Source organism: Salarias fasciatus, chromosome 4 (assembly GCF_902148845.1).
Source record: "Salarias fasciatus chromosome 4, fSalaFa1.1, whole genome shotgun sequence".
Classification (NCBI taxonomy): Eukaryota; Metazoa; Chordata; class Actinopteri; order Blenniiformes; family Blenniidae; genus Salarias; species Salarias fasciatus.
The window spans coordinates 8442983-8512853 of record NC_043748.1 but is presented as its reverse complement, the minus strand read 5'-3'; the positions used below and the strand labels follow the sequence as shown (position 1 = coordinate 8512853).

At 44.0% G+C, this 69871-nt stretch overlaps 6 protein-coding genes, 1 non-coding gene and 1 pseudogene across 9 annotated transcripts; 6 read left to right on the top strand and 2 right to left on the bottom strand.

The window, feature by feature from the left end:
• Positions 1-10986: 10986 nt before the first annotated feature.
• Positions 10987-20036, bottom strand: atad5a (ATPase family AAA domain containing 5a). 3 transcript variants are annotated; one of them, XM_030090428.1, is made up of 22 exons: positions 19922-20036; positions 19614-19677; positions 17840-19515; positions 17653-17722; positions 17376-17531; positions 16802-16946; positions 16471-16722; positions 16234-16382; positions 15928-16078; positions 15533-15820; positions 15017-15113; positions 14836-14918; positions 14630-14757; positions 14363-14534; positions 14092-14262; positions 13757-13993; positions 13612-13676; positions 13341-13518; positions 13101-13246; positions 12178-13031; positions 11936-12094; positions 10987-11746 (listed from the first exon to the last, which is right to left on the bottom strand). In XM_030090428.1, exons 2-22 carry the CDS (start codon positions 19662-19664, stop codon positions 11668-11670), a joined length of 5307 nt encoding a protein of 1768 aa, XP_029946288.1. In that variant the 5' UTR covers positions 19665-19677; positions 19922-20036; the 3' UTR covers positions 10987-11667. The 3 variants fall into 3 exon arrangements, with proteins under 3 accessions (XP_029946288.1, XP_029946289.1, XP_029946290.1); XM_030090429.1 differs by having other exon boundaries at positions 12178-13028; XM_030090430.1 differs by having other exon boundaries at positions 13101-13243.
• A 1328-nt stretch (positions 20037-21364) lies between these two features.
• On the top strand, positions 21365-24514 carry LOC115386775 (GTPase IMAP family member 4-like). Its single transcript, XM_030089243.1, has 4 exons — positions 21365-21376; positions 22457-23102; positions 23624-23745; positions 23822-24514. The coding sequence occupies exons 1-4, from the start codon at positions 21365-21367 to the stop codon at positions 24512-24514; spliced, it is 1473 nt and encodes a 490-aa protein (XP_029945103.1).
• Positions 24515-26498: 1984 nt separating this feature from the next.
• On the top strand, positions 26499-32468 carry LOC115387600 (far upstream element-binding protein 2-like). The gene is made up of 18 exons (XM_030090376.1): positions 26499-26719; positions 27484-27589; positions 27676-27735; positions 27912-27948; positions 28062-28114; positions 28197-28268; positions 28364-28421; positions 28495-28666; positions 28835-28933; positions 29028-29126; positions 29207-29309; positions 29411-29532; positions 29625-29918; positions 29997-30112; positions 30226-30314; positions 30547-30756; positions 30994-31205; positions 31290-32468. The coding sequence occupies exons 1-18, from the start codon at positions 26591-26593 to the stop codon at positions 31296-31298; spliced, it is 2040 nt and encodes a 679-aa protein (XP_029946236.1). The 5' UTR covers positions 26499-26590; the 3' UTR covers positions 31299-32468.
• Positions 32469-33081: 613 nt separating this feature from the next.
• rfx1a (regulatory factor X, 1a (influences HLA class II expression)) lies at positions 33082-41961 on the bottom strand. Its single transcript, XM_030089852.1, is given in 23 exon segments — positions 33082-35244; positions 35331-35376; positions 35466-35619; positions 35704-35912; positions 36010-36159; positions 36328-36425; positions 36992-37091; positions 37093-37144; positions 37260-37366; positions 37502-37620; positions 37809-37942; positions 38063-38182; positions 38860-39041; positions 40101-40171; positions 40276-40364; positions 41145-41218; positions 41221-41244; positions 41341-41375; positions 41378-41401; positions 41404-41448; positions 41591-41618; positions 41620-41876; positions 41879-41961. Coding segments are annotated over 23 exon segments (2346 nt in total). The 5' UTR covers positions 41946-41961; the 3' UTR covers positions 33082-35083.
• A 5284-nt stretch (positions 41962-47245) lies between these two features.
• rln3a (relaxin 3a) lies at positions 47246-48535 on the top strand. The gene is made up of 2 exons (XM_030090116.1): positions 47246-47480; positions 48249-48535. The coding sequence occupies exons 1-2, from the start codon at positions 47321-47323 to the stop codon at positions 48533-48535; spliced, it is 447 nt and encodes a 148-aa protein (XP_029945976.1). The 5' UTR covers positions 47246-47320.
• Positions 48536-49360: 825 nt separating this feature from the next.
• Positions 49361-57421, top strand: il12rb2l (interleukin 12 receptor, beta 2a, like). The gene is given in 16 exon segments (XM_030089242.1): positions 49361-49474; positions 49715-49807; positions 52303-52447; positions 52877-53016; positions 53178-53320; positions 53490-53635; positions 54319-54394; positions 54486-54578; positions 54581-54725; positions 54841-55032; positions 55155-55259; positions 55361-55495; positions 55727-55753; positions 56038-56110; positions 56425-56527; positions 56739-57421. Coding segments are annotated over 15 exon segments (1920 nt in total). The 5' UTR covers positions 49361-49474; positions 49715-49740; the 3' UTR covers positions 57069-57421.
• Positions 57422-57878: 457 nt separating this feature from the next.
• LOC115387370 (transportin-2-like) overlaps positions 57879-69871 on the top strand; it is a 12137-nt pseudogene continuing 144 nt past the window's right edge.
• Positions 59573-59640, top strand: LOC115387806 (small nucleolar RNA SNORD41). Its single transcript, XR_003931422.1, has one exon. It is a non-coding gene; the product is annotated as a small nucleolar RNA SNORD41 (small nucleolar RNA).

Here is a 69871-nt window from a genome sequence, read left to right as displayed (position 1 = left end):
TCTGTACTATAGTTTTACAATATTACTCTGATAAATGACCTCAACTCGCCCAGCGGCTCCTGGACCTTTATTGGGGAAATTGTTTAGCTGTCTGCCGAGCTAGGAATCAGACACATCCTAGTGAGGGCAGAACAATGAGATTAACCACATAAAAATAACAGTGACAGAACCTAAGGTAATGCTGAAACACCCATTCTGTCTTTTATTTCCTTGTTATGATTTTCTGTAAGAACATGACACCAGCTTTCTAACCACACTAAATATTTGATTATAGATTGTACTTTGCCAGGTAAAGGTTTATATTGTAATTTACATATTATTGTTTGTATCGGTTATTTTAAGTTCTCCAAATCTGAGGTGTGATATAAACCCTGAGAAGTTTTTCCTTCTGGTGCACTCAGTACATTGCTGGGATCTTACATTGGTCCTCAGCTATCAAAACTTTCAGAACCCCTGTTCTAAAAGAATGTCAAGGTCGTCATCTCATCTTTTACGTCTGAGGCCTCCCTGACTGTCCCTCGTTTTCCTATTCAGCCACCCTAAGCTCTGCTCCTGACCGTTGGTTTCTTCACCAGGGTTGAGACGATCTTCCCACTAGAAGGGAAAACCCCCTTTGTAGCTGGACTTTGTCAGTTACAGAGCGGTGTACTATCTTTCCCTTTCTGGGTTGTCGACCTGTTTCAGTGATGCTGTTTAAACATCTTAATTTAACTGGTGTAAAAACAGTTTCTGTAGACATCATTTCCATTTAATTGACCCAATTCATTTCTCTATAGTTTTTCTAAGTTTACTTGTAAGAATACCATTACATCGTTCCACAACGTCGGCTGATTGTGAATAGCAGGCACAATGACTTTCAGTTGGAATGTAAAATGCTTTCCTATTTCTTTGATTACATATAAAATTAAATTAAATGAAAGAAATCATATAAATGAGCACCACAATCGCTGTAAAAGTTTCTCTGGAATTTCAAATTGGGGTTTTATTTCTTTCACTGAAGCTTTTGTTGCTGTTAGTGCATCTGGTGAGCTTGTTGAAAACAAGACTTTTTTCTTTTTGGTAAGATTTTTCTTCCTTCAGTTCAGTTGCAGAGGAGGTCACAGGTCATCTTTGAGTGCTGCGCCTCTCCAACTGTCTCTCTAGCTGCGGTGCAACTTTTTTCTTTTCCTTCAGTAGTTAAAGCATGCTTCTTCTTTAGCTGTGAGTAATTTAGTTATTTGGTTATGTTTTTTTTTAACGGTTTCATCTTGAATGTTTACAATTTATCATTCAACGTTCTTTTAGGTTTAAATTCTTCTTCTGTTATGTTATGGTCTAATATATTCACTTTGCTTTTCAGTTGTAGCTTATATTTTGAAACTTTACATTTACTTATTGGTAGATAATGAAGGAAAATCTAAGACATGTTGATTTTTTGACATGTTTTAACAATTCATGAACACTAACCACCCCAGAGCATCCGGGACAATGGAGAGAGAGAGAGACAGATCGAGAGAGACGGACACTGTCGTGTCCGAGGGTGCATCCAATGTCATTTTTAGACAAGGATGTCATTTTGAGGAGTCCAGAGACATGTAAGCCAACAACAGAGGCAGTGACCATGAGCACACAGAGGGATAAACGCATATGAATAAAGAGTCACATCATATCCTTCAGATAAAGGGACTGATTGACGGGACACATATTCCAATCTTCCCTCATTCCAACAGCTGCAAGGATTTTGTAAATAGAAAAGGCTATGTGCTGTAGTCGACCACAAATAAGTTCAAATAAAGCCAATAAATTGACATTAAAATATTTACATTTCACAATTTAACTTGTTAAAATTTAATATTTATGAGCTATTTTAAAAGATGCCAATATTTTTTTTAAACAAACTTTGACAAATTGAAGTTGCAAGTTCCAGATTCAGGAGCATCAGCTGCAGGGCGGCAGGAAGTGCCCATGACGCTGATGTTTTGCATCATTCTGACCTATTTAAAGGACCTCACCTGCTGCCAAAGGTACTTTTCAAACTTTTACTATGACAAAAAAAGAAATGAGGCACAAATGTTTAACAAAACACTATAAATGTTTCCTTTTTTCAGGGTGTGAAAAACATTGAGGGAGAAGGCGTAAAGCTTCAAATTGTTGGTGATCCTGTTTATCCACTTCGTGCTTGGTTGCTGAAATGCTACATAAATTCTGCACATCCGACCCCAGAGGCACAATCCTTTTCACTTCACCTTTTCACCAACTATGACAGCAACCTCCTGTGAACTCCATAATTTCTGTCAAAAAGAGTGACGATGCTAACAGCAGCTGGTTGGAGGATGCTGGTGACTTTGATGCTATCTACCCTCAGCCCAGACCAGCAGTGACTCTGTTGCTAGAGCTCCCTGCACCAACTGGTAAATGATGTAGCAACCAGGTGGAACAGTATAAATTATATGGTGAAGAGTTTCCTCAAACAGCAGCCAGCGGTGACGGCCGCACTGCTTTCCCCCTTATATGAAATCAAGAGAGAAAGACATTAGCACCTTCACTGAATGGGACACATCTACTGCAGAGTTCATCGAGGCCGTGAAGCCAGTTAAGGAGCTGTCAGATGAAAAATCAACCCTGAAAGAAGCCCTGTTTTACACCCAATGTTCTGGATGTATATTTATGTCATACCGTCTACATTATGATCATGAACTAATGATGAATATGGAGCACCTTAACACTGAGACTAATCTAAGGCCACGCGCTCCACTTTCTCCCTCACTCCCAACCGAGCACCAGGCAGTGTGGTCCTCGGTGCCGGGCCTTCAGCTGTAATCTGTGGTTCTTGAAGAAAGCTATTTTGTTTCATCAGTCCACTCCATTTTTAGGGGTGAGTGTCCCTTTTTCTTTTGGTTTTCCTTTGGCTTTGTTAGGAGTGATTAGGAGAATGAATGTTTTGGGTTTTATTCACCCTGAAGCTTTCTGTTTTGTTCTTTGTCAAAATAAATGCTGAGACTTGGACTGTTCATAGTTGTGGCCCTGGTTTTCTTGGGAGTGGGGATGCAGGGGAGTCACTTTTGTAATTCTCCAACCAGTTCCTTGACCTTGACATTTGATTTCAGATAAAAATTTCTGGAACTGACTTGGAAGATGAGAGCCAGGTTTGTTTGAATTTTTGGGAGTGGATGGTCAACGTCCTACAGATGCTGTGCGACGAATAAAGGCTGCAATGGAGTCAAAGGTTCTGCATAAACAGAGCAAAGGGCCCAATCTGTTGTTACTGTCTAAGATGACACTTGAAGCTACATTATTAGATTCTCACTGACACTTCTTAGAAGGACGTATATGACGTCTGTGGTTGCTAAGCTCACAGACGTCAAGCTCGCTAGTTCAAGCAGAAACGCAACCATAAATTTACAGACGCATTCTCCGTTTCTTGCCTCCCAGACACAATAATCGCACCAGCTGTAGTTGAGATCACAGCATGTTCTCTTCCCCAGTGCCCCCACTGAAAGACTGAACATAAATTTCTTTATAGAGTGCATTTTTTTGTACCGTGTTTTTTGTTCGAGGAACTTGTGAGGCAGGACCAGGAGGAGGAACCAACTTGATGATTCTGCAGCTGCTGCAGAAGAGGGTCAGAATGGAGAGGAGACAAAGATTTCCAGAAATGCACACAGAGATGCGCACCCCGGTTCCTCCCACACCTGCATGGGCCACTGGGCCACCTCTCAGTCCTCACTACCTCCAAATGTTCACAAGCATTCCACTAAAACGTGTGCACAAAACTACAAAACTATCTTTTTTTAAAATTATTATTATTGTTTGCATCTTTTATATAGTGTCCAAGTTTTTGGAAAGAGGTTCAACTTTAAACTGCTGGCATCTGATAGATAAATAAATCTTGAAACCAGGAAATTATGAAGGAATTTTTCTATCTGTGCCCCCCCTCCCTGCCCAGGGAGGGCGCTACTCGTGTTCTGAGTCTCACAGGTGCTGTCCATGATTGCACTGAAGCTGATGACACAGTCCACAAAAGGGAGACTAATCTAAGGCCACGCGCTCCACTTTCTCCCTCACTCCCAACCGAGCACCAGGCGGTGTGGTCCTCAGTGTCGGGCCTTCAGTTGTAATCTGTGGTTCTTGAAGAAAGTTATTTTGTTTCATCAGTCCACCCTATTTTTATACGAGTCAGTGTCCCTTTTTCTTTTGGTTTTCCTTTGGCTTTGTTAGGAGTGATTAGGAGAATGAATATTTTGGGTCTTATTCACCCTGAAGCTTTCAACAAGGTGGCATCACATCCTGCAGAAGCCTTTCTGCTTTGATCTTTGTCAAAATAAATGCTGAGACTTGGACTGTTCATAGTTGTGGCCCTGGTTTTCTTGGGAGTGGGGATGCAGGGGGGTCACTTCTGTAATTCTCCAACCGGCTCCTTGACCAGGGCGGAAAAATATGTTTAAAGAAAATAAACAAGAGCTGCTATTCTGAAACATTTTGTTCATCCATAGATGGATGAGCTGTTTGAACAGCATTTTGTGAACCAACAGCGGCTGCCGCTGACTTCACTGCTCTGTTGCTGGCGGTCTTTTCGACAATGGCAGATGACATCGAAACATTGGCTTTGCTTTATTCGCTTAATAAAGCCTGACAACGTCGTCGTCGGAGTCCAGACGACGTGTCTGGATTCATAATATTTTGCAGAGGCGCTCAGAGTATGGTGAGTTTCACCATTTACTCCAGGAGCTGCGCCAGGATGAAGGACGCTTTCAGTGGTACTTCCGTCTCTCCCGGGCCCAATTTGACGAGCTGCTGTCCAGCATCGGCGCTCGCATCACCTACCAGGACACCAACTACAGGCGCTCTATACACCCGATGTGCGCCTGTTCATCTGTCTGCGCTAAGTGTGCAAAACCAGGACTAAACCAGGTCTCAGTTGCTTTTCATTTTAGACACAGGCCCAAGATAAAACATATTTTATTATTTCTACTATGTTATTCTAATGAATCTGTTGTTTACTTTCAGGTTTCTCTCCACTGGTGACCCCTACCGGACCATCGCTGACAGCTTCAGGGTGGGGGTCTCCACTGTCTCCACCATCGTCCCAGATGTGGTGGCAGCCATCTGGGACGGCCTGGTGGAGGAGTTTATGGCTGTGCCTGGAGCTGAGGAGTGGAGGTCCATTGCAGATGAGTTTGAGGTGCGGTGGAACTTTCCTCTGTGCTGTGGCGCTCTGGATGGGAAGCATGTCAAAATAAAGGCACCTCCCAACTCAGGGTCGCTCTTTTACAACTACAAGGGGGGCTACTCCATAGTCCTCCTCGCTGTAGTGGACGCCCATTACAGGTTCAGGGTCATTGATATTGGAGGGTACGGCAGATCGAGTGATGGAGGGACCCTGGACAACTCTGCCTTTGGTCAGGCTCTGCGTGAGGGCACATTGGATCTGCCTCGTGACCGGCCCATACCTGGAGCTGAACACAGAGGACCCCAGCCCCATGTTTTTGTTGCAGATGAGGCCTTTCCGCTGCGCAGGAATTTAATGCGCCCCTTCCCTGGACGCAGCGTTCTTTCCCGTGAGCAGCGCATCTTCAACTACCATCTCTCCCGGGCCAGGCTGGTGGTGGAAGGACGCTTTCGGGATTTGGTCTGCACAGTGGAGGATGTTTCGCCGAGAACTGGAGGTCCTCCCTCAAGTTGTGGAGAAGTGCGTGAAGGCCACATGTGTTCTCAACAACTTCATGAGGATGCGTGGGCCAACACCTGCTTTGAGGACAGCTCCAGCACAAGGTGAAGAACACTCCCAGGTGTGAGGCGGGTGAGAGCCAACAATTCCACCAGAGAGGCGATGGAAACAAGGGAGGTGTTCATGGTCCACTTCAGCGAGGAGGGATCCGTGCCGTGGCAGCCAGCGGAGTAGTCAGTCCTCCACACGACTGACCCACAACGGTTCTTTTAAGAGCCACCCAAAAGAAAAAAAGAGCCTTACTGACTCTACTGCTATCTTCAAGGTCATCACATCATAAGGTGAAATTAATGAAACATATTCACAACAACTTTACCTTTTGGCCATCCTTCCTTTGTGTTTAAAAGATTAGTATTTTCAAAGATAAACCTTTTAAACCAACCATAAAAATGCTGTTCTTGAAGTACCAAACCAAGTCTTGATACAAAAGAATATTTAATTTTAATTTAAACTATTATTATTATTATTATTATTGTTATTTCTATTATTATTATTAATTACACAGATTATAAAACTATTTACATATTTAAACATGGGACAGGAATGAAAAGGAGCTTGCTTGGAGGAGGTGCGGTGCGGTGGAAAAAATGAGGGACACGTAAAGAAGTCTTTCCTCTCCTGCAAAAGATGCCACCTCGTTTAGTAAAAAATTACTCTGAAGGCTCCAATTGTTCCAAATTCAGCGTTACAGTGCTGTTCTCATAAATTAATTTGTGAATTTGAAATTTAACAAAATCTTTGAGATGAGGTGGCACTTTTTGCAGGAGAGGCCCCAAAGAAAGCAGGAAGTGGTCATCAGCTGTTCTTGGACCAGACAATCGTGCCTCCCTGCTGGAACTCAGTTCCTCCATGATCCGACATTCATACTCGGACGGCCCTGGAGAGAACTGGGGCCTCCTTCTCTGTACCTCTTCTTTGGTGGTCCTTCAAAAAACAAAGCAATGAGAATGTTAAAAGCAGAAACAAGCTTCACAAAAATATGACATAAACAATAAACCTGCACACATTCTGTTTATAAAGTTGTTAAGGACTAATTCTTTAGCAAATCACAAGCAAAATCAAGAAGGCAAATGAGAAGTTTGGTAAAATACCTAAATTCAAGGAATGAAACATTTCATTGGACGCACGCTCACCTGTAGCAGCAGCAGCAGGGTCAGCCAGCACAGAGGTAGAAGCAGAAGCAGCAGCGGGGGACTCTGGGCCAGGCAGGGCGTCAGGCTCCATGTCTGATTCTGTCATGACAAAAGTTAAAATGATTTCACGCCACATGCAATGTGCACTTCTATACTTAAATTACTAAAATTACTGCTATACTAATACTAATATCATCAATAATAAATTAAAAATAACAATAATAACAACAATAGTAATAAAGACAGAAATAATGATAATTCTGACAATGGGGTATTTTCACAGCTTCACTACTTCCTGAAAATAGCTGTGCACATTCATTTCCTGTCTTACATTATTGGCCAAACTGATTAATCCAGGTGTGTCTGGTTTAGACTGCTGCAACAAGACACACCTGGATTAATCATTTTGGCCAATAATGCAAGACAGGAAATGAATGTGCATAGTTAATTTCAGGAAGTAGTGGAGCTGTGAAAATGGCCCATTATTATAAATAAAAGACAGCAAACTGGGCAGACAAAGCATTTTTTTTCTCTACCATTTAAAATGTGTTCTTTTTCCTTCTCATTACCACCGACCTGCACCTGACAGCCCTGCTGCTGCTGCTGCTGCTGCTTCTTCCTCCGGCTCTGGGCTGTACCCTGCTGCCTGATCCCCCTCGGCCCCTCCTTGGGACATGTTGCCCGATGTTGCCTGATGTTTCCCGGGGGGTAATGAAGGGCTCGAGGAAGGACAGGACAGCAAGGTAGTTCCACCTCTGACTCTGCTGCTGCACCACTTCTCCTCCTCTCTTTCTCCTTCCTGCTCTCTTTGGTGTACATGTCCCTCAGGTTTTTCCACCGCTTTTTGCAAACTTCAACTGAATAAACACAGTGACTAGTGAACGGAGAACGAGCAGTAGCAAACATTGTGCTAACCAGATTTGAGTACCTACACTCATTTACAAGGTGCACTCACGTAAAAAGTGATTAAACTTACCCGGGGACCCGACCTCCTCACTAATCTTCCTCCAAGCAAGCTCCTTTTCATTCCTGTCCCGATAAAAATACGATGAAGGGTCGTAGAGCTCAGGGCGAGCGCAGACTGCTGTAATCAGTTTCTCATCCATTTCTGGTGTTTCCTGGGTGGTCCGGTATGTCATATAGAGCGGCCCTGTCATTGGTTCGCCGCTTGCAACTTCCTCCAAAAGTTCAACTTTCCCAACTTTCAGCGGCGAGAGTAGAGCAGCCGAGCAGCCGCCGCTGAGTTCGCTGAATTCCCGCCTCGTGACCGCTCGCCCCTTCCTGGCCGCTCGAAAACTATATATTTTCTATGTAAATTGGCCGCCCTCACCGCGCTACTTGCTGCCGGTGTGAACATCCCATTAGTGACTCGAGCTGCACTTTCCTTGGCTGTATGGACATCGTCATACGGTCTAATGCCATAGTGTCTCTCCAAATGCTTGGTCCAGCCATGCAGTGACACCCCGGGCAATCACAGCTCTTGCCCCAGAGCAAGGACAAGCTTTCCCACATCAATCCTGGAGGTGTCTCCAACAGCCCACCGTACCAGGTAAGTGGTGTGACATGTAATAACAGAGAATAGAGCTAAATCTCAACCACTTTGTTCATTGATTTTTAAGTACCACACACCCTTTAAAGTATTGTTTTATCAGTTATTTCCCCTCTAACACACTTTAATTACAGTCACATACTGATATTAAGCAAACTGACCAAAGCATAAATTAAATGGAAACCTAATTACTGAACATATAAAATGTATACATTTCAACTCAAATCTGCTTTCAGGTTTTTGTATTGTAAAAAAAAAAAAAAAAGAAAAAAAAAACCCACTCACCACCCAGTTTATGTGACTGTAAAGTTGCAGACCTGAGCGATGATTGGCTGTTTCACCCCGAGTAAATCAAAAGGTACCTGGTTTATTCAGTGCGTCGAGACTCTGGTCCTGTGAAGAAGAGAAATCCAAACCACATGTCTGGTCCACGCTTCGCCTCCACTGACTGAAATCCAGAGCAAGGATTGATCCTATCACTCTCTTCCAGCAGTCACAGCAACTCACGTACGACCGTTCTTCACCTCCAGGCTGGATTAATTAAAGCAGCTTCCAGAAAAGTAGAAAAAAAGTAAGATTTGTCAGCAAACTAATCCTGGCGTCACATGTCCACTTAGCTAGCGAATGCTAATTATGCTAAACTGCGTCAATGTTCAACAAATGTATTATAACACAAACTTTGAGTTAAAAATGTCTCTAAACAGCAATAAATGAGTAATTAACTCACCGTTATACTAACGAGTCCAAAAATTAAATGAATTACTCCGATAGCGAAGTGCGAGGCGCAAGGCGCTTTTGGCGGTCAAGTTTTGTGCATCCACTTCCGGTCTTTGCCGCGGTTATGAACAGACAACTTCCTTTCACTCTTCACAATAAAACAAATACAAAACATTTCATTCTTGTAATTCATACCCAGATATGTCCACATTTTAAGCCTTCTCACAAAAAATTATGCATATCTACATCTAAATATTCTGTATCACACTTATACAAACACACCTTGTTAACTACATCAATGTATTTGTTTAGGTTACACTTTTTCCAAGTGTTGCTTTCTTAGAATAATTACTGGTGGCAATTCCAATGTTTTACAAACGACAGTGAGCAAAACTGATGTTCCTTGCGTAAAATATAACTTGATGGATGTCAAAGGATTGTGTTGAAAAATAAAGTGCAATTCTATAGCATTTTATCAATTAAAAACCTTCAAGCTTGAAAAACAGTGTACGTTTTGGAAAAACAAGTTCAGAGTGCCATTTGAGCAGCTATTTGTAGAATTAAGTAGGGTCAAATGTAGGTTTATTTGATTTTACTGCTACACAACATCACCTGAGGGAATTTTACCCCCAGAAACTCAAACAGGGAGGTCACGAAGGTTCAAAAACTCTGGGCAGAAGTGTACATTTTCCAAAAAAAAAAAAAAAAAAAAAAACCCAAAAAAAACAACCTTATTAATGAAACCAGTTGAAAATCTAAAATGGTGGTGGAAACAAACTATTAAAAACAAAGAAGTTGTGCACTGTCTTCAAAAGTACCTTCAGACTGAGGTCTGTCGGTCACTCAAACACACTCAGTTACCTTAGTGTACGGTGGCCCAGAAGGGCCAACGACACAACACGCCAGCAAATGCCACAACACAAAAATTAATAGTATAAAATCATACATCCATGAAAGATGCCACACATTCAGAAGACCAGATTCACCACTGCAAGTAGTGAGGGGACCACCAGGGGGGGCTGTCTCCCAGGAGGGGGAGAGCAGACAATTCGTTTAAAAGGTGAACAAGGTGCAAAAACTAACAAAAGTAAAGGCAATAAATCACAACAATTGGAAAAACAACTGACATAAAATTCAAAACTAGCCCAAATCAGCAAATCCTAAAGCAACCCTTAATTGTTAGACCATTTTAAGTAATGATAATAAAAAAAACTCTAAAACTATTGAATCAAAAACAGCAATAAAAATGATTACAAATCAGTACTGTGCAAGCGCTGCATTCATCACAACTCTTAAACCTGGCTGCAAGCCCCAGCCTGTCCGCCACAACCCAGCATAACAGGGAAGAATTTGAAATGGGAAAACAGGTGTAAACAGCTGACGCAGCTTGATTATACATAGAACATCACGGCCTAACCAGAAGTCCAGATAGAATTTGATCAGAAACAACAGCAACAGATGTCAGAACCCAGGCCAAATTTAGAGCAGAGAGTCGCCCACAATGGTGCACTACCTATCTATAATGCCAGTTGCAAAACACACTGCAACAGAGCTGTTAAAATGCACTTTCAAACTTCGGAGGAGAGATGAGGCAAATGGCTTTCAAATACCTGCCTCAAACCACACCACTGACACACACACACACACACACACACACACACACACACACACACACAGAAAGCAATTGATCATGCCTTTTTCTGTGGTGTTCTGAAATTCACTCCACACTGAGTGAGTCTATAAACTCTTCTATCACTGTATTTTCTATGAATGATTAAATCCCCTTTCATTTCCAGTGGCATGTATTTAAAATGCAACTTAAACATAATTAATCACAAGTTGATTCACCAAATTTGACATAATGTTTTATTTCGGCACACAGGAGTTTGATTACATATCAGTTGTGATAAACCTTTATTCAGCAACAGTAAGCCACACTCTAAACAGTGTCTACATACATATAAAAGGTGAAAAAAAAATCATTAAGGAAATTAAAAATATCGTGATGATTGTGAAAGTGACAGGGTTGACCAATACTGCAGAGGTTGGCTTAAAAAAAAGCAGTAGTCAGATATTTAAGTGTGTGCAGAGAAACATCCAGAATGATGAGTACAAACTTTACAAAGAAATCTATTTTACACGAGTATCACAAAGTTATTAAACCCCCACTGCTCCTGAAAAGCGAATGTTGTACAAAACACCAACAAGCAAAGCTACAAAATAGTACTGTACAAACCCCCCCTCACTTAAGCCAATGTCGTGTTACAAAAATTATATAAAAAAGAAAGCAAAGTTAACTCAGAGAACTTCAGATCTCAGATAACGTGAGGTTGTTTTGTGTGTCCTTAAACATCGTCTGCCTTCACTTTTACATCAGTCTGTGTCCAACATGTGTCCTTTCTTTGTGTACAATTCATAGGAGGTTCGTAAAAGGAAAGGCAACGCTGGTTTGTCACTGTCAGCAATAAATGTACATTCTAAAATCAGAAGCTTCTGGGTTTTTAAAATGATTTATTTATAGTTAGTGTGACCGTGAAGACATGTCCAGCGTCCTCTGTCCGTTATGGGAAGTCTTGAGCGAGCAGCTGCAGAGTGCTCTTCTCCAGAGCCATGTGGATCACATCCAGGTAGTGCAGGAATCTGAAGAAGGGCAGAAAAACAACAGCTCAGATGTATTTTCTTAGCAGAGGACAAAAAAAAAAAGGAGTAAAAACAAGCTGCTTCATTCCTTAAATTTTAGCATTTTTAAGATCATCTACAAATAAAATACCAGACATTTCAAGCCTTTTTCTCTGACTGGCTGAAAATCCATTAACTATGCACGCTCACCTCCGCTTCACTTTGCCTTGCTCCTTGAGCTGCTCAGACCGACAGATGGAGCGTATGACCGGCAGATAGTCCAGAGCCGCCGCCGCTCTGTTGAAAGGAGAAGCAAACACTCCTCGATATGCCAGCGTTTCCATCACTTCCCTCCTCTGCTGCACCAGCCTGCAACACAACGATCAACATTAACGATTTGTTTCTTGACATCTCTGGTGAAATTACCCGATCTTAGTCGCAGTTTGACTCACTGTGGCGGACAGGGCCCGTCTTGGAAGAAACTGTAACCTTGTTGATGAGCGGCCACAGGGAGGCTGAGCTCTGCTGCAGCCTCTGTTCTCAGCCCGGCTTCTAGTTCCTGGGTTCTTTCCCAGGCCTCCGTCACCGAAGCGCGGCACCGCTGAAAGCTCAGCGCCTCCGCGGCCGAGTGGATCTCCAGAGAACAGTCTGTCCAGCAGCCGCCTCCGTCAGCCTCGTCTCGCGACTCATCGGCCATCCCGTCTTTGAAGACCACACTGACAGGCGACGCTCGTCTGTGAGCGTCACCTTCTCCCGGGAGGGAAACCAAGCAGGAGTCCATGTAGGACATGTTGTCAAAGAATTCAGCCAAGGACCGGAGACACTGTGAGACGGGGACACTTTTTGCGCGTTCTTCAGGAGTCGGCGGCTTCCTCTTCACACTTTCTGGAAGTGAACTCTCAGCGACCTTCTCCTTTGCCTCATCGGAGCCTGATGGTTTGTTCAGAGAGAGAAATCTTTCCTCCGAGTCCGAGTGGGGCCCACCCTGGTCCGGGGTACAGTGCCGCCTCTTTTTTCTCATCCTGTGAGACACTTTAATGGGACTGCTGCTGTCGGAGCAATCGCTCGCTTCTGCCGTTTGCAACAGGCTGGCAGTGGACTGCAGGCAAGCAGACGCCTCCTGTTTCGCTGAACAGTCGTTTGGTTCAGCAGCAGACTCTCCTGCTTTGCGGGTCGAGGCGCTCAGCCGTGTGAGAGGTAGAGGGAGAAGGCGCTCCATGTTGGAATAGAGGAGGTCGACTCCTCGCCGTTTGCTGTTGGTCAGAAGCTCCCAGCATGCCGCGTCATCCACAAGGCTGGAGTCCTGCTGAGAAACACAAACTCAGTGATCTTGAAGCTAGAGCTCCAACAAACGACCTGTAAATAAACTATTTACCTGGAGCAGCTCCCAGACGTGTCTGTCTGGTTCTACATTCAGCAGGCCCAGCTTACTCTCAGTGCAGGAGGCGTTGTATTGAGGTGAGGTGAAAGGCACAGCGGGAGACTGTAAAGATTCCTCTTTATTCTCTGGGTGTAATTCTGCTGTTTGTGTAAATACAGTGAAAATAGTTTCAGTTTTTTTTTTTAAGTGAAGTTACAGCATTAGAGCTCAAATTCTCCCAGGTCATTTTCTCACCATTTCCGCCCGTTTGCACCGAGGGCCTCGTCTCGCTGCTGCGAGTCCAGAACTGCAGCTGCAGTAAAGTCTGCCGGACGTCGCAGCCGTTCAGCCTGAGCAGAGCGCTGACGTCCGACGGCTCTGTCCTCATGTCTTCAGCCAGACACAACAGCTGCAGGTAGCTGCCGACGTTCGGCTGCAGCAGAGAGAGAACAACCCAGTCAGCCGACTGCAGCAATTTAGAAAGTCTTGATGATGATCAAAAGAATCCAGTTTGGAAGTCACTTACCACTGAAGGCGTTTTAAAATGGAGTTCTTCAAAACTCCCATCAAACATGGTGTTGAAAGCAGGATCTAAAAAAAAAAACAAGATATCTTCAAAAAGTCAAGTCATACTAAAATAGAAAAACCTTCTCCTTTGTGTGAACACTAACCGCTGGTGGTGAGGATGACTGGCCTCTTCGTCGTGGCCATGAATGTCTTGATGGCAGCGAGAAAACCGAAGTCATCGTCAAAAATCACATCGACTTCTTCAAACAAAATGAGCGAAGTTGCAGTTTTCTTGTTCGGTTCTTCGTTGTGTTTCTCCACCAGGGCGGCGGCTGCTGCTGCTGAAGTGTTTCTCTGCTTCTTACTGCCCTCGCTGGCTTTCGTGACTTTTTTGGAGGCGGCTTTAAACACAGAATGCAATCAATAAACATCTCCTCCAATTAAAGTCCCAATCTACACATCTGAAGACCAGAGAGAAAACGTGCGTCTATTTATTTACCAGGTTGTTGATTTTTAGCGGTGGAAGTTGACTCCTTGTTGTTGGGTTGACCCATTTTGAAGAAGTAAGAAGCTAAAGAGGTTGGTGCCAGGGCTCCTCTTTTGGTGCCTCTTGGGGACTGGGGAGGTTTCCGGGGAGAGGACGCCGCCCTGCGAGGGGAGTTATTCTTTCCTGAAAGATGAAGAAGGAAATCGTTTTTTAAAAACTCAAATGAGACTAAATCAATATGTCCCTCAAGTCAGCAGCTGATCGGAAACAAACTGGTACGTACTCGGAGAGGATCCGGGCCTGGCGGAGCCGCTGCTGCTGCCGTAGCTGTTGAAATAGGAAGGTTTGTGGGCGCCGACGCCCTGACCGTCCACCTGGTGTGACTGAGTAGCTTCTTTCAACTGGGACAGGATGAGGCGGCCGCTCCGCTGGGAGGAGGCGTTCACCTCAAACACCTGGACGCACAAGTCAGGAGATGAGGAGGAGGATGACTCAGGGGAGGCAGTCAAACACTTCACAGGCTCTGAAACGCAAATGACAGGAGTTTTACCTTGAAGCCGAGCTCCTGGGCACAGGCGTAGACGGCGGCGGTCTTTCCAACTCCGGTGGGTCCAGTGAGGATCATGGTGTTGCACAGCGTGTCTTCTCCGTCCTCTTCTGCACAGTCCCACTCTACGTCTGGAGACAGAACAACATACCGTATTATAATCAATCCAAAACTCTTAACAAGTACTCTAATTTCTTCTCGTTTCTCACCACTGCTGTCTTCCTCTTGTTTCTTGTCTTTCTGCTTTTTTCTCTCTTCTCGGTCGGCACGGAGTTTCCATTCCTTCAGCCAACTGGACCCCAGAGGAAAGCAGTGTGATCAACCGTCATGTGAGAACGCCAAGGGGAAGAAAACATATAATGTTTTACAGTCATGTGTGTATTTACTCACCTGTGTAGCCTCTTCACGGAGGCGGTGTTGTCTACAATGTCTGTGGAGAGCTGCGGCTGATATTTGTCGGTCCACAACACGTCCTCCTTCACCTCATCTGGAGAGAAAAAGTTGAAGAGTTTGAAAGTTTTACTTTGGTTAAACACGATATAACTGATCGAGTGGCTGCAACAGCAAATAAGTGGCGAGAATGTTGATTTATTGATCACAATCAAAGAAAGGCTGCAGATTTAGCTGATGACTGTCAGCCAGTCAACAATTATTTAGGTATATTTATCAAATTATGTAAAAAAAAAATAAAACAGAAAACTGATGCAGCTTTGGTGACGTTATCTATGTTTCAGTTGAAGCAGTAAGAACGCGTTCTGGTGTTTTGCAGGGAAAACACAACTGCTGATGGACAACTTGTACCAGGATTTGAACTAAATATTGAAAGAAAAGTTTGCTGATTAAATAATTTCTCTACAATCAAATGGCAAAATGGTAAAAATTTCCACAGAAAATTCGCTTCTGCACCTTTCTTTTCAGCAGCGTCTATCACAACGCAGTCGTCCAGAATGACCACGGAGTCTTCATCAGCCGGGATGGGAGCAGCTTTAACGTTCTCCTCCTCGGTTTTCCGAGTTCTCCTTGAGCGTCCTCGTTTTGGTGGCTCGGCCTCGGCTGCAGAGACGTTCTCTAAATGATTGGACCGCAGTTTCTTCGCCACCTTTGCTGTATTTTCCTGTTCATCGTTCCTCCGTTTCCTCTTCCCACACGCTGGCTCGGCTGGCGGTGGGGTGCTCTTCACTCCGATTACAGTCTCTGTTAAGAAAGTAAACATCATTTATCTTTCTATCACTTTAAACTGTGAAGAGGGTGAAGAGTGAAAACAATGTCGACCAAAGTTTCACTGCTTGTCGTTCACTGACCGGAGGCTTTCTGCTGCTGCTGATAGTCGGAGCGTCTCTTCTGGAAGCGAGTCATGAACATCTCTGCAGGGAACTGAGGGTTTGAGGTTCGCAGCTCCTCCATCAGAAGCTGACGAACACTTTCAGAAATCTCTGGTCTAGGACCCGAACTCTGAAAGGAAACAGAAATGTGAAGATCTTGCATCTGGTGTTAAACTTTCAAGACAAGAACAGAAAGCACAAACATAGTAAGCTCTTAATGCGTTTCTATATTATACATATTAAATCAACACAAAGCAGCTCTAAGCCAAACAAATTTCAACCTACTCTTTTGGAACCATTTCTTCGAGCTGCTTCTGTTTTCACACACAGAGAGCCACTAACGGACGGATACGGGCCGGACGTTCGACTCCAGACGTCCTTCAGATGGCACAGTAATGAAGACTCCGGCCATGGCAGACTCCATAAGGGGCAATCTGTCAACAGACACGCAAAATCAGCTTCAAGTCATCCTTCTAATCTCATGAATGAGTCGATCAGCCATCCTGTGACAGAGCAGCCTACCTCCATTCGGCGGTTGCGTTGTGTGTGTCACTGGCTGAAAAGAGGAGCAGGAGAGCGAGTACGCCTCCTTGGTGGCAGCCGTCTTTGCTATCTGCTTTCTGAAGGATTCGGGAAGGCCGCTCTTCAGGAACTCCCTGCGAGCCTTGAACTGCTCGTCATCCTGGGAGTTTTCAGAGTCGTCACGGCTGCTGTCGTCAAAGATGGAGATCACCGCCGGCACTTTCCGGCCCGCTTTCTCCGTGGCTTTACAGCCTGTTACAAAGAAAACACAACTCATTGGAATAAAGCAAAAAACACAACAGCAAATAGATGACCTTGGAGCAAAAACTACCTGGAGCAGCTTTGGCCTCTTTTCCAGCCGCTGCCGCTCTGCCGAGAACGTCGTTCAGGCTGCGCAAAGGCTTCGGGTTTTTACTCTTTTCTGTTTTCTTTTGAGAATCTTCTGATGTTGTTTCATCAATGAAAACGATTGAATCCTATCAGAACAAACCACACAATGTTCTTTTAATCTCAACGAGCCACAGACAAAAGGACGGTCCACAGAGGTGGAGTCTCCCTTCAGCCAAAGCAGTGAAGAAGAGAACTGTTCAGATTTAATCAGTGAAGCATCCTGAATGTGTGAAACATACATCTGTAACAGACATTCAAGGGGGGGGGGGGGGGTTAAATTCTCATATTTCCCTGTTAATTTTCTTATAATTACAACAACTTCATAAGTCTTCACATTTCCTGGTACTTTGTTCAAATGTTATTTGTGTAATAAAGTTCATTCAAAATGTGAAAAAAAAATAAATAAATAAAATTTTAAAAGCCTGTGACTTTAATATGAACTATATCAGCGTGTTTAAAAGCATCTGTGTGTAATTTTAGTACGTTTAACTGATCTTTCTGCTTGCTGACCGTACCTCGTCCTCGCAGTAGCTCCTCTTGACAGAGGCCTCAGTTCGTGATGAACGCCTTAAGGTGCTCTTTTCCTCCAAAGATGTTGTCTTACTCTGGATCACTTTAGCTTTTTCCACCAACCTCTTCGCCTGCTTCCTTTTTTCAGACTCATCCGAAGTCTGAAAAAGATAAATCAGAACAAAATGCCTCAAACTGTGATTACACTTTCAAAATAAGTTTATGCCCAAAAGGAACATCTGTTCATTTGGTTCAGAAATATATAAAAAAATGACAACTTACTTTTGAAGGGGTGCTTTCGTTACTTGCAAGTTTCGCCTCCGTCTTTCTCTTTACTCGAGTTAACTTCATCCTTTGAGAAAATTAAAAATAATAAATGGAATTTCCAAAGACAATTGATGTGGCAATACTTACAAATATGGTGCGGTGTGTGACAGTGTGACGTGATCTGTATGTCGCCATGAATCACCTGATTGGACTTCCTTTAGCGTCAGGCGGGGACATCATCTCGGCCACAAAGACGTCCCGTTTGGACTTGCGTGTCTTTGGGGTGGACACAGTCACAGGGCTGTCCAGAGGCTCAGCGATGGCAACATCACCCTCTGATTCATTCTGTTTGCTGGCTGTCCTGACACTCCGCTGCTTGGTCTCAGGTTCTTTTCTACCCGCAGTCTCTCGTCTGGATCTCCTCACAGGTTGGACGGACGAAGCTACAGTAGGCTCGTCTTGCTTATCAGCGGCATCCGGGGTGGTCACAGTCTCTTTTCCCTCTTTGGCTTTGTTTCTGCCTCTTCTTGATGGCTTTGCAGGAGTTTCAGGACTTTCCTTAGGAGTTTCAACAACTTTATCTACTGCTGGTGGAACGGCAGGGTTATCTTCAGCTTCGACAGCGTTCTCCTCAAGTTGCTTTTGCTTGACTTGGCTTTTGACAGGTTTAGTTTTCGATCCGTCCGTGCTGGGCTGTTTGAAAGCCGCCATGAACTGCTTCTTCTCTGCTTCGCTACACTTCGGAGTGGATTCACTCTCGATCTCCGCAAGTTCCAGATCCTCCTCTTGAAGAACTACATTAGATTTGCGTTTGACAAACGGACAAGGAGGTTGTTGTCCTGCCGAGTCAGCAGAGACCACCTGCATGGGACTATTTGTTTTTTTCCTCTGATTGAAGATGGAAGCTAACTTTCCCACCGTCTTAATGGATTCTTGTTTGGGGGAAACTACATGCACTTCAGCCTGGATGGTGACAGTTCGAGGTGACACTTGGACAGATGGTTCACCACTTTCCACATTTTCTTCAGCGCTGCCGGTGTCCACCTGATCACCGTCCACTTTACCCTCGACACTTGTTGTGATTTTAGTGTTTTCTTCATCACTCTTTTCTTCACTCTGACTCCGCACAAAGTCCTCGAAGGAGATCGTCACTGTGCTGCTGTTTAACGGAGATTCTTCGTCTGGACTGGCCTCCATGCTAACATCACACATGGCCTTCTCTTTCTCACTCTCCACATCTTCTAAAGGCTTTGTCTTCATTTGGGGTTTCTTTTTAGCATTTCGTGGAGAACTTTTTACATGTTTTACTTCACTTCTTGGAGGGGCAACCGGAGATGATGCAGCAACACTGAGGGATGATTTACGCTCAACACTGCTTCTACATTTAGGAACATTATCACCATGTTTGACCTCCATCCCTTGCTCTGCATCATCAGTCTTAGGTGCCGATATTTCTGCTGTGGCACAAACCTCAGCAAGCAGAGCTGCTGTATCACTGCCATGTACACCACTGTTGCTCACTTTTGTAGCTAAATTTTTACTTTCACACAAGTCTTCTATGATAATGCAGCTTTCGTCATCTATAGAATCAACTGTTTCAACAGCTACGAGCTTCCTCGCAGCTTGGCTGGACTTTCCACCCCGTTTTTGAGATGGCTGTTTTCCCGCAGAGATCGACTGTTTACAATTTTCTTTCGCTTGTTCGGGCGTGCTCGTTCTTTCTTTAGAAGCCGGTGTCTTACGACTGAAGTAGTCCATGATGTTGTTAGAGCGTGGAGGAGAGAAGGGCTTCTCTGCAGGCTTGGCCACGGGAGAAAAATAGTTGGTGATTGTTTTAACAACAGGGCTGCCACCATCTTTCCGAGATTTCTTGCAAGGCTGTTAAAATGAATGTCAAAGTTAGTTTGCATTTAAAAAAAAAAAGTTAACATGGTGAATTATGGATGCCCATAGTTCAAATAATATCATGACAGTACCTGCTTGTCAAAGTCCTCAATGACAGAAGCCATAGCCACAACACCAGCCATAATGTACGGTGACCTAAAACCAGAAATATAAGTAAATACAATACTGCAACACTGTTAACCGGATTCCGCTTTATTACAAGTCTATAACGTAAACATATAGGAACACTGAAAAGAGCCAAGCAAGGTTCATGAATGACCAGACGAGCTCATTACAAGCGTCTCAAGCATTTGGAGTCACTGAACATGTCAAACGAGCGAACAAAGCCACGTACTGGACTTACACCGCACAGTGAAAGGTCCAGAAACAAAACACTCACCGACAATCCCGAACTGGTAAATTGCTCCGACTTCAGACGTTTTTGTAGCTTTTTTGCTACATTTATCGCAGGGTCTTCACGGCTGTCTGTTGCCAGCAGACATACAAACTTCACCGAAAAAAAAAAAACAAGAAGCTAGCAGCCTCTGCTCGACGCTTCTCTCAAAGCGGCTCCGCAAAGAGAGGCAAACATTTCCTCCGACACTCAGAGGCTGGAAGTTTAAGGCCTAAACGTTACACGGATAATATCCAACTGTTGTCATTGGGAGCTCAAAACACATTAGAATTCTCTGAAGCTCCCGTTTCAAAAACGCGCCAGGCGGCTCGCAGACGAAGAGCGCCAAATATACGCGACCTTTGACAGGACGCGATCCGACCAATCACAGCGCAGGGAAACACTGTCGTCATTTCCTGACGTGCGTCGCCCAAAACAAAGATGGCGTGGACCACAGCTTCACATTGAAACAACAGTGACTACTGCTGGCAGAATAAACACACTTCACACTACATTTCAATTCAACTCACTGCACTTCACAAACAAACTCCGCACTGACAACACACTGCACGTTTTTATGAGAATATAAGCTTCTTTTTTTATTTGTAAAAATAAGAATTTTTGGAAAACAAATATTCGATTAAAAGTAATCACTGTTTATTTCTATGAACATAATTTAAAGAAGTTTATGAACCAAATTGATGCATTTAACAATTTATACACAATGTGCAGTGAGTTGACATAGTCCAGAATAAAGAAAATTATGTTATTTCTTTTGTACTTTCATCTCCTCCTAAACAGTTCATACAAGTTTGGTTGAGAGGCTTTGGTTGGTGCTCTTGTTTTGGATTGCAAATTTAATATTAAAATATTCATAAAAGGAGGGAGTTTGCATTGAATTGCAACCATTAAATCTCTGCGTGATATGACTGGTAATTAAATATTTATTGCCCCTTCCCCCTTCCACATAGGTATTCACGAGTAATCGAAAGTTCCAAATTTCCTAAGGGAGGAGCTGTACTTACTTTCTCTCCCATAAAACAGTATGTTAATACAGGTGTGATTTGTTGTTCAAGCTAGTTTTACAGGTTCACTTCTTCTCCTTGTCCTCTCTAAACACATGAGAAGCAGACAAGACAACAGCTTCACTAAAAGCAATGGCTAATATTGATGCAGTTTCCAGCTCTGGTGAGTGACCTTCTGTTTATATCCTTCAGCAGGCAATGTCATACCGCAAGAACTTTTCATATGAGCAAAATAAACCTTACATGTTATTTATTTGTTGATTCATCTGAAGAATTTTTAATTAATCAAGGCCTGATTGGGTGAGCATGACTAATGCAAAAACGTATTTGAAAACCACACATCGTCGTTTCCATCACATAAAATCCCAAGAAAATGTACAACTGTTGTTGCAATAGTGCAACAAGTAAAAAAAGTTCAAGAGAAATGAAGGCTTTTGTAAGGCACTGCACATGTTATCAGTGCTGTTTTTTCCTGACAGGAGGAAGTAACAAATTGCCAGAGCTGAGAATTGTCCTGATAGGTGGACGGAAGTTGACTGGAAAGCCAAGTCACAAAAGTGCAACTGGAAACATCATACTGGGCCAAAATGTTTTTGACACCAGCAAGAGAACAGCCAAGAGTGTGGTGAGGCAGCAGGAGGTGCACGGCAGACATGTCACTGTGGTTGAGTGGCATTATCCAGTAGAAAACACCCCAAAGCTGGACCAGATAGAAATTAAGAACAGCGTCTATCTGTGTCCTCCCGGGCCTCATGTTTTTCTTTTGGTCATTCCTGTTTATGTCCGTTTGCCTCAGATTTTCAGAGCATCTTTAGAAGAACATCTGAAACTGTTGACGGCAATGTGTTCAATCACACCATCGTGCTCTTCACCACTTCTCCTTTACACAGCGAAAAACACGTTCAAACCAATGTGTCCTGCATTGGAGTGGGTTCTTCAACAATGTGGAAACAGAAAACATACAATCAGTGTGAGTAACACTCAGGACGGCATTCAAGTCAAAATGCTTCTTAATAGAGGCATTAGTAGCAAAAAATGGGGGCTGCCACTTTCCTGTCGACATTTCTCATGGAGAAGCTTTGAGAGCAGAACTAAACGCATTGTCTGATAGGGCATCAAAAAGGATTGAAGAAGTTCAAACACAAAGAGGAACAATGAAAGCACTGCTTAAAGGTTAGTCACAATATCTTTTATGTGAGAACAGTAAACTGAAGTAAATCAACAACATATATATATATATATATATATATATATATATATATATATATATATATATATATATATATATATATACATATACATATATATGTGTGTATATATATATATATATATATATATATATATATATATATATATATATATATATATATATATATATATATGTATATATATGTATGTATATATATATGTATGTATATATATATATATACTTTTTTTTTTTCAATTTCCACAGGTGGAAAAAAGCCGCCAGTGCATTTAAGACTGGTGATGGTCGGCTCACACTGGTCCGGGAAAGAGCTCTGCAGGGAACACCATACTGGGGAAGGATGCGTTTTCTGTCAGTCACAGAAGAACAACAGACATCTGTGAAATCTACAACAGCATGGTTGCAGGAAGGCAGCTCACAGTGGTGGACTCTAGCGGCTGGTTGTACAACCACACACTTCAGGACTCCACTGAGACAGACAAGCTTGAAATAAAGAGTAGCATGCATTTGTGTCCTCAGGGACCGCAAGCAGTGCTCCTTGTGATTGGCCTAGCCGCTGCATTCAATGCCTCATATCTCAGAGCCGTGTTGGATCACATGGACTTGTTTGGCCACAAAGTCTGGAAGCACACCATAGTTTTGTTTACCAGAGGCGACTGGCTGGGAGTGAAGACCGTGGAAGAGCGTATTGCAAGTGAGGGCGGTCTGGAGTGGTTAGTGAACAAGTGTGGGAACAGATATCATGTCCTGAACAATATGGACAGAAGCGATGAGATGCAGGTGAAGGAGTTCCTTGAGAAGATTGAAGAGATGTGGGCAGGAAACGAAGATCCTCAATATGAGCTGGACAATGCCACGAAGACGGAGGCTGGGAAAGAGGCTGTGGAAGCAACAGCTAAAAGAATGAGACAGATAGCCCAAAGACAGTCAAGAGTACTGAGAGAGATGTTTGAAGGTAATCCTGAATTAGGTTTTGTCTTGTGAATTTTACATAAGAAATGACCAGATAAAACAGACCGCAGGGACTGAAGATAATCTGATTTAATGCCAACTGACAATTGAACTCTGATCTGATTGGATCAAGTTGATTAGAATAGTGATTGGAGGAGGTTGTGTAAGCCTGTTTGTGACGTGATCACAGTCCATGCAAATGGCTCATTGTATTAATTCCCACTGTCTGAACTTTATGCAGATGTCTCTGGTGTCACAGATCATAGGATCATATTATATTCCTGGAAAAAATTAATTGAGAAATGATTCTGATCACTGACAGAAATCGCTCAGACTGACAGAAAAGTGACCATGCAGATACATCTCTTTATGCATTCAGATGCATTAATATTTCTCACTTTTCAGTGACTGTATTGCATAACATGTTGCTCACTGCAATGTCCCAATTTAATTAACATCCTCATTCAGGTCATTGAAATGCTAAAGTTTTACATGCTTCTTTTCCTATTAATAAATTTTTTACAGGTGAGAGGCAACCAGTCACTGACCTAAGGATCGTACTGATTGGCAGAAAAGAATCAGGGAAGAGTAACGCAGGAAACATGATCCTTTGTCAAGAGATATTTGATGCAATGCTTGGCAAGAAGGTAATAAAGGTCTCTACTGGAAAATAGATATTTCACATGTAGATCATTTTGGGATTTTGTCCGATTTTCTGTGCAGGAGTTCCAAAAGGAAAGGAGTAAAGCAACGTGTGTAAAACATCAGAGGAACATCATGGGAGTGAACGTCTCAGTCGTTGAGACTCCTGGCTGGATTGCAAACACAACACCACCAAGCTGGATCAAACAGGAAGTTCTGAGCAGCATCTCCATGTGCGCTCCTGGGCCAGATGTTTTCCTCTTGGTTGTTCCCATTTGCAAAGCCTATACCGAGAAAGATCACGATGCAGTGGTTGAGCTCTTGACACCATTTGGAGAGAGAGTCTGGAGGCATTGCATGGTGCTGTTCACCTGGGGAGACTGGCTCAACCGCAGAACCATTGAAGATCACATCACCGGAGAAGGAAAGTTCCTCCAGAGGCTCGTGGAACAGTGTGGGAACAGATACCACGTGTTGAGCTGCGGCCGTTCAAGCTATCCTGGAGCAGTCAGCGAGCTGCTGTCAATAATTCATGACATGATAACAGTGAACAAGGGACAATGTTTCACCACTGAGAAGAAGCAACTATTCAAGAAGTTCAGAAAGGTGAAGCTGACAGAGGAAGAGTGGAACAGGAGGGAGCAGCAATTAATAGACCGAATGTTGAGAGCTTTAGCCAATGAGCCCGAGCAGCTAATTCTACCAACAGCAAATGCAGCCGGAAGCTTTGATGGAGGCTTCCTTCCAAACTGTGAGTTTGACATCAATCACTGAATAACATTTTAATGCTCTACTGTTTTCAAGTGCAGTGCTGAAAACCCTCAAATCAAAACAAAGTTTTTCTATCCTATTTTTGTTGTTGTTGTTGTGATTTGTTCTTAAAATATCATCGGATTTGCATCCAAGTCATAAACCAAACCCTATAATATAAAAGCTGCCCCATTCAACTTTTTAATGAGCCTCAGCTTGTGGAAAATCCCCCTTACATTATAATGTGGGACATCTACATTATTCCATGTGGTCGTTATCATTGAAATAAATATTTTTTTCATTTTCAGTGAGCGGTGATGCGCTTGCATTTGAGAAGATGCTCTGTAGTCAAGGACCGCTTGCCAAGGTGTTGGAATGGAGAACAAGTGCTGGATACTCTGATGTTACCTCTGGTCTCGGCAGCTATGTGGAAGAAAATCCTCTGACGGATGAAAACTTCAAAAATGAACCAACAACCTGTTTTTTCCTAAAAAGAGACAAAGTAGGAACTCAACGCAGATGCTCCTGTTAGGCCAAATCATTGTAGCAATCAACCAGGCTGGAAAATGTGCAATGATATCCCACAATGCACTGTTTTCCAAACAAAGATTGACGCGTGTGTCAGCAGTGATGTCCTTTCTGATGAGGATATTGTAAATATAACAAACACAAATGTTGTCTACCCTACATTTCACTTGGAAAACAGTTCTTGACATGGAACATGGTCTACATTGTTTGTTATATTCACTGCTATGGGATGAGCTCACATGAGACGAGACTATTTTGACCAAGAATTTAGTGAATTCTTTGCAAATATAATATAGTTGAACAGCAATCACAGCTTCACCAAATACCACTGATACAATATACTGTTTGTTATACTAAAAAAAGTCCTCTTAAGAATTGACTTTTGTATTTACCAGTGTTTCGAGTAAAGTAAAAAAAAAAAAAAACCTAATGGTGGATAGTGGTAAGATGGATATGTGGATGAATGACAGAATGAGTGAATGAATTGATTGATGGTTAAAAGCAATACAGAAACTCACTTTGCAGAGAGGAAAATATTCCGAGATTACACTTCCTGTATGGGATTTGCATGTTCTCCCTGTGCGTACAAGGAGTTTTTTTTCCTGATGGTTTTCTTCTAAAGTATAATGTCATGTGTGTGAGGCTTGGGAACTTCATTGTCAGTTCAAGAAGACAGATTCTGTTGGCTGTGTTTTTCCCTGTTTTTTATTGCCACATCAGTCCATAACAGTGAAGCAGGGGAAAAAAGTATAGGATTATTGTACTTTTGTTATAGAGGATAACAAAGCAAGATGTTTCTGCTTAAATTTCTCATATATTAACCTAACACGGGTCTTCATCCTTTCTTGAGAAAAAAAAAACACATCTTACACTGAGTGAGTGCACCAAGTCACATTATTAGACTTTGATGACCTGTGACAAATTGTGACTATTTTTCAGCACAATAGCCATAAGACAAGTACCAATAGGGTGCACCAAATAACACATAACATGCCAGGAAAGTTGTACTGAACAAGCTTTCTTAATAGACAAGATCAGTGTGAAATATCTGTTTTATCTCCCACTCAAACAGTATCACTGATTGTGAGTTGATAGGTGACTGTTGTATTAATCAAATTGTTAGGTTTCTCTTCTTGTTGTTATTTGACCTTTTTGAATCTTTTAATTCCATTACTGTTATGTTTATTGATGGAAAGGACTTGATAAAACCCTCTTGGGTTTTTGGGTTTGTTTCCTCTCCTGCACAGTCAGGTGTCACTTCTTGTAATTCTGTAGTACATTCTTATTGTGTGCAAATAATGTAAATATATAAGTTTATTAGCATAATAGTTTTATTTTCGTGTTTCTAAATGTTTGGGATAAAAATAAAAAAGTGTTCCACGTTTAATTAAAACTGAATCGAACTGATCAATCAGCTGTCGCGGAGGAGTGAAATCGCGATTGAGCCTTCCCGGCCGCCGTCGCGTCTCCACCGCTGTCCTGTCCGTCTCCCCCTCACTTTCCCTTCTCCTTCACTCTCTCTTCTCTCCCTCCTCCTCTCCCCCCCTCCTGCGGCCAGTCTCCCCGGCTGTCATGTCGGAATATAACGCCGTACCCCCGCCGGGCTCCGGGCCCCCCCTCGCGGGGCAGCCGGCTCTCGGGAACGGGGCGGGCGGCATGAAGAAGGATGCGTTCGCGGACGCGGTGCAGCGGGCCCGGCAGGTGAGAGAGCGGCGCGCGTGGAGCCGCGGATCACTACACTCCAGCAGCTGCTAGCATAACGGCTCAAATCACTCTGAACAACAGACCAATTAACCTGGAATGAATTATCACTTGCTGTTTTAACGCCTGCGCAAAATCGGTTAAACTTGTCGTTTATCATTAACGTTAGAACTGTGAGATTAATGTTGACAAAACAGGATAGAGTATATTCAGCCTTATTGTACTGGCTGATATGAAAATGTTAGAGAACAAACATTGAGCTCCAACAGAGAAGCACAGATGTTCATCTTCATCTGGTTTGGCACCTCTGACACTGTTTATTATGACTTGTGTCCATCATTGAACTTCCAGTAGATGTTACTGACTCCAGATCCTCCTCGTGGTGGTTCACATCCTTTCTTATTAGCAAGAAAGTTGTGGGTTTGAATCTGGGCTTGGCCTTTCTTTGTGGAGTTTGCATGTTCTCGCTGTGGGTGGGTTCTTTTCCATGTGAGGTTAAATGGCCTTGACAGTCCACAGTTGTGAATGTGAGCACCAGCTGCTTTGTGACTCACAGGTTGACCAAAGTTTCAGGTCATTTGTGGGGTCATTTCTAGCTGTATTTTCACAACAACTACATTATCATCCTTTTCATTTCATTCTTATTATGAAGTGTCCATTACAATCACTACTTGTTAGCTTCACTCGAGTGTGGGACGTGATGGAATTGTATTTTGAGTGAAGAGTACCTACACCCTTGACAATTGACTAACCCCTTTTCTCAGATTGCTGCTAAGATCGGTGGGGATGCTGGTCCTCCCTTGAACAACAACAACTCTGCGTCAGATGGCTTTCCCTTCACTGCACAGAAGCGGCCGCTGGAGGACGCAGGTGAGGACAGCCATGTCTATTTACACGCTGTTGATTCTCTCATGCATCCGATTAGAGTTGCGACTTGTCTTTTCCTCACCTGACAGATGAACCCGAGAGCAAGAAGCTGGCTGCACAGAGTGACCTGGAATCAAGCAAAGCTCTGTGTAAGTGTTGCTCTGCTGACAGGCTGCTTCACTGTGATATCGATTGGCAGTGTGCAGGGTTGTCTCTTCACTCTTCACCTGCTCTGTCTGTCATGTCCTCACACTTTCCGATAGTAATCCGAAATGTTGACTCGCTCCATTGACTCACTTTCTCTTTTTGTCATGTCCCATCTCAGCTATTGGTGCTCAGTTAGCCGCTCTTGCACAACAAAGGTGAGAAATTACAGCTGCTGGAAGAAAAAGTGCAATTAGGATGCAGACTGTTGCTCAACTTGTTGCCTTTCTTTTTCTCTCTTTTTTTTATCATCTCCACCTGATGTTTTCAGACCGGCCTCCACCACAGAGGAGTACAGCGTTCCTGACAGTATGGTGGGACTCAGTGAGTGCTGGTTTAACCTCCTACTTCACATTAAGTCACACTGCATTTCAAACACAGTGACATCGACTTTCTTTTCCCTCAGTCATTGGCCGTGGAGGCGAGCAGATCAATAAAATCCAGCAGGAGTCTGGTTGCAAGGTTCAGATCGCTCCAGGTACAAAGTTATTCAAAAAGATGACCGCTTTTATTAAAATGTCCAACTTTTTATTTTTTGACGTTGTTGTTGATTCGAGCCGTGTGTGTCTCCAGACAGCGGAGGTCTTCCAGAGCGGAGTGTCTCCCTCACAGGTTCTCAAGACTCAATACTGTGAGTTCATGTAAAAACCTCAGTATTTATGTTGACATGACTGTGGACTAACCGGTGAGCTTTTCCTGGCCAGGAAAGCCAAGATGCTGTTGGATGAGATCGTGTCCAGAGGAAGAGGCACCCCTCCTTCCTCTTTTCATGAATCCACCAATGGGCAGAATGGAGCGGTGCATGAGATGATGATTCCTGCTGGCAAGGCCGGCCTCGTCATCGGGAAGGGAGGAGAAACCATCAAACAGCTGCAGGTAGAAATCCAAAAAAGGAATATCTATTTGATTCTGTATTTTTACGTGTGTGTATATGTTGGTGTGCTATTTGATGCTCTATTTTTGTTTTTTGTAAGATGTGCACACAGTACATGTTAGTGTGTGAATAAGAAAATGGCAGTCCTGTTTATTTGTGTGTTACATTAGGAACGTGCCGGGGTAAAGATGATCCTCATCCAGGATGCTTCTCAGGGACCCAATGTCGACAAGCCTCTGCGTATTATTGGAGATCCGTACAAAGTCCAGGTAGAAATGGAAAATTATGTCAGAAATCTCAATCATCTGGGGGAAAAAAAGGTGTCTTCATGTGCAGTAATTCTTATCTTGCCGTGTTTTTCAGCAAGCTCAGGAGATGGTGCAGGAGATTCTGAGGGAGAGGGACCACGCCGGCTTCGGCGACCGAAACGATTTCGGCTCTCGAATGGGAGGAGGCATGAACGTGAGTTAAAGATGAGTCCGTGAGATAAAGATGAATCCAAAGCTCCTCCAGAAAATGACGGATGTTTGTTTCCCTCTCAGATCCCGGTGCCACGACATTCAGTGGGCGTGGTCATTGGCCGCAACGGAGAGATGATAAAGAAGATCCAGAATGATGCTGGAGTCAGAATCCAGTTCAAGCAAGGTGCGATTCCCATCAGTCGTCCACAGTTCAGTATACTCCAGCGTCAACAGCCAATGATTGTGATTAAACTCGGATTCTATTTCTGACGTCTGCTTCATTAGATGACGGGACGGGTCCAGATAAGATCGCTCACATCAGTGGACCCCCGGACCGCTGCGAGCACGCCGCCCAGATCATCAGCGACCTGCTGCAGAGCATCAGGGTCAGGGAGGAGGGTCAGGGGGTGTGTGTCCCTTCCTCTCACTCTGCTGCTTCATGGGATTTGCTCTTTATTCAAATAACCTGGTACTGAATATTTGTCTCCTCCGTCCACAGGGCCCTCCGGGTCCACCGGGCATGCCGGCGGGCAACAGGGGTCGAGGCGGGGGTCAGGGTGGCTGGGGTCCCCCCGGAGGGGAGATGACTTTCTCTATTCCCGCCCACAAATGTGGGCTGGTGATTGGCCGGGGAGGAGAGAACGTCAAGGCCATCAACCAGCAGACCGGCGCTTTTGTGGAAATCTCTCGGCAACTGCCCCCCAACGGAGACCCAAACTTCAAGCTGTTCATCATCCGGGGGTCGCCGCAGCAGATTGATCACGCCAAGCAGCTCATCGAGGAGAAGATTGAGGCACGGACCTTTTTTATCTTTTTATTTCTTCTTCCACTTGTACAGTCATGTGATGTTCTGCTGTGTGGTGTGTTTCAGGCTCCTCTGTGTCCCATGGGTCCGGGGCCAGGTGGGCCAGGTCCTGCAGGACCAGTGGGTCCCTACAACCCAAACCCATATGCCCCCGGTCCGCCAGGCGCTCCAGGACCACCACAGTGAGTAGAACGATCGAGGGAACTGTGTTGATGCATATAATGGACTACACACATACACTGATATTCAGAAGTTTCCAACGGTATAGAACTTGTTTTTCCGTCTTCCTCCTCAGCGGTGGGCCTCCAGGTCCTCCCCAGTACACTCCTCAGGGGTGGAGCAACACCTACCAGCAGTGGCAGCCTCAGCCCCCCCACGACCAGAGTGAGTCACTGCCTCTCCTGAGTCCGTCTCAACGAGCTGGCCGTCTTCTCAAACCGTCGGCAGGAGTACTGACGGAAGTGTTGTGATGGGACGTGTGTCTGCTCGGCAGCTCTGGCTAACCTTCTCTCTGTTTCCCCCCCCCACTGGTCTCCAAGCCCGGTCTCCAGGCCAGTAGCAGGGGCTCACCCTCACCCAATGAGGACCTCACCCCTCCACCCTGCGTCTTTTCCAGGCAAGGCGGCAGCCAACGACCCCAACGCGGCCTGGGCGGCATACTACGCTCAGTACTACCAGCAGCCAACTGGGGGCGCTGTGCCGCCCCAGTACCCCGCAAACCCAGCTGGAGGGGCTCAAACGTCTGGGGACCAGACCCAGCCTGCACAAGGCCCCGGGGGTCAGCCAGACTACACCAAGGCCTGGGAGGAGTACTACAAGAAGATGGGTGAGGCGACGAAGGAAGTGTTGTGCACGGCTGATGTACAGCATCAGTCAATACATCAGATGATTAGTGAACATTTAACAAATTGTGCATCAGGAAACATTGTGTTTCTGTGACAACACTTCATATTGTGGGATATTTGTAGTCGGTATGGAACTAGTGTGTTGATAGAGTTTGGAGAATCCCTGCAGGATCTGATGATACCGAGTTCATGCTGCTGTTTCTTTCCTTCACTTCCAGCTCAGACGGGCGGCTCTGTACCTGGAGCGGCAGCCGGAGCCCCCGGGGGCCCCGGGCCCGCGCCAGCGGCGGCGCCGGGGCCGTCGTCCGCGGCGGGAGGCCAGCCGGACTACAGCGCCGCCTGGGCCGAGTACTACCGGCAGCAGGCGGCGTACTACGGACAGACGGGACCGGCCCCCGGCCAGCCTGCAGGCGCCCCCCAGCAGGGACAGGTCGGTACAGAGCCTGCGTCGCCTGGCGCTCCTCTGCTTTTTCCCTTTTTCCCCCACAAATCCCTCCAACTCTGTGTGTCGCAGGCGCCGTGAGAGGACGCCGCGACGCGCCGGATCAAAGAAGAGGACTCTGAACTCTCAGCCAGGATCGAACCATCTGTATTTTTGAATCTGTTCCCAGAAGAAACGCATCCTCGCCGCTGATGAGTTGAACTGCGACCAGAGCTTTGCTGCAGAGCGGAGGAAGAAGACTGACAGACGCGCACCAAGCCTCTCAACGCCTCTGCGTGCTTCTCTGTCTACACGGACGCCTCGAATCGCTTACTACTTTGACCAATGCTCATTTATTCTCTTCCCAGTTTAAAGCGCTTACCTTCATATCCCAGTATTATATCAGTCAAACTGCACAGAGCTTTTAGGACGATAATTATTACCTTTTAAGCTGTCTTGATTTTTTTTTTCTTTTTTTTTTTTTGTAATTAAAACTATCACATCTCACTGTGCCGTTTTGCACAGTGTGTGAGTCTGTGTTCGTTTGGATTGTTGAGCTTTAACCTCTGACACATCGCTTTGTGTGTGTGTGTGTGTGTGTGTGTGTGTGCGCGGGAGACGGTTGTATGAGTATAAATGTGATTCTGCAGTTTGGATTCATGCATGTGGGATGATGAGCAACTGTTGCAGTCTGTCGGGGCGGGTGGGTTCAAAATGAAAAATAAAAAAGAGCATCTTTTGTGATGTTTAGGAATGATCTAAGATTGCGGAGGTGAACGTGAGTTTATAAAGAATGTATGGTTCATGCTGCTATAATTTCAGATTTCCTTCAGCTTATTTTAAATGTTTGTCTGTCTATGCACTAAACACACCTTTTTCCAGTGTTTGAAATGTAGTTTCTGCACAGTGTTTGCTCCCTTGAGCTTTTTAAACTGCTTATCAGATTGTTTCGAAAATGACAACACACCATTCAACTCAGTCGGGCAGAAATGTATTCATCTTTTTAAGCATCTTCCTGCTTGTTTTCCATTAATGCTAACATCAGGTTTTGTCGTTCCAGTCATAGTTTTTATGCAAAATAATGTCTTCCAACTCATCCCACTGGAGCAGATACTATATATATGTATATATACATATATTCAGCAATATAAGGCTTTTTCTTTAAACCTCGCGGAGACGTTTCGGGTATGATTCATGTATTCTGATCGGCAGCTGTGAGTCTTGCCTTTGGCAGCAATGTTGATATTGTTAATAGATGACCACCAGCAGCAAACCTCAGAATAATAATAAAAAAAAAACAACAATAATGTGAAATACTGTAAAACTGGTGTGTGATTTGTGTTGAACATAAAATCAGGCTGTTGTGTGATCAATACACCACTAGATGTCATCTATGTTTAAAACAGTGTCCTGATTATATTTGACTCATGCTTTTATTGATTTCCTTTTATTTATTTTTTTTTCCATTTACTGATTTACTATCTTCCCATGTTTTATTGACTTATTTCATTTTTACATTTTTGGGAATACAATGCATCAATCTCTCCATTACATTTCTTACTCTGGATATTTGCATGTGTACACACACACACACACACACACACACGCACATCAAGTCCATCCTCCCATCTTGTAAAACTCTCACATTAAGAGGAACCTGTGTTTGAAGCCGTTTTCTATATGTGCAAACACAGTGTGAAGGTGTTTGTGGTTCCTTCCTTGCTGTTGCAGAAGTGATCACAGGCTGGCGTGTGTGTTTGTGTGCGTGTCGGATGTGGCGCGCAGGATGCCACTCTCATTTTACCAAACATTTAAGAGAGCACCAAACACAAAGATGGCACATTTTCATGTGCAGACATGGGGGGGAAAAATCTGCAAGACTTGATGCAAGTGCAATTTTAAAAATTACTTTAATTTATATCTTTAAAATTAAAAACATCTGAATTGCATTCTACCACCTCCAAAGGCACAGTCATACTTACAGCAGACCAAATTCATAAAACACTGCCACCGAACATCTGTTTTCTTTTGTACATAAGAAACAACGCACTATAAAAATGACAGAACAGTTTTGTTTAGTTTGTTTCAGGTTTTTTTTTCTCTTTTTTTTTTTTTTTACTGGGTAAACAATGGCCATTCTGTAAGCTGTAGATCAATAAAAGACTGGAGTGATATGTATTCAGCTGTGGTGGAATTAGACTCCATATAAAGGACGATGTGCTGGTTTGAGGCTGGCGATGCCCGTTTCAAAGTCGCACGCTGCAGCTATTCAGAGACACAGAATTCAATTAACCGTCCGCGAAATGTTTACCGGAATCAATCTGGACAAACAAGTGTTTTAAGAATATGAATGTCTGAAGCAAAAAAAACAAAGCCACTGGCAAGAGGATGAGAATGCAGTGAGATGAGCACTGGTGGAGGACTGTGCAGGAAACAACAACAACAAAAAAAAAAAAAGCCTTGAGATCTCTCACCTTCCAAAATCTGGCACCAGAAAACTCTGAAATTTAAAGACAATAGTCAACATGTGCAAAGAGGCAGGGCCCTCGGCCTGTTTTGTGGAACAAGTCGTCAGATATGACACTGGATTGGAAAACTGAACGTACAATCACAAATCAATAATGCACACAAAGGCTGGTTACAATGTGTGACAACACAACACCATACACTGCACAAGAGGTTCACTTAGTGACAACGAAATTCAAAATAGTGGATAAATATACAGCAGAATATAAGCATATCACTGTTCTTACTCAGGCACAGTCCTCCCGAAAAAAACATAGAAAGAGAATGTAGAAAGAAAAAAAGAAAGAAACCCAACAGGGTCTGTGTTTAGAACGCATCGGTTTGGCACACACATGGAAAGATGTCTGTAAATAAGGCGAGGAAATAATATGTCAAAGGTTCAAATGAGAGGCAACGAAGGAAAGTCTTGGAACATAAAGAACGGCGGGTAGAGCACCTCTCACGGTGTTCAGGGGAAGAGAGGGTTTTTGCAGCAACTACTGGGAGTCCCGACGCCACGAGCTCCGCTGTGAGCAGCAGGAGCACGCTGACAGTCCATTTACAAGTGGTCTGAATCAAAGTGGAAATTTACACACACAGCCACACACACATTTCAATCCCTTCACCCACCCCCCAAAAAAAAAAAAAAAAAAATCTGATCGCTTTGGAAAATATCTACAGAACAACACTTGGTTTACATTCACGCAATCAGACGCGCACAACCATCAGAAAGCCAGTTCGATCGGTGTCCGGGGGTAAGAAGAGGAGTCGTGTGACCACAGTGCTCGTACAAGCAGACAGAAACACACACACGCACACACACACACACACCACAAACCAAGCTAGAAGTCCCCTCCGCAGTACAAATATTTCAGTATCAGGTTTCTCCAGCATGAGGTTGGCTTTGCGCGCTCGTCCTGCAGACGGTACCTTTACACACACGTCACAGTATTTCAAAGACCACTTTAGATATACGGCAGTGACAGTCTCAGGAGGATCCGGGTGAAGACGGCAAAAGCTACAGGTGGAAATGCAGTGAGAGAAATAAAACATGCCCGGCTTCAGTTCATACAACTAAAGGTTAAAATGCTATTTTTGGAGTAAGAAAGGTTTTTTTCTTTCTTTTCTTTTTCAAGCCACATCTGTCTGCAAAGTCAGTGACTGCAGCTTTGATCAATATCGCCATCGGGTGTTTGTGTCGTCCAGGCAGCAGCAGTGTGTGTGTGTATGTGTGTGTGACACATACAAAAGAGTATGCAGCAATGTGTGTACACTCAAAGATCAACAAGGTCTATATACATGTGTCAAGTGTGTGTATGTGTATGTAAGTGTGTGTGTGTTTAGTGTAATCGGCCCACGTCTGTTAGTGTGTGTGTGTGTGGTTAGTTGTCTCCCGAGCCGGTGGTGAAGAGGACTCTCTGGTCAGTCCTGGCCAGCTTGGCGGGAGGCTCCAGAGACTCTTCTCCGAGCACGGCCGCGTCCGGCGGGAGGGTCAGCTCCTGGCCTTCGTCGTCGCTCTCCTCCTCTTCCTCTTCTTCCTCCTCTGTTGAAAGGTGAAAGAACAGTCACAAGCAGCGTTTGGGACTTCGACTGTTCAGAGTGAGCGAGAGAGAGAGAGAGAGCACAGACCTTTGTCGGGGTCCAGCTGGTTCAAGCCTCGGCCTAAACTGGCAAACTGACGGTGAGAGAGGAAGACGTCAGCATTTCAAACAGAGATTGAATCATAACACCAGCTTCATAATGAGAGCTTGTTCCGGGTCTTACCTCCCCCATGACAGCGATGGGAGTTTCCCCTTTGGCCTGGGCCACTCGGTGCTCTATCAGGTAGTACATGTACTCATCGTACAGGAGGCGGATGAGGTGAAAGGATCCGAAACTGGCCGCGCTCCTCAAGGTGAGGTCTCTGATCACCATGGAGCTGGAGAGCAGAAGACGGACGATCAGACACTTTTGTCATCTCCTCTATGAATTGACTGGCTCGCGATCCACTTCCTGATCGCACCTGTAGAAGGACCACTTGAGGAGGAAGAGCTTGGCGGCCTTCGGGAAGGCGGCGCTGTGCTGGTAGGGCTTTAAGACCTGGGAGACCACCCCGTCCAGCCACGCCGCCCACTGCTCCAGCGAGTTCTGCTGCTGCAGGGTCAGCTTGAAGTCCTGCTCCAGCCGCTGAACAACTCTGTCCTCGCACCGGCACACCCACGAGGCCTGCTCCTGCGCACACACACAAACACACACAAACACACACAAGTGAGCATCAGTCTGTTGCTTAGGAAGACTCCCGAGGCCGAAGATCAGGGGCTGAACCGACCTGGACGTTGGCAAAGTCAACGCGGTTGAGGTCGGACAGCATCTGGTTGATCTGGGCCGTGTTCTGGAGGACGGCGCGGGCAGCCTGCGCCAGGTGATTCAGACTGGTGTAGCGACGCAGCGTCTGAGCAAACGCATTCGCCGAGGTGACCTGAGAGTCAAAAGAGGGGCAGAGCGAGACACAAGAGGAGCTCCGTTACCTTCCTTTCATATTCATACAAGAGAAAAATAGCCTCAAACCTCAGAGAACTAATTTGTAGTCGGATCCTTCATCAACCCTTGTTTCCATCAGCCATGAACTAACAGGAGGGGACCGTACCTTGATGCGGACCATTTCCTCGGGGATGTTCATCATGGCGTTGGTCAGCCAGCTCTCAAGACTCTTGGCAAAGTTTCGGATGGCTTGTGTTAAGGCACCTGGGGGGCAGAGAGGACAAAAGTCATTCCACAGAACATCACTTCACTTCCAATCAAACACTCATCTAAACGCCAGAGTTTCTGCTTGACAAACAGATTTCTTCATCATATATTTGATCATCAGATTTTCATTTGTCCAAATTACCTAATGAAATTTATTGGAAACCGTTCCTTTTTCGGCACTACATGAGAATGAAAAACCAGGATATTCTAAGATGGAAAAATACAAGGTCTGCCAAGAGAATAAGATTGAAAGAGAAAGAGAGAAGTGTGACTGCCACTGACGTGGCAAAGGAGAACAGTTTGTTACTACCGAGTCATATGAACCAGTCAAGAACTATAACAACAACAAACACACTGAGGAAATGATGAATTATTGGAAATACCAGGGCGATCACTGTGCAGCTATAGTCTACTCTGAATAGGTAATTCTAGAGAGCAAAAAACAGCTTAAAATGTTTATCTGTGTTTTTATAATTAATAAAAAAAAAAGTATTATGCGAACTAATTGCATCAGAATAACATTGTTAATTTACTAAGGAGTTCTTGTTCTTGTTGAGCCTTACTGGGAATGGGTCTGAGGACATCAGGGATCAGGATCTCCACCAGGCCCTGGTACAGGCTGTTGTCACAGTCACGGCTCCAGCGCAGCACAGGCTCATATTTGCCACAGCAACACCAGGCAGGATTTAGGGAGTCGCTTCTCTGACTCATCGTGGCTGCGAAGGAAAACAGAGTCTGAATGGAAATAGCTCTGCTGCTGCTTTCGGGAGGACTTTCCGAGCGATGTACGGGATCAGTCTGGATCTTGAATCTTTAAAGCGAACCACTCACACGGCCAGGGTGGCATCTCCGCTCTGACTTTGGCTGAACCTCCAGAAGGTCTTCCAGAGCGTCTCCACCAGAGTAAACTGCAGGTTGACCATCACATCCAGTATAGCCTGAAAGATACACCAGAAGCTTTTCCTTTACTTTCTATTTGGTTTCAGTGAATACCATCATACTCATAGAATATTACTGCTAAATAATATTCCACCTTATTGATTGAAAAGTGAGGGGAAAAGCTGGGTAATTACCTCGCAGTGCTCTCTGTAAAGCAGCTGAAAGCTCTTTATGTGCTCGAGCTCGATGCCCTCTGGCAAAGACTTCCCTTGGAGATCGATGTCGGGGAACTCTGGGAGAGCTCTGGATGCATCTAGACGCCGGGCAAGAGAGCAACCGAATAAATCAGATACACGTTTGAAATACTTAAACTGAGTGTTCGCATAAACATGAATGTCCTGGTTTGTTAAAATTCAGAATCAACATATATTCATAATTCATAGACGTCTAGGGTTTCTGAGTGAGGCTGTTTGTCACGTTGGCAGTGTTCACTGAACTCACCGAGGAACTGCTGGTACTGCTGGACCTGGGTGCTGATGTCCACATGGCCCGACCCCTGCTGCTGCTGCTGCTGCTGCGCCGCGCCCGACGCCGTGCCATTGGTCATTCCTTCCACTTTATGCACAGGCTTCAACCTGGTTGGAAGAGAGGCGAAAAAAAAACATTAAACATTTAGATCCAGACAGATTTGATAAATAATAAAGTGAAATAAAACGCGTGTGTGTGTGTGTGTGTGTGTGTGTGTGTGTGCATACCTTTGTTTCTGTGAAAACGGCTGTTGCCTCATGGCCAGATGTTGCTGGTCCTCCATCAGACGGAGAAGTGAGGAGCCTGCCTTGATTCTCAGCCCATAATAGTGGTATTTAGAGTTGCCCCTTGTAGGGAAAAGATAAAAAGTGTCATTAAAAAAATCCTTTACCTGTATCAGCAAATGATTTCAATCGAAACAGAGGGGCTCTCATGCTTCAAGTGCTCATAAAATATGCTCAGTTTTGTCAAATAAAAGCTCAAACGCGCATTATCTTTAAGACCATCTCATTTAAATCCATTTGAATTCTAACAAGTTGTTTTTACTCGCTTGCTCTGTCGTCCTTTTGTCAAACTCCCTCACCCACACACATGCTGTCTGTCTTTAAATCTACCCACATGCTTTCCTACACGAGGCGAACATGCTGCAAGGCTCCAGAGAACGCTATGGATGCTCAGAGAAAAACATAATTATCCCTCAGTTGAAACTTTGCCTGGTTGTCTGTTAATTTATAGATCTGTATGCAAAATGGATCGTCACACATCCAGAGGACGTGTGTCACGAGGAACAGTGGAACACACAGCTTGAAGGGAGTTTTATTTACAGATGTTTCTCCTCACTGTTACCAGGCTAGTAATTTCTGTTTATACATGTGGAATATAGATTTTTGTCATTTGTTTTCTGTTTTATTGCATCAGATTTTTGACTGACTCGTGGGTGAAGTACTATAGAAGTTACAAAGTCAGGGTTTTATTAATGTGCACAATCAAGGTATACATTGGATTTCCAATTGACCAGTCTTACCGAGTGCCAAGGCGGCGAGTGCGCAGCCCCATGAACACAGATCTAATGAGCTTCCCAAAAGATGCGGCGTTCACGGGCTCCAGCTTCTGCTCCTGGCAGTGCAGCAGGTAGTGACAGTAGAGGGTGGAACGCGGCAGACTCACTCCTTCTGCTGTTTCATAGTTGTCCAGCAACCACTGTACCTGACACACAGGCAACGGGAGGAGGGAAGAGCTGGTGCAGTTAGCAAAGCCAAACACACACAGAACCCAAGAAACGACAAAATCAGAGTACACACACACACGAACACACAATAAGCAAACACATCACACACGTATTCCACTTAAATATCAGTGCATGCAAAAACATCTGCTTTATCATTAAATTACACAAGCACAAACCCATTCAGAGTTGGGATCTGTCGATCATTCTGACATGAAAAGACAATACATTTGTTTGCGTGCCGTGGCATACAACTTTGGTATGCAATGAATCCATGACCTGGAGTACTGATGGGATGTCTGCCAAACACATTTTGGTCATCTTTATCATGTGAGATTCAATATGATGAATTGGAATGAAATAGTATAGTGTTGGGACATTTCAGGCAAATTAAAAATGCCCCTCGTCACATGCACTGCAATGATATGAGACTGATGAGGTCATGGTTTGTTTTCCTTGGGAGGGAATCACAGTTAAAAAGACACACTGCGTCCGAGGAGTTGGATGGCGATCGAGTGAGAGTTACATTATGAGTACAAATTTCCAGATTTTTTTTTTTTTAATTGTGCTTTCCACTTCCAGAGAACAAACAAACTATGACATCATCACTGTGCGCCACCAAGAGGTTGCGTGAATGGAAACAAAACGAGAAGAAGTTCCTGCGCTTGGCGCCTCTGCATACCTTCTTGTCTGCCGACGGCACGCTACTCTCCTCGCCTTCTGTAATACTCACAGTGGCCGGGGAGGCGCGGGCGGTGTGGTGAGTAGTTCTGACTGTTGCCAGCTGCCCCTCCACTGCTACTGCTGCCGAGCATGTAACCCCCCTGGATCACGTAGCTGCCTGCCGCGCCCACCGTTGGTGCCCCCCCCATCCCCTGACCCGTTGGTGGTGCCACCCGCGGCCACCACGGTAGCCCCTCCCCCTGCCGCGCTAGTGGGCTGCGCCACAAACATGGACACCCCGCCCGTGGTGCCAGTGGTCACGGAGACGGTCAGAGGTGTGCCAGGCGTGGACGGCTGCGACCCTGAAGTTGGCTGACCTTCGTAATACTGGGCAGCAGTGGTCTGGGTGTACAGAGGGGTTTCGGTGTACGGGAAGGCGCCGGATCGACTGCGTGAGAAAACAGGAAGTCGCGTTAGAAAGCACAGAAAGCTGCTGGGGGAACCTAAACTGTCGAACGTTTCAGAAATCCATCAACACGATGGTATTCTAACATGGTGCTGGTGGTGTAGTTGCTGTCCCTTCAACATATTGCACTTGATTGGCGTAAACGTGTTGCACCGGCACGGACGTGAGCTGCTGCTTGGACCTGAGGAGTGAATACACAACAAAACAATTCAACCAAACTTCAAGATTTATTTAAATGGAGCTGGATCTGACAACAATGAACATACATTTCCTCCCTCTTGGTGTTTCTGTCCTCTGATCTCTATCACAGCTGTTTCTCACGTATCCCTGACCTGCTTGGAAGGTGTCAGTCGAAGTCAGCCGAGGTAGCTGACCGGGGTACGAGCTGGGAACTGCAGGAAAGCCTCCACTGACTGTCCCGGTTTGCATGCCATGTATAATGGCCTGTAAGGCGGATGGGGATCCAGGCTGGCGCAGAACGGATCGTTGCAGTACTCAACTACGTAGTCTCTGGGTGTCCAGGCCTGGCTGTGTGGCTGACCTGTCTCATGCAGCAGGTTCATTTCCCTCTCTAACTTGGTCGTCTCAGTTCTTAGGGCAAGCTGAAATGCAGCAAGTTTGATCAGATTCTTAGAAAGCTGATTAGTACTACTACAAAGGACAATAAGGTTGTGAAGTTTCTTTGAATTAGAGGTCACAGTGGCAACATATTTTTGAGACACAAAGATCTGAAGATTTCAACTCAAGTTCTGTTGTGTCAATCAAAAGTGCATAGAAATAACATCAACGTGATCATGATGATGATATTTCGAGATAATACCTAACTGAAGCTATGTCAGTTTGGTTTTGGATACTTCCCTTCTAGAGACATTAAAACTGTGATCACCTGTGATCTGTTTGTACCTGATTTACAGATGATGGTCGGTAGCAGCACAAATGAGAGACCCACTGTGGTACCTCCTGTGTGATGTGAACAGGCTGTAGACTGGTTACACTGATCTGTGTGCCGGGCTCGGTTTTTGGCAATCTGGGGAGGTGGCCTGCACCACGGATCTCTGTTAGGATGGAGAGCAGTGAAAAGAAGGGAGTCTTTTGGTGTGCAGGAAAATAAACGTGAAGTAGTGATTGGCTGTGTGTTGATATTCTTCTACCTGTTGAGCAGTCTGTACTTGCTGAACAACTTGAGTGGAACCCCTGTCTGGACCACAGGTGAGGGGGGCTGGAGTCCGACACACTATCACTGGAGTGAAGAGAGCCCTCTGAAAGATAAAGAGGAAATAGAGGCAGTTTCACAACTTAGTGATCTTATGTCTGAAGTTCATTTGGTGTACAGTAATGTTTTTCAGCAAATCACTCAACTAATAAACCATGCACATTCTTCATGTGACACTGAGATATTACCTGTGACTGTAACAACGATGTACTGGGGGGGTACTTTGAGCATTTCCAGTCTGTGTGGGGGAGCCTTGAATCTCTGCCGTGACATACTGTGTCTGAGCCGGCTGGGCCTGTGCTGCAGTCGGGGTCTGGCTCCCAGCTGCAGGTTTCTGAGAGGCAATGGAGGAGGCTTGCTCAGTAGGCGTAGCCTGGCCGGTCGGTGTGACCACAGTGGGAGTGGTCACGGTCGTCACAGCCAGAAACTGAGGCGCCGCTGATGGACTGGAGCTGGCATCAGGTTGATTCGGTGGACTGTAACACCAGCTCCCTGAGTTTGGGCTGCTGGCTGGATCTCGCCAACATAGCCTGTAGTGGCCATTATAAAAAGTGGAAATACCCCTAGGTGGAAAAAAAGAAAAGAAAGTAACTTATAAATATAGATTTTACGATTTCAAACTTGTGAATTCTGGCTATTTAAGGGGAGATGTGTGACACCTATACTGATCAAAGCTTTGACTAAAATCCATACAACTTCAATAGAGCAATTCCTTAATCTTCATCCTGGGATAATCAAACTGATGGATGGTTCAATGTAATCACAGGATACAAGAAAAGAAGCTGAAGTATTGAGCAGCAATTATCGTTAGATCTTTTATGTTTTTTCAGGCTGGAATCAATAACTTGGATATTTAAATCATACTTTGCCATTCTTCACTGCTTTCCAGAATCAAATGTGGTGTGTTTGTAAGACCTACTACGGCTGACTGAGAGGCGTACCTCATGGAGGAGGTGAAGAGGAGAGACACTGTGGTGTCTCATTACCTGTAATGTGATCACACTGCCTAGGGCCTTTCACATAGGCCACATCTCTTGCTGAATGGTGCTTTAAGAACGCGTGAAATACGAGTCTTTAAAACGTATTGGTTGCCTCAGTCTACAATTTTAATGCAAAAGGTTTGACATTAATATTGAGAGTATTGATTGTTTCTGACAGTAAAACTACAGTTGAGATCTACACCTGTAATCTTCTATTGATTTATCCAGCGAGAAAATTCGATTGAATGTGATAAGTTTGGGGTTTATTTTGCGGACAAAGGCGATAAAGTGAAGAGACTTGCAGAGCACCTGCAGGACGCCCTCCTTCGCCACGCCCCTTCCATGCTAAACGTCTTCCACCTGCCACGACTGCTTTAACTTCCCCTTTCTAATCAGGATCGTTCCATTAACTGCTGATTGTGCAAACGCTGTCTCTAAATACAACAGAAATAAATGTCCCAAGTTGTGGGAGTTCACACTGGACTGCCCCAATCTGGCCTCGGTTTTGTGCAGTTAACATGATGTTCCTGTGTGTTTGAGTCGACTGATGGAAAAATATACAACGAAGTTAAACCCCCACGGAGCGCGCACGGTGGTACTTCACAGCCGAGTGTCCATTTCTGGTGATCTGATACATTAGCTGCAAGCAGTGGTGAGCACAAGCCTGTCGTGACAGCACCGATGCTAACTATTTAGCGAGGTAGCACCGACTGGAAGCTAACTGGTCTCTACAACAAGCGCCATTTTGTACCTTTTGCATTGACAATCGCCATAACAACGGCCTGCTTGGTATGCATCTGTGGCTGCGTCGTCATGGCAGCGATATTCAGTGTCCATCGAAAGAGCAGGGAGCACAAAGTACCGCATTCAATGAAAGCAGTCGACCGATCACAACGGCGGCAGCTAGCGGGCTACCTGACACTGAGCTGCAGTTGCCTGTTATGGCTACTGAAACAACGAGGGGAAAAAAGGGCAATAGCACAAATCAGTGGAAGCACTCGAAGAAATAAAATATTTTCCAAAATAATAAAAGCCTCACCTCTGGATCCACGTGTGAATTTACCACGGGTAAAATATCTTCTTTTAATTTTATGGCGGATTGAGTTGTTGTTGTTGATTCTCGTTGCTGGGTTCTTGTCGCCAGGGCTACCGTGGCTATGGCGCTTCGTCCTCACCAGGGCAACTGTTGCTACCCACCCGCTCCCTGCCCTCCCCCTCCGCTGCTCTGATTGGCTGAGCGATGCCAAATTGTCTTAAAGGCACAGTAGCATGATTAAAAAAAATATCCACTACAAAGCCGTCCACGCCCATTCGAGGACAATTCCCTGTCTGTTTGAGAATGCGTTTTTACAACTAAGTCCGAGAAACTAAAAGGTTAGTCTTAATGCTTCCAACATTTACCAGTGTAATAATGTGATATTGTTATCATAAAATTCAAAATACAGGATAAAGTAAATGCATAAAGAGCATAGATGAAAGCTCTGTACTCAGGACAGCCAATAGGTCAAATATGCCTCCTCCCTCTGCCACAACACAATTTTTAAACGAAGTTTTGCATAAAGTTAAATAAATAGTTTGGCTCCCCACAGGGCTGTGTTCTTTCACCTCTGCTCTTCATACTCTAGATGACTGCAGAAAGTGTAGATCTGTCATTTTGTTAAATTTGCAGATTACACTGCTCTCCGGTCTGTGCTCTCTGGTCATACACAGCATCATGGCTCAGCTCTACAGGACTTTGTGGACAGGTGTGGAAGATCCCGTTCAGAGCTGCACAGTGACTCACTATACAGCTCCGATCCCGCCTTGACCTTAACATCAACAAGACCAAGGAGATGAGAGTGACCTTTCTCCCAAGCAGAGACAGATGACTGAGGCAGTCACCACCATCATAGAAGGGAAGCCAGTGGAAGTTGTCAATGAGTACAAGTGTGGGAACTGTATGTACAACAAAGCTCTCCTCAAATACAGAGGAAATCCTCCAGAAATGCAATCCTCCAAAGGCAGTCTCTGCTGAGGAAACTTGAATCTGTTGGACATTCTCATGACATTCTATTATGCCTTCTTTGAAAATGTCATAACCTTTTCCTTTAGGAACTGGTTTCATTCTATCATGCTGCAAAACAAATCGCCTGTTGAACACAGTCAAAGTCTGCTCAAAATTATCTAGCAGATCATTCAAAGTCTCACAATCCTACATCAACGGACACTGTAATCAGTTCAAAGGATTCTGAAAGACCCACACACATTCTGCGTCCTGAATTTCAGTGGCTCCTCTCTGGACGAAGACTTCACTGTCCTGTCTGCTGGACATAGCGGAGGAAAACCACTTTTGCACCGAGGGCTGTCCAGCTCCTCAATGAAAATCTGAGCACTTGAACACTTAAGTACCACTTGAGTATGTTGTGCTCTGTGATGCTATATTATTTTTTTTTTTAACTTGTAACTCCTTGATTTCATGTTTGTTGTGTGCTACTGTTGCTCCTTTAAATTGCCCCTTAGGCACAAATAATGTTTTTCTTCCCTTCCTTCCTTCCTTACTTAAATAAATGCTGCTGTTTTTAGTTGCATCTATGAATCCATGGACAATTTACTGTATTTCTCAGAACTTGTGAGCAAATCAAGATAAGCAACAGATTTATTTAAACCTATTCTTACTTTAAGATTTTATAAGGGCTAAACTCAGAACCTCAGGCAATCATGAAAGTAATAGAATAGAATAGAATAGAATAGAATAGAATAGAATAGAATAGAATAGAATAGAATAGAATAGAATAGAATAGTTTATTTGTTAGGTAATAACATAGATACTAAAATGGGACAAAATGATTTTGTTGACAAAATGTAGAAATTTTGCTCAGTGTCAGTGTCATAGTGGTCAACTTGTACTGTAAATTGTCTGCCGGAGTGAAGCGCACAATTAAAAATAAAATGACCACGGTCGCATGGTGGTTATCTTGCTTCAAAGTCAGATTATCGCTGATTTGCTCCTGGGTTCCAAGACCTTCGGAATTTGAAATTATCTTCTTGTGTGCATTTGGGTTTTCTTTGGGAACTCTGTTTTTGTTCATTTACTAGAAGGATATATTTCATTTCTTAATTGGAGATTCTAAATTGTCTGTGGAAGTGTCTCAGATTATCTGTTTCTAATAAGAGTTTGCCCTGTGATGGACTGCCTGTGACTGAATGGACTGTGAATGGACTGCGACCCATCCTTCACCCATTTTCAGCTGGGGTTGGCTTCACCTCTCTGCAAATTTAGTTTGCATGAAGTGGTTCAGGGAACATGGATGTGTTCATTTGGTGTTATGTGCGGTTTTGAGAATGCAAATGGGAGTCACCAGAGAGCGGCCTGACAAGCTGCAGATATGATAATTTATCTATTTTTAATGTTTGATGACATTCTGCTATGCATTAAACCTCAGCAGTGAATATATGCGGCGTCTTACAATTAGATTCATCTATTCAACGTCAGTGCTCTTATGCCAGCTGTTTGTGTTTATTCCTTATGTCTCCTTTTATGCTGGATCCGTTTCATAAATATTCCAGACCCATACTGACTTTATCAGATACATGTCTACATCAAGCATACAAAGAAGGCTGGTCAAGAAAACAATGCAGAGTGCTTTTCATTACAGGGAATGAACCAGCAAAGAAATAACAACTGCTGCTTACAAAATAACAATAATAATTTCTGAACCTTTTCAAATCGTCTTATGTTTAATGTTCCAAAATCTTTTGGATTATGCTGCCATGACACACACAGGTCACTTCTATGATGGTGTGTAAATGAGTGTCAAGGTGGACACTCTCCTAAAATGCCATTTTGTTTGCTCCACCATCACCTTAATTAACAATTCATGATCCCTATTGTGGTCTTCCAAATGAGCGACCTTTGACTGTATGGTTACACAGATAAAATTTGTTTTAATTTTGTCAGACTCATAGTAACACTTCTATGTTATCAGACTCTGCAAATGTCACGGGGGCTGTCTCAGTTCATCCGGCTCACCTTTGGCTAAGAGCTGACAGGACTGGTGATTTTCAAGAGAGAGGGGAAAACAATGCACGCTGAAGTTATACAGAATCATGGCGACATTACAAAACATGTGACTAGTAATGTTGTTAGTGTTTGGATCGGTCAAATTAAACTATTTCAATCCCTTCGTGAAAAATCAAGCAAACTTGTTTTTGACCTGAAAATTAACATGTTTGCTACATTGAACTGAATCTCTTCCTTCCAAAACTTTGAGTTTCTGGTGTGTTCCCAAGTGTTTCATGTGTAATGTTATTTGCAAACTGGAAAAAGCCATGAGTCATACATTACTGTTGTTTTTCACTGATTCATTTGTTTGACTAATTGAATGAGCTTAAAAAAATCAATAAACAACATGACAAATTGCACAGTATCTGGAAAAGTCATTTGAGTTTCTGCAAATACATGTTTCCATGTTTAAGGTCAGTCGAAATATAAATACAAATCATGTGTATGCTGAATGCCATGCTGTTGTTTAGTTTGGTAGGATATGCTTTCGATATATAATCCATGACTGTGGAGGCTTTTATTAGATATAGCCAAAAGGGATCCGGATAAATCCCAATATTGATATTGAGCATGACAAAAGTACGTCACAAACTGAAACATAATTTGATCACAGAGGCGTCCAACACATTGGTTAATTATGCCACCTTTGGTCTGCTTTTTTCTCCATAAAGGTCTCTGACTATCGCTCTTTCAGATCTGCTCGTCTTGCGAAGGGCTGTTTGCGTAGTGATCACGCTCTTCATTCAGGGCTCTGGAGCCCTTTATAAGCCATGTGTGGAGAACCTAGGAAGCCATAGCTCATTCTAACAGGGACACTGAGAGTCAGAAACTCGCCAAGGCTGAGAACTTTCTGCTGTTTCACATTTTCATTTCAGCTATTATTAGTTCTCGGTAACATGTGGAAAGCTGTCGTGTTAGTCGTGTTTCTGTTTGTGGCTGGAGTTCAACCCATAGAAGACCCATCGTACGGGGTGAAGCTCTGTGGTCGTGAGTTCATCCGGGCAGTCATCTTCACTTGTGGAGGTTCTCGATGGAGACGCTCACTCATGAGTGCAGGTAGGACTGAAGTTTCTCCATCATAATTTAATAGTCACTATTGAAACATAATGTTTATGCTCCTGGATCTTTTAGCTATTATTGTATATTTGTGACAGGCTTTTTAATTTATCTTTGGAGGTCATTTGCTGTGTATGATTAGCAGCACAAAGTATGTAATTCTCATTGGGCTGGGGTCTTTCTATGTCAACACATGGCAAAAGGCGGGGCACACCTCGGACAGCATGTAAGACTGTTGCAGATGAAATACAAAGTGACAGACAATCACTCAAAGACATATTTGCATCTCTGGCCAATCTGGAGACACGAGTTCATTTTGAAGGAAGACGAAATTCCACTCATTCACAGATTGAACATGCAAACTTGAAAAAAAGAAAGATTATTCAAGCAACAGGTTAGGCTAAGTTTTTTACAATAAGGCAAAAGGATTAACAAAACTATCACCGTGCCACAGAGTCAATAAGTAAATGAAGGAAAATACATGAAGATGACATCAGACTGATAAATCTGTATGTTAATGTTGTTTGTATAAATGGCTTGTTTGACTTCCACATTACTGTATGCCAGGGATAGTTTTTTTTTATCACCTACTCAGTTTTGGTTCAGTCCCTCCTTCATATAATTTACAGTCCTTCAATAACAGCATAGACTGGACTATTAAAGGATGATCATGTCCAAATGCTTCATTTGCTCATTTAGCACTTTGAGATTTGATTTTAAATGTAAAGTGCATTACAAATAAAATCTATTATTATTATTATTTTTCAGAAGATGTCTCGGAGGATCCATTCAGCTCCCGTCAGGAGGACTCCTCAGAGGCCTTCAGTCCCAACGCTGTGGTGGAGAGCGTCCTTCAGAGAAACAGAGATCTGAGCTATGCAACCAGAGACAGCCATAAGGGCCTGTTCAGCAGGCCCACCCGTTCTTTTGTTACTGAAGAGATCCTGGAGGCTCTGCGGAAAGCTGACCGTAAAGGCCGGGATGTGGTTGTGGGTCTGTCCAATGCCTGTTGCAAGTGGGGCTGCAGCAAGAGTGAAATCAGCTCTCTGTGCTGAAGATTGCTTCAAACAACCTAATTGTATTTATTGGCTGACATGATTTATTCATTGACAGACAAATACACACTCAAATACTTGTCTTCATTTGTCACAAATCGTCAATAATTTCATAAATGGTGTGTTTTATTGACAACAATGTTATGCACTTTCTTTTTTAAGTACATTATAATATGTCTGTGTGATTCTGTAAGCCATGCATTTTCATATTTGAGAAAAAAAAAAGCCTTTTTGTTGATGTTATTGTTGAATTGTAAATGCTGCAACTTATGAAAACTCAAGGGAATAGAATTCTTTATTAAAAAAACTTTGACAACAACTGCATAAAAAGTCTCCTGCTATGTCTGATAAGATGGTAGTTTGAGCTGCACAGTGGAACAGTGGTTCGTGCTGTTACCTTCACGTTGAGAGGGGCCATCGTTCAATGACCAGCTTGGCCTTTCTGTGCATGTGTGGTTGTTTGTTTCTACATGATTACCCTGTGATGGACCGGTGACCTGTCCAGGGTGTATTCCCCCCCCCCCCCCACCCCCCACCCAGTTAGCCGTGAATGATTCCAGCAGCCTGTGACTCTGCATTCTGCCAAAGTAAAGTAAATACACCCAGACTCTCTGAGACACGTGAGAACTAACGTTTGTTAATTAAAAAAAACAAACAAACAAACAAACAAAAAAAACAAAATCCTCGAAGGTACATTTGCAGACAAACATGTTATCTTCTCGCACGTTCATCAAAGCGCAGGAAACCAATACTGTCGCTGCACACGTGCGTGTTTTACGTGCGCGCGCCCGCGTCACGGTATTGGTGATGACAGCGGTGGGCGGGGCCAGAGAGTTGACTGGAAGGAGGACCGCGACTCAAAACTTCACGCTGAAAGAAACACCCTTATTTTATCCCCACAGGATGCCCGGAGGGTCATTCAGCGTGTCTCTTGACGAGGTAAACTATTTAAACTTGATAGAAGTAACAAAATAACTGTTGGTCAAGAATAAAACATTTTTTTCAGACCCGCTGCTTTTGTCCAGGAACTGCTGCGGCCGCTGTCTCCTTCAAACCGCTACATTACACTCCAGAATGCCATTAGATTAAAAAGATAACGTGTCAGGGACTTGGGCTGTTGATACTGCGCACACTTTCACCCGTGTACGTGAGAATGTATATATTTATGTTTCTTTACAGGCACGAGGAGCCCGGATCCTGATGTAATGGCCACACCATGGACGAGGTGCCTCCTGTCCGTCTTGGTATTGACCGCATGTGTTGCTACAGAAGGTGGGTTTTGTTTTAAGTTTAGTATGACGATGAGTTTATCGACTGTATTTGCAGAATAGAATAGAAATGCCTCATTAATCCCAGAAAATTGTTTAAAAAAAATTATGAAATTCTTGCTCCTTGTTTACATTTCGTCCCATATTTTCCAGCAAAAGTGAGCAATAGTGTCTCAAAATTTACAATCCAAATGTCTATAAATGCGTTAATCAAGAAAGTCTTTCCCTGCTACATTATTACTCACAATAATAGAAAAAGAGTTGAGTTTTACATGAGCATCATATGCTTTTTGAACGCTTTACATGTTTGATAAAGAGAGCTTTGTTTGTCAGAACATATAAATAAGCACGTGGTAGAGTTTTTCTGTTTGGAGGCTAATTGTTTCTGATTGTTTTTGTCTGTGCTGAAAAGGAAGTAGCGACAAACCAAGGTTACAGTTATTTGGGGCGAAAGCGCCCGTTTCCTGTTAAGGTGACTTATGCCACAGTACTTTCGTTAAACTGATGTGTGCGTCAGTGTTGTGATTGCGGCTAAACGTGTGCAGGCTTCCAAGAAGTGGGTGAGTGTTACTGTCTTGTAATGAGTCGAAAAAAAAAAGCTGGTGTAGTTTGTCGATGCATATATGATCAATGAGGTGGATTTCTTGTGTGATAAGACGTGTCAGACACACAGTTATTTGGCCCATTTCATGAGTAGTTTTTAGGTGTCTTGCTTCCAAATCATGACATTTTATTTATTTATTCATTTATTTATTTATTTTTTGGACAGACTTTGCCACAAAAGCAACAGAACCACTGACAGTTACAGTATTTGATGATCACTGCCATATGTTGGTAAAATGGGTGTGTTTGAATATTGACTTGATAATAAGGATATAAAACATAATATTGATAGTGAGCCAGGCAGTGGCACAATTAAGATATTAAACTGGAATATAAAAAGGCCTGGGTAATCCAGTAATAAAGGCCAAAGTTCTTCCTCATTTTGAATCATTCATCCCTGGTGTCATTTTATTACAAGAAACCTACGTGCCAAATGGCTGTGCCAAATGTGTCAGGCTAGTTTTGGAAGAAAGGCCAGAGGAGTGGCGGTTCTGTTTTAGAAGAGTATGCCTTTTATTTGCAATAAGAAAATAGCAGACCACAGTGGTCGATTGTTAGCAGTACTCTAACTTTTGTGAATATAGGCTATATGTGTGGTCCAGAATTTGACTGCCCAAATTTCTTTATCGGCAACTCCATCCAGAATCATTTCAGATAAGTTTACAAGTCTGGGTATGACAGTTATAAGGAAGTTGAATCAGTTAGTTTGTCACAACTCGAATGTGAAAATAGATCAGTTGGAGAGGAGCATGCAGTTTCAGTCTCACCAGTATGCATCCGTCAGTGTCACTCCAGAAAGTTGGATTCAGTTAAATCGTTTGCTCCGATGAAGTCCCAAGCATATCGATGAACCATCTCATTAAGAATCGGGCCAAGGGAGGATTTAATCAGATATCTTATCATTTGGACGGGGTGTTTATCAGACCGTGATCTGGAGGTGAAGCCTGCATGGCTGTAAACTGAACACCTGTCCTGTCAGCATACCTCTCATCGAGCTCTCACTATCCAGCCCAGTGAAACTGCAGAGGAGGGTATTATCACAATGAGAAAAGTTTATATTGAGGATCATTTGGCCCCTTTTCAGCAGTTGTAATGAGCATTCCAGCTCCAAGCTTCCCACCTTTCCCGTTTTTCCCCAGTTGAGACATTTTATAAGCGTTTACCTTCCACAACACGAATGCAAACCTCAGCATGCAGCGTCAGACAGTTAAATTCAAATTGCTGCTTGACTTTGTGTCTCTCATTGATGGGTCTGACAGTCACACTCTGTACTTTTAGGTGTGCATACCGTTGAGTTCATGTGAAAGCGTTAGTGCACCACCTATTGGCAGTGTACCTGGATTCACAGTTTGGAGCAGCAGAGCCAGAAGTTGGTTGGATTTGGTCTTATTGGTTACTGAGTCGTTTCTCAAGTGAATGTACTACAGTTATTTGCCAGTGCGTTGTTCACAGAGTGTGTTGTAGAGTATTGTGAGTTACAATCAATGCCACACTGAATATTATCTTTCACTCCTTGACATATTTAATTCTGGAATGTTTCCTTTTAAGTTTTTTTTAGTTTCAGTTTTTTTTTGCGTGCACGCCCAGGCGCTGTTCTTTCACGTGCCTTAAGTTGATGTTATCCATTTTAATTCTGGTGAATTGACAAGGAGCTATCTTGTGGATTTGCTCATTCTTTATGAACACAGTCATAATCTTGCTTAAAGTATACTTTAGCATTTACACAATTTAACGTGTTGGTTATAATTTTTTAGTGAACGACACCTCTTTGAAATGGAAATGCTTGACGCCAGTGTGGTTGATGCACGAGTTCTGCCATTCAGTCATTTTTCTTACTCTGAATGTTCTTGCTTTTTCACGATAGCGTTTCACCATGTGTTCTCTGTGCTTCTTCAGGCCGCCCTCTTCCTCCTTCTCGTCCAGAGTGCCACATCCCATGTAGTGAGACCGACTGCACGGTGGATATAATCTGCACTTGGGATGAAAGTCCAGACAATATTTTCCCCACTAACTACACTCTGCATTGGAATACTAGTAGCAAGTAAGCACAGGAATAGTTCTCTTTGTCACTGCACAATCAAGCCTGGGTCATACTTCCTGTTTGAAGTTCCCTTCCTGCTCCAGTCATTACAGCGGCGATATGAGTGAACATCAACACATGGACGCTGTTACTGCGTGATAGAAGACGAAATGTTGCATCAAGGATGCTTTTCAAACTGAAATGAGTTCTGCAGATGGAGTGTTTGGAGCTGATTTCTCAATTAATTGATTTCCTCCTACTTTTTTTTTTTTTTAATTAAACAGATTTACTTTATGTACATAATTTAACAGATGTTCATTCATATCGACGCCGTAATGAATGGAGCAGGAAGGGAACAGGAAACAGAAGTACATAGTCCATTTACACCTCCAAATGGTTTTTAGTGATCTGAATTTGTCTTGTCTGATCGTGTCTTTTCCTATGTTTCAGAAAGGAGCATTTTAGGACCAGTGGCTCGATTCCTCGCGAACACGCCCCCATACATGAGAAACTTCATGTCTGGGTCCGAGCTAGTAGCCAGGACGGCTACGCCGACTCTGAGCCGCTTGAATTCAGTCCAGAAGATATCAGTGAGTCAGTTCCCTCATCAGTACCAACCAAACCGCTACTATGCCGGTTTTCGTAGATTCCCCAGATGGCCATTTGATAAAACGAATGTCTTGAGTGTGTAACCTGCAGTTTGTTTTTACGCTACAGAATTTTAATTATTTTTAATAATTATTCTCTCTAGAAAAACCGCCTCCTCCAAAATTCTCCTCTGTCAGTCATGACCCGTTAGAAGTTGAATGGGAAACTGTCTGTGAAAAACTGAGCTTTTCAGTTGGACAATGTAAAGTCCGACATCGAATTGGAGAGGACCAAGCCTGGCGTGAGGTGTGTCTCCTTTCATTTCTGTTGACCGACTTGCAGTCAATGAATGATTGAATGAAACATGAACGTCCTGTGAGAACTTGGACGAAAGCAATAAACCAACACCACTAATCCACTTAAGCACTGGCCATTGAATTCATGGTCTGTTTTTGTTTTCGTGTCTTCTGCACAGCCTGAGGATGGGTTGTATCGCAGCTATACATTAGTGGACCCAATTCCTTGGACAGTCTATGAATTTCAAGTGCGCTGCTCCTGCGACGAAACGTTGATGAGTGACTGGAGTGCTGTGAGTCAAACAAGAAGTGCAGAACTGGGTGAGTATTGATTCAATGTCTTTGTTTAGTTGTGTGAACCCTGGTTGTCTTGGCTGTAATATGCTGGAATTGTCCTAGTCTACTAAAAGAGATTCTTATAAACACATGAAATGTTTTAATTTCCTGAAGATCTTGTCTTTCTGTATTTGTTTTAACTTTGGGGCCCGCCATGAAGGGAAATAGGTAAGACACGTTTACCGAAAGCCATTTGTCGTTCTTCAGGTGCTGAATCACGGGGAACTCCCCTCAAGTGACTCACTGTTGAGGTGTAAAACCATGGGAGGCCTCAGCAGGAAACCAAGTTACAAACGTTCTGATATAGCAATGACATATCTGCAACAAAAATCACTTTTCTTCTTACAGAAAAGCTCATTATGCAGTGAGATCTATCAGTTAGTCTCATGGTGGATTGTTACTTGTGGTCACAACTTGGTTACTCATATCTATTCTCTTCCAAAACATGAACAAGAACACTTGACGTGATTGATTCGGTCGCTTTAAGATGTCAAATGCATTTGATTTTCAGCGTGTCGTTGATTTCTTTTACGATCTGAGCAACATTCTTCATAGTTTTGACATTACATTTCAACTATTCTTGACAGACGTACAATGAAAATTAACCAGTTTATACTCTTCTAATCGATTCTGGTTTTGTCTTGATTTCTTTTTTCTCACTGTTTTCTGTAGCCCAGTTGGAGAAGTTGATGTATGGTGGGATTGTGGTTTGTTCCCCACAAGTTCTGACTGTTATCTTACATGGAAGGTAAGTTGATGTGATGTTCAGAACGAGCCTGTCTCGGTATATGCACCCTACCTCCTGTCACAACGCTCTCCCTCTCTGCATCCCTTTTCAGAGTCTTCCTCCCGCTCAGGCTCGCGGAGTCATCCTGGGATATGAAGTCAGAATTTCTGACGACAAAGACACTCCAGCACTGATAAACGTGTCCCAGCAACTGACCCAAGCCGCAAGTTTGTGTATGACGGGAAGAAATGGCGCTCCACCAAACCTCTGAAGAATGTGTCGTCTGTCAGTGTATCGGCGTACAATGCGCTTGGTGCTACATCACCGTCTTTTCTACCTCTGTCATTGAAAGGTACCAGCTGGACTATCACACTCGTTTTTGTGATTCGATTCTGATTCTGTCCTGTTGTATTTTTGTTTTCTGCTTTTGCTGTGGCGCCGCATTGCTAACGATGTCCCATCCTAAGGGAACCAACAAAACAATCCATCCATTTACCTCAACATGACTGAAGACAGCCTCACTGTGTCCTGGGATCTCAATGCCCAGCTGTCCGACGACGTGGAGGAATACGTAGTGCAATATAAAGAAGTAGAAGGCTCAGGCGGTGATGGATTCGACTGGATCAAAGTAAACAATAGCAAGACAGCTGGATTTACAGGTATGATCGATTTGGATAACTAATCTGGAAATCTAGTGGTTCTATTATTTTCTAGGAACATTTCTTTTTGATGATAAAAGAAATATTTTCCACTTCATTCCGGTGTATGTCTCCACCCACAGGTCAGTTTAAAAACTGCGCACGGTACCAAGTATCCCTGTTCCAAAGACTGCTCAGCGGAGAAGTTCATCACCTCAAATCAGTGATCGCATTCTCTCATGAAAAACGTGAGTATTCCTATCGCGCTTGAAATTTGTTTTTTCAATAGACTTTGATCGACTTGGCCTGTCTACTGCCCTCATAACAAGTGGAAGTTTCTCCCCAACAGCTCCCCCCGCCGTGTCCTCGTTTGAAGTGTCTTCAGTGGGAGCAAATGAAGTGTCTCTGGTTTGGAAGCCGGTTCCACTCATCAACCAGTGCGGGCTGATCTTGCATTACCAAATAGGAACTGGTACAGAAGAAGGTACTTAGAAAAGTGAAACTTAAAGTTATTTCGAGAAGTTTGGAAATCCACTGAACCAAGCAAATTATTTAAAAGTAGTCACTACAGATGGTATTTTAAAGTTGCACTGTTGCTACTGATTTGTTTTTCTCACTGGGAGACACAGTAAGTTGAACATCCACAGTGACGGTTTTTGTCCAGGGACATATGTTTCCCTCGAATAAATGTATAATTCTTGTGTCTTTTCTATAGTGCACAATGAGAGTGCCTCCCTGGATCGTGAAGATTATGTATTTAAGATGCAGAGACTTCATCCAGGCCGGGATTACGAGGTCTGGATCAGAGCAATAATACAGCTGGAGCTGGACCAAAAGTCATAGAAAAGTCACAACAAAGCAGCAAAAAGACTATGGTACAGTATAGTCTCTCCGCTTCATGGTGTATTTACTTGTTTATTTCAAAGTCAATAATGAAGTTAAATAATATGATTTAGTGATCAGGGTTTTTTTTTCCTTAATACAAACACTGATTAGATGCTTTCTTTCTGTGTCCCTTGTTTTCAGCACTCCTGATAGGAGTTCCGGCGGGAATCATCGTCATGGTTATGGTCATTTTCGTTATTGTTGTTGGACTCAGGTGAGATTGGCATCTTATTTTGTGTCTCATTTTTTCAAAATTATGAGCCTCAATTTCCTCGTCTTTGTCTGAACTGTAGATGTGATTCATCCATTCATTTGCTCGTATCAGTGTTTACCATGACTATCATGCAAAAACTGATAGAATATACTGTATGTTCGATGAATATTCAGGAACAACCAACACCCTCCTCCCCATTACCACTTGATTACCATTATTTTGCGCATCGATGAAGATTAATAGCGCATTTTCTCAATTGACTTTTAGGATTATAAGGAGTGCTTGTTTGATTTTTGCCTTTATGTCTTTGCCAGTGTTTGCCAAAGACATGGAAAAGTGTCTGCTCTGCTACCTCAGTTTTTTGAGAAAGTGCCAGATCCCAGTAACAGCCGTATTTTTGACGCGATGTCACAGCAGGTGAGATGCACTAACATCCAAGACTTTAATGTTCTGTGTGAGCCTTGGTTTAATAATTAACTAATTGAGGGTGCTCAATAATACATGATATTCCTGTTTCAATGGTTCTATTAGTTACATTTTGACCCATGTGTTCATTGGTGTTGTCAACTCAACTTTTTTTTTTAACCTCAAGAAAGTAAAATTGTTCTTCTGTTTGATCTCCTTGTAGATGAGTGAGCCCTTTATTTTCATTTGCATTCCCATTTCTGGTCAAGATCCCAAGATGTCTGTGCTGGAAATTGTGGAAAGAAAACCGCAGGATTTTCAAATTGATGGGTTAACTGGACCAGGGGTGGTTGATGGGTGCTCGCAGACGGAGTGTCCAAACAACGAAAGGAGCAGCGAGGAGCATGACAGACCAGGCTGCAAAGACAGAAGAGCAGAATACAGCAAGATGATTGACTCTGATGAGGATTGCCTCTCATCAGATGAAGAAGAGTTCACATCAGGCTACGAACAACATTTCATGCCCACAGCACTGGAAATTGTGGGCATATGAAGACATCATTTGTAAATAGAAGATTGCAACAGGGATAAAACAACTCTTATTTTTTAAGTCACATAAACAGTAAAGTTTTTTTAACTGCTTTTTATTTTTGAAATTGAATATTAGGTGTGTGTGTGTGAGAGATATGTCCAATTTGGATTCAGATTTACATCTTAGACATTCTTAAGGATTTGTGTTTTTTTTCACATCTGGAGAACCTGAAAAGGAACATTGTATTGTATCTGTTTTTCTCAGGGGAGCCTACACTGGATTAAGCATTGTTACACTTTTGAAATCTTACATAAATTGCTGCCTGAAAATAAACATGCCATATTTTTCTAAAACTTAAGTCGTGTTATTGACCACAGCAACTAATTCTATTTTGCCCACATCTGGAAGTAGTGTATCTTTTTAAGGATGGGCAAATATTGTTGAAATAAAGTGGAGTTTTAAATTGCCATATGCTGGCAGCAACTAAAAAAACTGTTAAATCTATCAAATATATGAACTAGACACATTTCTCCCATTCTACTTTGCACTGACGATTGCCAGAATTAAGATAGTTGGATTAAAATAGTAGATAATTCCGGGTTAAATCCACAAGATTAAAATAACTGAGGGAGGCGCATGTAAATTTAAAATCTGTTTTTAAATACGAAGCGCCGGAAGAAATACCGTGTACCCCACCAAGTCCCCTCAAAAAAAAAAAAAAAAGGAAAGAGCGAGATTTCACAAAACTCTCGCGTTGTTTACCGAGTCCTGTTGGACGGAAGCCGCCACGGGCCAATTTCAATCGGCGTGCTCATTTGAACAAGAGGAACCGCTACGAAGCTCGGGATCGAAGCGGCCCAGTATCGAATATTCAACTAATAACTCAATATTGTACGTACACAGTTGGTTCACTCTTGTTTCTTTTGACAAAATCCGTAAGTACATCGAACGGACCGCGTGATCGGGTCGGGTGTCTCTCGGGAAAGTAACAAAGCAGCAGTCTGTTAAATAGCATTAGCATGGTGCTAGCGGCTTAGCGGCTAACGCCAGCTTGCAAAACGTGTTCACCAAGTTTGAACCTTTCACAGCCACCGGCTTCGTGCGAGCCACTTTGTCCTACACAAACACTCTGGTATCTGCCGACTACCGAAGCATTACTGTCTATTCGCTTTCTTTTCGGGGGCTGGAGGCGGTTTTTCGGTTGAATTTGTCGCCGGGCACATTGCGTGTGACCACCCAGCCGGGAACTGCCCTGCCGAGCAGGCCCGAGACAGAAGGGCAACTTCTGCGGCGTCAGGTCAACTAACGTGCGGCGCGACCAACCGGTGAATCCGCCGGTGCTGGACGGTAAATCATGGAGTTGACTAATGAAGTGACTAACACATTCTGCGATTCTCCACGATCTGTATCCTGATCGCCGACATGGCGGTGCTGCCTCGGAGCGAACTCGTTTCCTCGTAACTTTTCCTCAGTTGTTCGCGGAGCGCGACCCCGCCGGGTCCGCGGCACGTCCCGGCTCCACGTGTTGGACTCCGGCTCTGTGCTGGAACGTGGAACCCCTAAAAAGCACCGACACACAAAGCGTTTCCGTAACTCGGCGCGGAGGACCGGGCGGCGTGGAGGGTGGGGGTCGGATTAACTTGGAGCAGCTAAGCCGGGTCACGTAGATTTTAGCTGGTCGTGTTTGTCTTCTGCCCTCGCTGGGTTCATGCAGGTTTTCGTCGGCCGCGCAAGGCCTCTCTCTGCTTGTTTGACTTTATATCACCCCCCCCCCTTACTACCCCCACAGTTTTAGATCGCCTCGAACCGACAGCAGTGTCGGTTTCTTTTTCATTTGAACCATCTGAAGTATAGACATCCAGTGATTATGGACGCACGCACTGGAAACTTCAATCAAGAAAAATGCAAAGTGCTGAGAAGATTCCTGCACCGGTCATTCTGAATGGTGTTCCTGTTATCGCAGTGAAGATCACTTCAGTAAAGAAACTGAGCAGAGCAACGGTGTCATAAACTGAAGTCTTTCACAACCAAGAAGTCCTTTATAATCAAATAAAATCACACTGCAAAGCTTTTCACTGTGTAGCTTTTCTGTTAAGGCCACTGTTTGATTCAGTGTGGATTCCTCAAGTAGGATGAAAGCTGGTATCTTCACTGTGAAGCAGGTTATCTCATACCTTATGGTCACAAACTACTTTAGTGTCTTGGCCTGGTTTGCGCTATCACCCTACTTCCTCTGACCTTTCTTTGGCTTCTTGAGCTTCAATCTAAACGCCTTCCATCACACGCTGACTGGCTGATCTTAGCCACAGGGTTTTGTGAACCCCTTTATCAGACTACAGACATGCTGCTTTGGAAAGACCGAACAGCTGTGGTGCTATTTGGTTTTATTGTGCGTTTCCTATTTGAATGTCAGTCAAATTGGTGAGGCGAACCACCTGTTACACCTTTGTGAACTTTGATCACTCTTATACTTCACGCACCTCCGTCATTAAGATTAACTTCTTAATTTTATCTAAGTTTGTGGACTGGAGATGATGCATTAAAAACATCTGAATGCCACTGATGGTGTTTGTATTCATACTGTCTGATCCATTGTCCACTTAATTACATTAAATGTTCACTTTGACAAAGTTTTTATGACTGAGATGTTGATTTTTCTTTTTTTTTTTTATAATGGTGTTTTACAGGATGGAGTGGCAGCCAGATGAGCAGGGACTTCAGCAGGTCCTCCAGCTGCTCAAAGACTCACAGTCACCCAATACAGTCACACAGAGAGCTGTCCAACAAGTATCCTGCGACATGGTTACATGAATATTTTGACAGACTTCACCATTTATTTTTTTTTTAATCTCTCAGTGTAATTACTTAGGTTGTTTAGATACTTTTGCCTGTTGCGTGGAATGCTATAGCTGTAGTTGATTGAAATTTGTGAATGGAATGCAATTCTACGAAGAACTGCGGGGGAAGTCACATTGTCCTTAACAGCTGCCTTAGAAACTCGAGCAACTCAACCAGTTTCCCGATTTCAAAACTATCTCATCTTTGTCCTCACGCGGCTCAAAAGTGAAGGTGAGCCGTCGTCTTTGACATACAGTGTCTCTCGCTCTCAGAACATGACATTTATCCTTTTATGCCGATTCAGCACTATGCGTGCATGTCGTTCTGGCACATGGTGTGTCAGAACTGCTCCTCTGGATTTCCAGCTGTAGTGAATACTAATAATTTCCGACACATTTCGACTCTTACAGTCTAATTTTTCGATTGCTGGCACTTTTCTAACTGAGACTGTTTCTCTGCGCCTTAGATGAGCCAACTCGCTCTCTGAGCGGTCTGATCCTGAAGAACAATGTCAAGGCCCACTATCAAAACTTCCCCCAACCGTCGCGGACTTCATTAAGCAGGAATGCCTCAACAACATCGGCGACCCCTCGCCGCTCATCCGCGCCACCATCGGTAAGTTTGTCACATCATGTGGTGATCTAGATCCGTTTGTCCGTTTTCCTCTCGAAGTGATGCAGAATATCATCTGATTCCCCATGAAGGTGTTTGTATTCATACTGATCCAGAGCCGTTACAAACGCGCCTCGCAGTGATCCAGCCTCTCTGAATCACTAATCTGAAGTCTGCTTTGTCTCCCTCTGTCCCTGTAGGCATCCTGATCACTACTATCGCCTCCAAAGGAGAGCTACAGACATGGCCTGAGCTGCTGCCCCAGCTCTGCAATCTGCTCAACTCGGAGGACTACAACACCTGCGAGGTCTGCACTCAGTCGCTTTCTTCCCCAAGTCTTAGTTATTTCCAGTCTTCATAAGCCCTCACTTTTGTTTCATACATACAAATTCAATTCTTAGTGTTCGATCCCTGAGACGGTTTTCTTGGCAGGAAAGACTTCTGCACTCCTGACTGAAATAATTTCCGAGCTAATCGGATTGAAAAGCAGACTGTTCATGCAGTCCTCTTGCTCCACTGTTATTTCTGATGCGCTCTCGTTCTTCCTCTGTGTCCCTGTACGTTTGCGTTTGATTGACAGCCTCTCTGTGTATGTCCGTGTCTCAGGGTTCGTTCGGCGCACTGCAGAAGATCTGCGAGGATTCGTCGGAGCTGCTGGACAGCGACGCTCTGAATAGACCCCTCAACATTATGATCCCTAAATTCCTTCAGTCTTCAAGCATTGCAGCCCCAAGATTAGGTACAGGAGCGATCGGGAGTCATCAATGTTTTCATGATGCCATTCTCTGAATGTGATGCAGAACAAACATCTGACTGAAAGTGATGGTGTTTGTATTCATACTGTCTGATTCAGAGCTTTCGTTTACTCCTAGATTATAACAGATTACACCTCCAACTCCGCTCCATTCATGACTTAAATCACAGCACCAATCTAAATAGAAATGTTATATGTTCCACATTGAGCGTTTTATGAATTGATTTGATCAGTACCGGTATTGCTTTGTTTCCGTAGTGACTACATGAGATTCACAATTTCAGTAGTTTGATAATGGAAAAAAAAATCTTCTCCTTAGTATTTCAGAAAATAGTTTTCTCATGTCTTCTGTGTGTTGCTTTAAAGTGTTATAAAATTGACACATTTTACATTCAAGTCATCCTTTCCTCCCCGCAGGTCCCATGCCATCGCCTGTGTGAACCAGTTCATCATCGGCAGAGCTCAGGCTCTCATGGACAACATTGACACCTTTATAGAGGTGAGCTGACAAAATTCCACATTAAGCGCAGGTGAAACCGTAACTCTGTCCGATTTAGCTGTTGGTTAGAGATGAGGAAAACGCGGCTCACTGATTGTTGTGAACCGCCCTTCATCTCCCTTCCTCCGGGTCCACTTCTTGCTCCTCTCCACCAGAGCCTGTTTGCGCTGGCAGCAGATGAGGACTCCGAGGTCCGGAAGAATGTGTGCCGAGCCCTGGTCATGTTGCTGGAAGTCCGCATCGACCGCCTCATCCCTCACATGCACAGCATCATCCAGGTGAGCGGGTAGAGAGTCTTCCTGCCTCAGGAAGTAAAGGATGAGTCGATTTTTAATCTGGAAGTGATGAGAAACCCAGCTCATTGATTCACAATGATACCTAAAGTTCCTTATATCTCTGATCCAGATTTACTGAGCCTGTTACAGCTGATGCTCTGCAGCAGCAGTTCCTCACTAAACCTGTAATATTTTCTGCTGTTGTCACTTTAAACGTGCCGTTCTTGAGTGCAACCCTCTTGTCTCCTGCAGTACATGCTGCAGAGGACCCAGGACCACGATGAGAACGTGGCTCTGGAGGCCTGCGAGTTCTGGCTGACTCTGGCAGAGCAGCCCATCTGTAAGGAGATGCTGTCGGGACACCTGGTGCAGTGAGTAGCAGCTCCGGATTCATGAAGGCATTATCGTACAGTGAAAAACTGATGTTGCATTTGTCAGGTTTTGAATAATCTATTCTAAACATCTCAAAGACTTCATGCGACTGGATGATAATCCCTTCAAACATTTAAAAGATTTGCCGAATATACAATTGGAACAAAAATGCTTCTTTCTGCTTTCATATACATCAGACATGCAGTAATAGAGTACTGTGATAATCTGATTTTACAAACATACGCTGAGCTTTGTTTTTTGGTTCATGGCTCGTGTTAATAACTGGATATATTGAGATAATGTCCATAGAAGTGACATTATTTTCTTTTGACAGACTGATCCCTATCCTAGTAAATGGGATGAAGTATTCAGAGATCGACATCATACTACTGAAGGTGAGAGCCTTTCTAGTTTCACTGCTTTGCATCTGTAATATAAAAATCTGTTTGAAGTATCAAATACACAGACTGGAGGCGTGTCTCTTATGGCTCTGTGTGATAGTGCAGTGCATGTCAAAAATAGACGCTGCTCTTGAATCTGAGGTGTTTGTCTGGCGTTTCTTTGTTCCTCCAGGGCGACGTGGAGGAGGACGAGGCCGTGCCGGACAGCGACCAGGACATCAAGCCTCGCTTCCACAAGTCGCGAACCGTCACCCTGCAGCACGAGGGGGGTGAGGGAGAGGAGGCGAGGACATCGAAGAAGATGACGACGACGATGACGACACGTTGTCTGACTGGAACCTTCGTGAGTGATCAAAGGAATAAGGCGTTGTGTATTTTACGGTTTGATTGCTCGCTGTGAGTTCCTGTGAGGTTCTAACCGGTTTTCCTTTGCGTCGTAGGAAAGTGTTCGGCCGCAGCTCTGGACGTTTTGGCCAACGTGTTCCGCGATGAGCTGCCCCCACCTGCTGCCGCTCCTCAAAGGCCTCCTCTTCCATGTAGACTGGGTCATCAAGGAGTCCGGCATCCTGGTCCTGGGAGCCATCGCCGAAGGTGAGGTTCGCAGCTCCGAAGAGCGTCATGGATTCAACTTGGCTGTTTTTTTGTAATTTGTATGTCTTCCTCGATTTCCCCAGGCTGCATGCAGGGCATGGTCCCCTACCTGCCGGAGCTCATCCCCCACCTCATCCAGTGTCTGTGCGATAAGAAGGCCCTGGTGCGCTCCATCGCCTGCTGGACTTTGAGTCGCTATGCACACTGGGTGGTCTCCCAGCCGCCCGACTCCTACCTCAAGCCCCTGATGACGGAGCTGCTGAAGCGCATCCTGGACAGCAACAAGAGGGTGCAGGAGGCCGCCTGCAGGTGAGCAGCTTCACACCCGCCCTCCGGTTTCATTTATTTCGTGGAAGTGACGACACACCCAGCTCATTGATGAACAATGATACATTTTGTTCCCATAAATATCTTCTGATCCACATCCTGCGTCTGTGAACCCACAACCTTCTAAACAGATATGTGGAACAGATATATGTAACCCCCGTTGGTTTTATTTTTTTCCCTCTCAGTGCATTTGCCACCCTCGAGGAGGAAGCTTGCACGGAGCTGGTTCCTTACCTGAGTTTCATCCTGGACACGCTGGTCTTTGCCTTTGGGAAATACCAACACAAAAATCTGCTCATCCTGTATGACGCCATAGGAACTCTGGCAGACTCAGTGGGCCATCACCTCAATCAGCCTGTGAGTCAAATGGCGGTCAAATATTGTCGTTGCTTCGTCACATCTCTTCATTCAAATATGAATTTGAGCTCTTACGGTTGATATTTTTCAACAGGAGTATATTCAGAAGTTGATGCCACCACTAATTGCCAAGTGGAACGAGCTGAAGGATGAGGACAAGGATCTTTTTCCTCTTCTTGAGGTGATTAAAAAAAAAAAAGATTTCTGCACAGAACATTTTGGAAATTAACTGCTTCCAAGTCAAACAAACTCTGATCAATCATGAATCGTCTTCCAGTGTCTGTCGTCGGTAGCCACCGCCCTGCAGAGCGGATTCCTGCCTTACTGCGAGCCCGTGTACCAGCGCTGCGTCACGCTCGTTCAGAAGACTCTTGCTCAGGCTATGGTGAGAGCACGGCACCTCGGCGGCGGCAGCTTTTGAATTAAAGCAGAGAAGATTCACTGCGTTCTGTTTTGATAGATGTACAACCAGCATCCAGATCAATACGAGGCTCCGGACAAGGACTTCATGATCGTGGCCTTGGACCTGCTCAGCGGACTGGCCGAGGGTTTGGGGGGCCACGTGGACAGCTAGTGGCTCGCTCCAACATCATGACCCTGCTTTTCCAGTGCATGCAGGTATGATGGAATTTCTTCCATTGTTCAATTTGTGTATTTAAAAGTATCCGTTTCTGCATGTAATTGAGTTCCTGTGCTCGGCTGCAGGACACGATGCCCGAGGTGAGGCAGAGCTCCTTCGCTCTGCTGGGGGATCTAACCAAGGCGTGTTTCCTCCACGTCAAACCCTGCATAGGTGAGCGATCAGAACACTGCTTTCAGACTGTAATAGAACTTGGAACTCCACGTTAATCCTGCGTTCTCGCCTCCCTCCAGCTGAGTTCATGCCCATTCTTGGGCTGAACCTGAATCCGGAGTTCATCTCGGTGTGTAACAACGCCACCTGGGCCATCGGCGAGATCTCCATGCAGATGGGTAAGAAATTAGTTTCTACCGTCGTCCTGCAGCTTTGATTCAGGTGATAGTTGACAACAAGGTCTCTGGATATGATGACACACCCAGCTCATTGATACAAAATGATACGTTTTGTTCCCATAATGTGTTCTGATCCAGACTCTGCTCACCTTGTGTTGAACCGGGTTCTAAGTGTTACAGTTGGCAGGATGGTGTGATTTGGAGTTGCATGGAGTTGATCATTTAACGGACTTGGAAGTTGAGTTTTTTTGACATTCGGTGGTGCAGTGGTTTGTTGCTTTGGCCATGAGGGGCGTTGCTGCTGCAGACCCTCTGTTCTGCATGGAAGCATGTTGTGTGAGTGTGAGTGTGCATGCTCCTGATGTACCCCAGTCAGCCCAGTGAACCTGTGTGTGTGTGGTATCCTTACAGGTACAAGTGTCAAGCAGCAGACAGGGAGTTGTCCAGGTGAGCGTAGCCATGTGTGGTTCATAGTCCAGTCGTCCAGCGGCTGTTTTTGCATGAACCGACGTTAAAGATCCTCGAAACTTTGTCCTGGTCACGTGAAAGAGAGGATTTTTATTGTTCTCTCACAAAACAGTTGTCAGGGCAGAGGATTATGATTACCACTCTTGTGGTGGTTCAGCTATTTTTTTTTAAGTCATCAAAAACTAGCAGGACTGTGGTTGCATAGGAGTGAATCGACAATACTGACGTCCCTGGATTGTCCTGCCTCAGTTCTCCACTAGTGGCATAAGCTCTGAATTAATGCAGATTGGTTAGAACTGGCATCAAGACGGTTTGTGTGTGAGTGGATGAGGAGAATGACTGATTCTACATTAAATGTTCTTAAAAGTCCTAAATATTTGACGGCATGCGTGCTGTGTGTGTGTGTGTGTGTGTGTCTAGGTGCGGAGATGCAGCCCTATGTGGGGATGGTTCTGCCTCACCTGGTTGAGATCCAATCGGCCCAACACGCCCAAGACGCTCCTGGAAAACACAGGTAACACACAGCCTTTCCGCAGAGAGTGCACGTGTTGTAAAAGTGTGTTGGAAGAATTGGGACTGACTGGTTTCCGCTGGTTTCTCTGTGAAGCCATCACGATTGGCAGACTGGGTTTCGTCTGCCCCCAGGAAGTGGCGCCACAGTTACAGCACTTCATTCGACCGTGGTGAGTGGCGTGCGCGAGTGTCCCGTCACTTCATAATGAGAATATATCCTCGTTTTAATTTTTATTCCCATCGCGTCAGGTGTACGTCGCTGAGAAACATCAGAGATAACGAGGAGAAGGACTCGGCCTTCAGGGGCATCTGTGTGATGATCGGCGTCAACCCTGCGGGCGTGGTGCAGGTCAGCTTCAAATCCAGAGTGAGAGAAATGTTGGAACACGGAGCTGAAGTTGATGTTGAAGTAACAAATCCTTTGTGTGCAGGACTTCATTTTCTTCTGTGATGCTGTGGCCTCCTGGGTGAACCCCAAGGAGGACCTGAGAGACATGTTTTATAAGGTGAGCGGCAGTCCGAGGCGCGTGCAGCAACGCCGGCGTCCGACCCACACTGTGATGAACACTCAACAGACATTCGAAATCTGATTTCGCTGTGCTGATGCTTTTGAGTCTGAGAAGTGTGGCAACGGTGATTTTGTTACTGGATTTTGATGATCGCATGGTTAGAAGTTTATTTCAGGACAAAGATGTTACTGATGGCAAAACACGCTGCAGTCACTTCCATTTTTCTCTCATCTGTTTCAATTTTGACAAATGGTTTGAGATTAATTAACTTAATTCAAAGTTTGCCTCCTTGAATAGCATTATTCTAGATTCTTCTGGAATAGCTGTTAAATGTTTCTGAAGATCTTTAATGTCTTTTCCAGATCCTGCATGGCTTCAAGGACCAGGTGGGAGAGGAGAACTGGCAGCAGTTTTCAGAGCAGTTCCCTCCTCTGTTAAAGGAGCGCCTGTCGGCCTGTTACGGCGTCTAACCCGACCCCTCCAGTCCTTGCAGGACACTGAAACGTTAGGTATATAGCCCCCACACACACACACACACCACCTTCTGGAAGTGATGACACACCCAGCTCATTGATGAACAATGATACATTTTGTTCCCAAAATAGTGATCTGATCCAGAAAGAGATGTTTTCGGCAGTGCCGTTCAAATCCGCCGCGCTCTCGAGCGTCCTGACCTCGGGTTTCTGTGTTTTTTTTTTTCTTTCAGGTGAACGAAGGGGAGGGTAACAGGGAAACTCATTGCACTGCCCAGCTCGTGGGGAGAAACTAGAACTGGAGGGATGTGACTGGCCTTGACCCTCCACTCTGCAAGACGGCCTCCTTTCCCCCCTCTTCCCCCGCGTCCCGTTTGTCCCTGTGAGGGAGGGTGGGAGGAGGGTGGTGGGTGTGGGCAAACTGGGGATAAGCATATACCTCTCAGATTTAAAAACGCCTCACGGAATCCAACACACTCGAAAGTGACTTTTGCCAACAGCACCGCAGGGATCTTAGGTAGATGAGGGCAAAACCCGGGGTGGAATTTAACCCCTCCCTGATTAACCCCCATTTGGTAACCTGTTGGGCTAGATGGCGGCTGGGAGGTGGGGGGGAGGGGTTTCAGATAGGTACATTTAAAGGAATTATCTGAACCAACATAGAGTGCCACAGTCCCAAATACTACAATGCACGCGGTGAGCAGAAGACTCGTGCCGGAGGCTCAAACAAACACGCTTTCACTCTAACGATGTGCACAAAGACTATTTTGCACCTTTTTAATTGCAAAAACTGCATAAACCATTCGTTGTGCATATACATGGGTCTTTTTTTTTTCTTCATATGTGCATTTAGCTGAATTTCATTTCCTTTCTCTTCCCTTGGTTGCTGAATTCCTCTCGGATCATGTTGTATTTTTTCCCCCCCTCCGAAGGCGGGGGCGGGGGGAAAACGGCGCAGTACGTCTGTCCTCTTAAGGTTTTTACCACCGCACCACCAAAATATTGCATGGCATTTGATGACCTCTGACGTGGAGCATGTTTGAGTGAATGTCTGTTTTTCTGGGTCGATCTCATCCTTGGTGGTTAAGTCACGCCGAGGCCGCCAGGCGCTCGGTTCTTCGTCTTCCCGTTCGTACACAAAGTCCAATCAGCGTTCAGAATCGTCGAATCAAAGGTGTGCGCGTGCCAGAGGAAAGCTACAGGCGAATAATTTGCAGGACTCGGTTCACTTGTGATTGTTTTTGGAGAAACGCTCACTGCAAGAAGAGTTCAAATACTGTAGGCAAGTCGAGAATCATATTGCTGCTGTTTCTTCAGGTTTTTTTTTTTTTTTTTGTTAGAGTATTTGCAAAACAGACTTAATGAGTGATAAGACCTCACCAAGGATGAATTGGGTCTTACAGGTATAAATGCACTTTTTCTTTCGTAAGAAATTTAGAATTTCTAATGTAAGACATACAGTAATATACTGAAATTGAGTAGTTTTTTTTTTTTTTTTGATAAGTGATTTTTAGGACTGTTAAAGGCTTGTTTAAGTAAGCATAATGTTAAGCAATGGTAAAGGAAGTAACTGAAGACTCGATGCCTCTTAACATAGTTTTACAATGTAGCGCCTTCTTAAAATGGACTGATTATGAATTAAGAGGAGGGAGACATTTACAGTATTTGGATCCGTGTCCCACTGCACCTCTGCATTGTCAGGACGCCTTCGCACTGAAGCTTCTCAAAAAGCGACGTCTGTTTGAGCCATCAGGGCTTCTTTCCCATGAACATTGCCTGCTTTGCAACAAGTCCTGCTTGTTTAGGTTTTTTTTTTTCTTTTTTTTTCCCCCAAAAAGGTTCCTATGCAGGAACCTACTTTGTAAAAGCATCATCTATGGCAATGGAACTCACTGCTGGACCAATAAGGTACTTCTCCAGCTCGCGATCAAACTAGTGATTGTGGCCGCCATAAACTTTACCCGTCGATACTGTGTAGGAAAGGCCTGGGAATACACCGAGTCCTAATAGTTCTCCTCCTCTGACACTGGTTAGCTTTTTGTAAGCGAGTGTTGGTCTTTATTCAGCTTTATCTCTTTAGTCATTGTCCACAGTGGACTGTTGAGATGGAAGTGACCGTTTGCCTGTCGATGTTTGGTTTAAAAGTATGCACCCAAGTACTTTGTTCATGTATTTTTTTTTTTTTTTTTTTTGCATCAGCCCGACTCTTATCAGTTCTGTTTGGGAGTGAAATTTAAATCAGGACTGCTTTCATGCAGCCACGGTCCACATCAGCAGTTTCCTGCCAGTTGAATTTGTCAGGATGCTCTGAAGATAAAGACTTAATGGGAAGAATCTAAATGTGTTCCAGCATAAGGAGATGGGTGATTTTGATGGCGTCCTCTTCAAATTCAAAAGGAAAGCAACAGAGATACAGAGTCGCTGCTGGATGATGGCAGGCGGGGTGCAATGGTCAGTGCAGCAGCTGTTTGATGCATTTGAAGGATGCAGCTCCTGCACCTCAGAACCGTACAGAAGTTTACCACTCTTCACTCAGTCAATCCAAGTTATTTTAAGAAGTTCAATTCAATGCAAGTTTTCCACAGGTTTCTTTACTTTATTTTTTGTTTGTTTATGTGACAGTTTTTGATTTTTCTTTTTATATTTTTTTTGTGCAATTACGCACAAATTTGTTTTGGACTTTAAAAGTTTTTTTTTTCCCTTTTTTTATTCTTTTTATTTAAAGAACAATTTTGTTTTCGTTTTTTATAGCGGACCATCTGATTATGTCAAATTTTGACGTGGTTCAACTGAAGGCGAGTCGGTGCTTGGTGCAAACCTGAGGGAAGAATGTGGAAAGCAAATTCATGACTTTGTTTCAACA

Coding starts and splice junctions, on each gene's coding strand:
- atad5a (XM_030090428.1), bottom strand. CDS start 19,664: ATGGCTGGTGTTGTGGCTATGGCTTCTGTCATTGAGGACTTTGACAAG. Junction 17,532..17,652: donor ACGAAAGCACCCCTTCAAAA/GTAAGTTGTCAT, acceptor TATCTTTTTCAG/ACTTCGGATGAGTCTGAAAA. Junction 16,383..16,470: donor AACGCAACCGCCGAATGGAG/GTAGGCTGCTCT, acceptor GTCTGTTGACAG/ATTGCCCCTTATGGAGTCTG.
- rln3a (XM_030090116.1), top strand. CDS start 47,321: ATGTGGAAAGCTGTCGTGTTAGTCGTGTTTCTGTTTGTGGCTGGAGTT. Junction 47,481..48,248: donor ACGCTCACTCATGAGTGCAG/GTAGGACTGAAG, acceptor ATTATTTTTCAG/AAGATGTCTCGGAGGATCCA.
- LOC115386775 (XM_030089243.1), top strand. Junction 23,103..23,623: donor ACTGAGAGAGATGTTTGAAG/GTAATCCTGAAT, acceptor AATTTTTTACAG/GTGAGAGGCAACCAGTCACT. Junction 23,746..23,821: donor ATGCAATGCTTGGCAAGAAG/GTAATAAAGGTC, acceptor TTTTCTGTGCAG/GAGTTCCAAAAGGAAAGGAG.
- LOC115387600 (XM_030090376.1), top strand. CDS start 26,591: ATGTCGGAATATAACGCCGTACCCCCGCCGGGCTCCGGGCCCCCCCTC. Junction 27,590..27,675: donor GCGGCCGCTGGAGGACGCAG/GTGAGGACAGCC, acceptor CTCACCTGACAG/ATGAACCCGAGAGCAAGAAG. Junction 28,269..28,363: donor CAAGGTTCAGATCGCTCCAG/GTACAAAGTTAT, acceptor GTGTGTCTCCAG/ACAGCGGAGGTCTTCCAGAG.